The 71,261-nt window shown below is 43.3% G+C and overlaps 3 protein-coding genes and 1 non-coding gene across 5 annotated transcripts in view; all 4 read left to right on the forward strand.

Moving 5' to 3' along the window:
- The window catches only part of LOC109674222 (transmembrane epididymal protein 1), a 916-nt gene extending 405 nt beyond the window's left edge, over positions 1-511 (forward strand). Inside the window, 2 exon segments of the mRNA XM_020151258.2 lie at positions 1-212; positions 214-511. The exon segment at positions 1-212 is cut by the window's left edge and continues 405 nt beyond it. Of these exon segments, the coding sequence (XP_020006847.2) occupies positions 1-212; positions 214-511 (510 nt within the window).
- A 9,263-nt stretch (positions 512-9,774) lies between these two features.
- LOC141414539 (small Cajal body-specific RNA 20) lies at positions 9,775-9,903 on the forward strand. Its single transcript, XR_012439555.1, has one exon.
- Positions 9,904-14,449: 4,546 nt separating this feature from the next.
- Positions 14,450-15,367, forward strand: LOC141414082 (transmembrane epididymal protein 1A-like). Its single transcript, XM_074048949.1, has one exon. The coding sequence runs from the start codon at positions 14,450-14,452 to the stop codon at positions 15,365-15,367; it is 918 nt and encodes a 305-aa protein (XP_073905050.1).
- Positions 15,368-22,484: 7,117 nt separating this feature from the next.
- Glul (glutamate-ammonia ligase) lies at positions 22,485-32,062 on the forward strand. Of its 2 annotated transcripts, XM_020184024.2 has the most exons (8): positions 22,486-22,640; positions 23,589-23,783; positions 25,385-25,563; positions 26,743-26,904; positions 28,503-28,649; positions 29,031-29,158; positions 29,366-29,565; positions 30,184-32,062. In XM_020184024.2, exons 3-8 carry the CDS (start codon positions 25,398-25,400, stop codon positions 30,500-30,502), a joined length of 1,122 nt encoding a protein of 373 aa, XP_020039613.1. In that variant the 5' UTR covers positions 22,486-22,640; positions 23,589-23,783; positions 25,385-25,397; the 3' UTR covers positions 30,503-32,062. The 2 variants fall into 2 exon arrangements, with proteins under 2 accessions (XP_020039614.1, XP_020039613.1); XM_020184025.2 differs by lacking the exon at positions 23,589-23,783 and having other exon boundaries at positions 22,485-22,640.
- The last annotated feature ends 39,199 nt before the right edge of the window (positions 32,063-71,261 follow it).

Here is a 71,261-nt window from a genome sequence, read left to right on the forward strand (position 1 = left end):
GTCTATGAGCTCCTGCTGCTGCTGGTGTCACATGCTAAGGACACATCAGGGGTGGAGCTACACGTTCATTCTCTGCTCATCTTGGTGGTGTCACTGCTGACCCTGGTGTTGACCGCACAACTGTGGGCTTCAAGGATGTTTCACCTCCAGCTCATGGAGGCCTTTCTGTTTCTGATGATGGGCTCCTGGCTGATGCAGACGGGTTTTATTTTATAGACCAGTCTCTGGCTATCCATGGGAGGATGATGACATCGGTGACCTCAAGTTTGTCACCACTTTTTTCTGCTGGCATTTGATAATCAATGCCTTGTGCCTAATGGGAATCTATGGCTTCTCTTCCTTTTGGCATCGTTGCTACAGACCGACCTTGAAGCCAATGGGGTCCAAAGAAGCTCCCTACCACAAGAGCACTCCAGGACCCCTTTATAGGCTGCTGCAGGAAGGGGAGCAGCTAAAGAAAGATGACCAGGCTCTCCTCCTCCCAAAGAGCTCACCCTGTGACAGGGCCTAGAACGCCTGGCACATCCTCTGTCCCATCTTCTGCCCATGGGTTCTCTCAGCTACATGTATGGCATGCTCTTTAGCCCCCAGGGAAGTTAATAACCCTGGAGGACACCAGTTAGTTCCAACTTTTGTCCTTGTTGCTAGTTGCTAAGGAGATAAGAGCTAACATAGATGGGCTTATGCAGATGAGGGGAAGTAAGAGAGGAAAAAGAGGTCAAGAGAGCAAGAAAGTGTGTAAAATATGGCCATGATAGAAAGAGAACAATAGTATGCCTTTGAAAAGCAAAGAAGACACTCCAGCAGGAATGCCATCACTAGTGGCTTCTCCAGGCTTTTAAGTGAGAAATAAAGCCTTCTTACAAGTCAAAACTACAATGGTGGGTATTCCTTGGCCAACTAAAGTCACACTACCATGTGAAAATAGCATAGACAGATAAAGTACAATTCACTTACTCCACTAGGATGAAATTATATGATGTGTGTGTGTGTCTATGTATATATGTACATAATTTGGGTGGATTAGCATAGTTTCAAAATTTACACACAAAGTAAGAATTAATCCTTTCATATCTCAGTTTTTCAAGCCTCCACAAGCCAAATTTTCACTAAATTCCTGATCTTAATTGAGCCAACGCAAAATGTTTAGCACTTGTCTACTACCACTCCACCAGAATTAGATCCTAATTTAATCCTACACTTAAGTCATTGCCAAATAACCCTCTCTACCCAACCCATTGCTAGTTATGATTTTTCTTCAAGCGTTTTTCTCTACCCCAGTCATAAGTCCCCTTATGTGGCTACCTCCAAAAGGTTCTCTTCCAGAAGACTCTCATATTCCTTGGATCTGCACCTGTTCAGGAACTCTTCCAAAACAGCTTTGTCATATTACTGAAGATACAGATACCGTCTTTGTCCTGTTTCTCATATTGTTGCTCTTGGAGAGGTCCTGCCTGACCAACTAAAAGATGAACTTCTCAAAAGCAAGGAATTTATCATATCCCAGTGACCGATTTACTCTCTGTGTTTTCCAGAATAATATAGCATTGCTTTTTACATAGACAATGCTTCATAAAGTCTTATTTGCTTCCAGAGACTCTGTTCCTGCCCCTCCTAAACACAGTGTCTGACTGCTCTGTAAATTCTAAGGAGATATTAACCGTATAAAGCATGAATCATAGTCCTTGTGTAAAATTAATTTTACCAATCTGTTTAAAATGGTTTACTCTATACATCATCATTTACCATTCCTCTACAAGGAATGCCATGTCATTAACATTCCATAAGTCTCCATTTTGCATAAAAACCAAAGACCTCAATAGGTACATCTGCCCAAAGACCTAGGACTGGTCAGAGACAGGGCAGCTAAGTTTGTAGGTCTGAAAGTTAAACCTTGCTTCTGTTCACTGACTCCACTGAATTCTCTGCAGAAAAAAGGATGTGACTGATTCAGAAAACAAAACTGGTAGAAAGTGGGCAGCAAGGAGACTTGGTGTGCAGGAGCAGAGTGGTGCAATTCTTTCTTGGCCTCCTAAAGAGTGCATGTACCTCATACTGTCTGAACCCCCAGTATCGCTTGGAGGGGCTGATGGGTCTCCACAGTCTTGGAACAGAGTTACTTTGTAGGCACAGGTCAGAGGGGAGCCAAGGACAAAACACTTCTTATCCTCCTTGTTTCTCCCACTATCCCAGTTCCTATGTTCTTCCCATTATTTTTCTTTAAGGCTCCCATTATTTTGTTGCCATTCTTGATGGATATAGTCATGAAAATGAAATAAATTCAGAACACACTTTCTTATTGCTCTTAAGTCATCTGTACTCTATCTCTAAGGTACTAAGTAAATCTCTGATAATTAGGGCTGGTGGAGTGGCTCGTGTTGTAGAACACCTACCTAGCAAGTGTAAGGCCCTGAGTTCAAGTCCCAGTACCACCAAAAAGAAATCTCTGATAATTAATAAAATTATCCTAACATTGTATTTCATAAACTAATTCTTTCAGGTAACATACTTGCATTTGCAGAATTATACTTAAATCCACTTCCAATAAGAATTTCCAATATAACTTTAACACAATTCAGCAAACCTATTCTAAAGTATATCTGTGAAGGAAATATAGCTAGGTTTTTTTTTACCCCCAAAGAGGAATAAAAAAGAAGAAAGAAGTTGTATTTCCAGCTTTTGCAATGCATTATGAAATTAATCCAAGAATTAAAATGGTGTGAGGTAGGGACATGCAAGTACCACAGGCACGCAAACCAACATAGTGTGGCATGACAATTCCAGAAAGAGAGATATGGCACATGAGATTTAAGCCATGTTAAAGATGGGCTCTTGAAGACCTGAGTTCAAACCCCAGTCCCACAAACAAACAAACAAACAAACAATAAATAAGATGGGCTCTTCAATTAATACATGGACTAGCTTGTTCTCCACTTGGAAAGAGAAAAAAAAGTTGTTCTTATAGATGGGTTAAAAAGTTAAAAGTGAAGCTGGGTATGGTGGCTCATGGCTATAATCCCAGCACTCAGAAGGCTAAGGTAAGAGGATTGAGAGTTCCAGACCAGCCAGGGCCTAGAATTGAGATTCTAGCTCAAAAAAAAAAAAAAGAAAAATTAAGAATGAGAACAAGACTAAAAATTTTTTATGAGAAAATAATGGAAGTTGGGTGTTGGTGGCTCATGCCTATAATCCTATCTATTCAGGAGGCAGAGATCAGGAAGATAAAGGTCCAAAGCCAGCCTGAAAAAGTAGTTCATGAGATCCTATCTTGAAAAAACCCATCACAAACAAGGACTGGTGGAGTGACTCAGTTGTGGGCCCTGAGTTCAAACCCCAACACCACACACAAAAAAAGATATCTCAAATAAAAGACATAAAAAGCTTTCTTGAGCAGAACAAAAGTACTAAAAAGATTATACATTTTGTTTGGATTGTTTATGACTGAAAGTCATTATTAAAAAGAAAAAAGGGGCACTATGAAGAAACATATTCACCATTTGTAATAGGGAAAATAAAAAGTTGATACCCAAAATATACAGAGATGCTCAAACATTAACAAACAGAAAAACAACCTAATATAAGAAGGGAAAAAGATATAAATAGGTTTTAGAATAGACAGGGCTTAAGAACCGTAATATTGTCCTAACCGATTTTGAGGAAAGGCAGTTTCAATAAAGTGAAATCTTTTTTTTTCCCAATCTGGTGGTCAAAAATTGTCAAAAGTACTAAAGAAATGAATCAATTATGGGATAAGATGTAGGAAAGAGGGAATCATACACTATATACAGCAATGTAAATTGATCTACACTTTCTTGAAGTCAATTTGTCAAAATTTTCAAAGCAAATTATCCTTTAGGCAAACAATTCTACTTCTTGATACCTGGGGCAGACATCTTTCATGTGAGCCTAACACCACCCTTTCAAATTTGGGTCAGTTCCATATTGTCATATTGATGATAGAGAGAGCATAGTGGAACACAGCTCCTTACCTCATGGTGGCCCAGAAGCAGAAAGCAGTGGGAAGGCGCCAAAGACAAGATGCTCTCCAAAGGACAAAGAGCATTCCCTCAATGACCTACTTCTTCCAGGGAGGCCCCACCTCCTAAAGTTTCCACCAGCCACCAAAATAGCTCTGCTAGTTTGGGAGCAAGACTTCAACACATGAGCTTGTGTGGGACATACCATAGTTAAACCATAACACCTGTCAAAAATGATGAGGACCGGGCTGGTGGAGTGGCTCAAGTGATAGAACGCCTGCCTAGCAAAGCCTAGCGAGCATGAAGCCCTGAGTTCAAGCCCCAGTACCACTAAGAAAAAAAAAAAAATGATGAGGACCATAGGGCAATCAGGAGAGAGGGCTTTTTGAAGATTGTATCGACTCTTCTCACCATATCCTACAGCAAACTCTAACTCCATTTAAATAATGATCTAACTGGATCTTAACCTATAAAAGTGGTCATCTAATTTATCATTTAAGCCTAAACTCTTGAGAATAAAAAGGGTCAAAATTAACTCTTTAATTTGGGAACCAAATTAAAAAAAAATTAAAAGGCCAAACCTCTAGACAAATGAGGGTTTATGGTTACTCTACCTGAAAACTGAAAAGAGGTGTGCCGCATATCTTGTTTGCCTCTCCAAAACCGTCTTCCACTATTCTCTACCCTGTTCTCTCCCAGGAGGCTGACCTGGTCCCTAGTACATTGTTAAGCTATCTAATCCTTTGACTTTTGGCAGGGCTTGGTCAGTGATGAGCTCCATCAAAAGATAGGGAAGAGGGTGAGATCCAGGTTTTTACTCTTAGCTCATGGTTCTGGAGTCACCACAAGCAGTCAATACCCAATCCTGCTCCATGATACTATCTGTATTGGTACCAGCATACCATAACAAATGGTCACAAACCTGGTACCCAAAATAACAGAAATCTAGACAGACCTCTCACAGCTCTGGATGCCAGAGGTGTAGGCAAGGTTGGTTCTTCCTGGAAGCTCCAGGGTAGAATCTGTACCATGTCTCTCCTAACATCTGGGGGCTGCTGAAAATCTCTGGCTCCATCTTCACATTTTTTTCCTCCTTTGTGTATCTGTGTCTTAAATCTCCTCTGTCTTTCTCTTATTCAGGATACTTGCCAGTGGATTTAGGGCCCACCTGAAATTCAGGATGATATCATTTTCAAATCATTAATTATACCTGAAAAGTCCCTTTAGAAAAAACAGTAAGTTTCATAACAGGTTCTGGGGGTTAAGACTTAGCCCTATTTTTTGGAGCAGCCACTATTCAATCCACTACACCATTCTTGCACATACCAGGAACTTCTCCCATCCCACATCCTTTGAGACTCAGAGGCAGTAACAACTCCAATTGTTACTAAACTATCCTTTGTGTCCTCCTTATACCCTCCCACATCTGTGTAAGAAGTACTTTTACTAAACCTTTTTAAGCTACCCAAGTAGGTTTCCATATATTTTCCACTGGGCCCCTAACTGAAACAGAAGTGGTGAAATTGCACAGCAGGCCACAGCCTTAAAACAGGATTCACCACCATGTATCAGGATCAACAACAAGAAAAAAAAAATGCCGTTTACCATAGAATTTCACAAAAGTGAACATGCAATGGAGACTAACTTGTAAACATAGCTGATAATTAAGGAAGTCTTTGACGTTCAATAACGATGACCAAGGGATTTATTAATCCATCTAAAAACTCCTAAAGAACGATTTTCCAGGTACTGTGCAAGAATTGGCAACATAATAATGAGAAAGATACAAAGATCTACGATTATATTTCAATTTATAGACATGACTGAAAAGGAAAATTGATGATGAGGTAAGCAGAGTTCCAAGAAGGTCTGCAAAATTTTTGTCCCAGCATAGATACCCCATATAATCCTCTCCTCTTGAGCCTGAGTGAGACCAGTGAATGTAGTGAAATATCACTCCTATGAGTAATTACTAATCAATTGACTTTGAATTAATCAATAGGGGGACTTTGAGGAAGGGTATGACCTAGTCAGATGATCCCTTTACCACTATTTTGTTGTTGTTTTGAGATAGGGTCTTGCTATGTGGCCCAGACTGACCATGAACTCAAGATCCTCCCACCTCAGTTTTGTAAGTATTGGGATTACAGGCATGTACCACCATTCCTGGCTCAGGTGAGCTCTTTAAAAGAAGTGAATTGTCAAGGATTCACTGCTGCTGGCCTGGAGCAAAGCAAATAGCTGCGCAGTAAGATGCCATGTGGCAAGGAACTGAGAGCAATCTCTAGTTACTGAGAGTAGTCCCTGGCTAATAGAGAGCAAGAAAACAGGAGCCTTATCCTAGAACTGCAAGGAAATAATCTTTCTAACAGCCAGTGAACTTGGGAGAGAACCCTGAGATAAGATAAGAATCACAGTCCTGGCCAACATACTGATTCCAGTTTGGTGAGACTCCAGGAAAGCTCAGCTAACTACATTAGAATTTCAATCCATGGAAACTGTGGGATAATGAACTTAATGTAGCTTAAGTTCCTAAATTTGTTATATAGCAATAGAATATGAATATAGGCAGTATAAATTTTAGTGAAGGTTTATCCAATACTGATCGGTGATAGGAAACACTTTATCACAGGACCAGACTTTTGGCCCTATTACCTGGAGTCTATCCAAAACAGAGCTGGGGTACTGATGGGAATCAGAAGCTTCAGTACTGTTGAGTTCTTGTTCTCTGGGAAGGAACTGACATAACCATATCCCTGGATCTACATCCCTATTATTCATAACTTTTATGGGCCAGTTTCCTGGGCCCCAGAAAGCCTGTGGATTAGACAGTGTACATAAATATTCCAGACCTCATAATAAAGACAGAGGAGAGGAATGGGTGGGATTAATCAGGCAGTTTTGAGACATATCAGAAGGATCCAACTCTCCCTAAAGTTATTTGACTGGGAATTCAGTACAGTTAGGACTTTTGATTTCATGATAGAGCTTTGTTATAAGCATGCTTTAGTGTTTTCTTTTTCTCTTTGAATGGACAAAGATGTCCAGAATGAGCCATTTGCCTGCTTGATTGACAGTTATTAAATCCCTTGCTCAGCAGTGGCAGCTGCCTGGATGCAGAACCTGACATTGCCTCAGGGGCCTGCAGAGACAGAAGCCACTACAGTTGTCTCTACAGTCCTATAGCCCAACAGGGCTGTGAGGAACATTGGTTCTGCCCCTAAAGTTTCATCAGGGGTGACTTCAGCTCCTACTATTTAGGGGGAAGGTTTTGGAGCCGCCAATCACATACTTGTTTCTTTGGCAGTTCTTCAAGTTGTTATCAGGACAATTGGGGCTATTTAAAAACCCTCAAGGCTGTCCAAAGGAGACATCAGACCAGCCAGGGATATCCCAGGAAACTTCAGTCCAGTGGTGGTAGGGGAACAATGTCAACTGTCATGGCTACTGCCTCAACTGCAGTTTTGCCTTGGGAGGCTCTGCCTTGGCCATAACAGCTTCAGATGACACTTAGATAACCTCGTCTCCAGTCATTCTGGATAACCCTGCCCACAGCCCCTTGGGATCTCATCACAGATGTCCTATCTTGATGGGGGAGGAGTCTCTCCTCCATCTATGACAGGTAGTACACATGTGTGACTGGCTATATAACAGTGTTGCTCTAACCCTTGGACTAGCCATCCAACAGACCTCCTTCCAGTGTATGGCCCTGTGCTGCAGCACAGGGCCAATAAAGCCTCAGCTCAGTGCTTTGGTTGTCTATTTGGGTTCTTTTATCATGGGTAGAGTAGGCTGAGCTGGTTGCATGAAGAGCAGGTGACTCCTGGGGCTTCCAGTTCCAGGCATAGTCAGAAGCAGTTAGAAAGTGGCAGAAGAATTCCAGAGAATAGCTGGAAGCAGAGGTTTCAGAGAGCTGAGACTGTGGAAGGGTTGTAAGCCTCCGCTGCTGATAAAGTTCCAGAAAGTCACAAAGAGTTTCTAGCACTGGTTGCTGAGGAGTGGACCAGAGCTGAACTGTCAGAGCTGAGGATGCCTAAATGTGGCACTTCAACACTAGCTGCTGGGTGCTGAGACACAGGCACCTAAAGCCCATAGCTATAGTACTATGAAAGGTTCCTGACACCACAAGTTCAGAGCTGCTGACAACAAAAAGAGGCACAGTTTGCCTATTCGTGATTTCCATCCAAATATGGCAAAAGAACCCTCAGCTAGTTGGTGACAATTTGTCATAACAAAGCTGATGTTCATGGGTTGGATTTATTAGCATGTAACAGTCATAAAGGGAATACATTGTGATGTTTACACATGTGCTTACAGCATATCTTAGTTAGATTAACCCCCTCCATTGTTCTCCCTCTTCTCTCCTCCCCACTTCTTTTTCTTTCTGGTGGTACTTGGGTTTGAACTCAAGGCCTTGTGCTTGCTAGGCAGGCACTCTACTACTTGAGTTACTCCACCAGCCTCTCTCCCTGCTTCTTAGAACAATTTCAACATGTTTCATTCTTCTATTTTCATACTTGAATACAAAACACATATTCACCCTCATTCATCCTTCCCTTATGCCCACCCCCCTTCCCACTTAAACCCTTAAATCTTATTGACTTAACACAATGGGTTATTCCTCCCACATAAAATTGAATGACAGAATTTCTGGTTGGTAGGCAGCGTTCCACAGAATCTTCCAGAAGTCAGACTCCTTCCATCTGTGGCGTTCCCTTTTGTAGGGCCTCCCAGTTCTCTATATTTAGTCAGGAGATATGAAAATGAAAGGGTGAGGAATAGGTTTTTGTGGCCATGCCTTGTAGTGTTGTTTGTCATTTGCATTCACATTCTATCATCTAGACTCCGTCCTGGGAGGTTGGAAGACATAGTGCCTGCCTGGGCACCTCCTCCTCACAACAAGGCTACAGTATGGAAGGGGCTGAGAACCTTTGGTTGTCAGACCGCTGGATTTGAAATTTAGAGGAGGATTCTCAAATGATAGAATTAAGAATTCTAAATGAGGTCCCTGGCCTGGTAAGTGGTGGTGAGGCAGACAATCATGGATCAGGTCTGTGGTAGCTTGGTAAGTCAATAACAAACTCCTTGTTAGCAGTTTGTAAAGGACTTGACTCAGTCCATTTAAAGATGCACCAAACCCGATAGAAAAAGTGTTCCAGAAAATTGTCATGGCAACAGCAGTCGGATTTGCTATCACAGGATTCAATGACTTCTTTGTGCAATTGATCCATATTCCTATTAATAACATCATTGTAGTTGTTGAATCATCATATGTGTTTCATTTGGGGTAGTTCTGAGCAAGGAATGGTTTGACAATCCCATGGGAAAAAAAGTGCTTATTCTTTTTTTTTCTTCTAAGATGGTTTTTGTTTCTAAACTAAAAGAATCTCAAAATTAAAAAATAAGAAGGTCAAGTCTCTAATCCCAGCATTTCAGAGCCCAAGGCAGAAGGATCATGAGTTCAAGGCCAGCCTGGCTACATAGCAAGTGTGAAGGCACTCTAATGAGAACCTCACTCAACAAAATAAAACAATAATAACGAAAAAGAATCCTGAACAAAAGGAAACAAATGTTAATTCCTAATGTGGATATGAATGTGCTAGTTTAGAAGAGGAATAATCTCTGGAAAAAGAGACTCAGGGAGCTTGAGTTCTGCCTTCATTCATGGGTATAAGCTAATAGCATAATCGTAGAAGAGATACAGGGAAAACACGGTAAGGTACATACAACCTTCTACCTTGCCGAAAGTTTCCAAACATAAAAGAAACTTGCAGCTGTTGAAATGTAATAGTTGAAAAGTATTTGACCCATTAGGCTGTTAGGTTATTTTTCTCCTCAGCCAGGGCAGGAGGCCAAGATCAGCCTTGAGGACCATCGTCAGGACTGCTTCTAGCCAGGCAGCCCTGTTTTCCTCCCTCACACATTTGTAGGGGAAAAAAAAAAAAAAGAAAAGAAAAGTATTTGAGATCAATGATGTAAGTGGTGAGACCTAAGTCATACTTATGCAATAAGGTACAAAGTTCACATTATAGAAAATATTGAAAAGGAAAATTCTGAACTGGATGTGCCAGGAAAAATCAAGTATATAAGCCTTTTGAAATTAGAAATTAGAATGTCATTTCCCACATCTTGTGAGCCTTGTTTTGGTAAGTCTATAACAAACCCCAAGACTTAGTAACTCTTCCTGGAAATAACAGTGTGTAACATGATCAGAGGGCTTTCTGACTCTGACCTTACGCTGATTTCCATAGACTCGCTTCTTGTGTGACTCTCTCAAGCCTCCAGCTTCTGACCTTCTCTCTCCTTGGTGTATTTTTGCCTTGCAGCATGGAAAGTTGCAATCACTCTTTGATGATGTTCCTCTTAAACAGAAAGAGGTTTCATTGAAATATACGTTTGGAAAGTACCATACTAAAATGCGAGAGATGTTAAGAAGTTTATGTATAGCTCTTGAGATGCCATTTCTGACCAAACTTCTACTCTCCAATGAACTGTTCCTTTCATTAAAACCTTATTTGACTGATTTGCAGTGCTAGGGATCAAACCCAGCATCTTACAAATGCTAGGCAAGCTCTCTGCAATCGAGCCACATCCCCAGCCTTCACTAAAACTTTAAAACACACTTTTTATTCAACATGTCATTCTATACTGTCTAAATCTGTACAATCCAACATGGCACCCACTAGTCATGCATGGTTATGGAGCGCTTGTAATCTGGTTTGCCTTAACTGAGATATGCTGTGAAAGTAAAATACATTGCTGGAGTTTGAAAGCTTGGGATGAAATTCGGAAGTTTATAATTTTTACATGAATTACTTGTTGAAATAATATTTTGGCTATACTGGGTCAAATGTCTCATTAATTTCATCTTTTTATACTTATTTAATATGGCTGTTAGAAAATTTCAAATTACCTATGTAACATTTGATTACTATGGAAGAGGTAATCTAAATAGTTCTTTGTGTGTGTGTGTGTGTGTACAGAGTTGTGCTTCAACTAAACTGTAAGTTCTTCAAGGGTAAGAACCATGTCATGTAATTCTTTCCATGCCCCCAAGTACAGAGCAAGATCCAAGCAGTTAGTAAATTTATGTTTACTGAATTTCTGAGGACCTTCTTATTCTGGCATTTCATAATACAGGACAAATGGCACTGGCCATTTCAGGGACCCTCAAAAATGTGGGGAGTAGGATCTGTCAAGTCTGGAGAAAGTCTCAATGTGGAGCAGACAGACCATCAAGTGCAGACCCCCAACGGCTCTCATGGTCAAACTGAGTTTTCCCCCTTGAATCAGATTCCCAGGTACCCTATGTCCCCAGACTCTGGAGCTATCTGACCATTTTGCTAATCATTCACCATCCTTGGCTTCCTTCTGGCTACTGTGGGCAGAGTCTGGTTTATGATGGTGATTCCTATCTTCAAAGTCCCGGGATCAGGAAGCTCATGTGTTAATGAACAACATGTATTCTTGATGCCTGGCCAAAGTGGGGGCCTGGTCATCCCAGCTAAATGCTTCAGTGGGGCTCCTTCCTCCGTATATATGCCACTTTCAACCTCCCACTGCTGTTGGATCAGAGCTGCTGTTCTTCCTCCTCTCATTGCTGATCCTCAGCTCACAGCTGCCAGGTACAGCTGAGGAAATGAGTGTGGGACAAGAGTAAGCTCAGACGCTCTCACCTCATGTGGACAATAAGAAGCAACACAAGAGTGGGCGAACACAGCTCTTCTTAAGGCTTGCAGGCCATGGGCTCCCTGGGCTAACCTTGCTGATACTTAACAGTGATGAATCCTGTGTTCCTCCCAGAATAAATCCAAGAACTAAGAGAACCTAAGAGTCTCTCCTCTCTAATTTACTTCAGAAAAGTCACTATCAGGTTTTCCCTGTGAATTGCCTCCTGAGCATTCAGTACTAGTACTTTCCAAGTATTCTGATAATTTACAAAAAGGGAGAAAGAGGCAGGAAGATAAATAAGTTTATCTCTGTATAAAAACATCCATGCCTTATTATTTTTACTTTAGGAAAAATTAGTCCAGTACATTTTTCTTTTTTTTTTTATACAAGGATATGACATTCAGCAAATCAAGAGAGAACTTGATTGGCTTCAAATCAATGTATTTTCCACTTCCTCATGTCCTTTTTTCCCTTCATGCTCTTCTTAAAATTGTGTCTCCACTTCACTGGTGACAATGGCCACTGCCAGGTTGTGGGATTACAGATGATTTTAATGTTCTTTTGGCTTATATCATTTACCTGATTTTTCTATAATATCTATAGACTAAATAAAAACCTAAAGCTTAAATTTCAATAAGCAATATAGATTCCATTAGAAGGCAGAATAAAGCTTTGTTTTTCCAACTTGTCTTCATACTCAATTCCTCACCAAATTTCTCAGTAGCCAGAGCAATCTTAATTATTGCCATGCTTAGGGCAGAGTAGTTTTCTGGCATTAAGCTGAGTTGAGAAAAAGTAGGTCCAGAGAGTCCCTGATTTAAGATGGGTTCACCTACGATCTTTCAACTTTACAATGGTGCAAATGCAACACATTCATTCAGTGGAAACTCTATTTCAGATTTTGAGTTTTGAGCTTCCACTGGGCTAGTGCATGCTGGACAATTCCCTCACAGATACTGGGTGGTGTTACGCTCCCAGGAAGCCATGAGTTCCCATGAACAATGTACTTTGCTGCCTCGGTGTTCTGTGGGTTAGGTATATTAAATACATTTTCAACTTGCAATATTTTCATATTGCAATGAGTTTATCAGGACATAACCCCATAATAAGTAAGGAACATCCCATTTGAATAGGAGCGAAGGCTCAAAATCAGTGCTGTGACCCAGATGTAAACTTTCCTCTCCACTGAGATGCCATCAGTGGTGGGTGCGGCTTCTCTTCCCCACAGCATGGCTTTATAAGAAGAAATGATTAAGCAGAAGATGGAAGTCAGCATGGTTCATGATCTATAAAAGTTCCTGTTCCCTCAGGACACCTATAATCCCCAGAAAAACTCCCATTCAATGTACCCTCTGCAACAAACCCAGAATCACTTGTGTGGTGGGGCCAGGCCTCACTTTTCCTGTACCTTCTTTTCCACTATCCCCTTCTGCCTATGCTCACTGGCTGTTCCCAATATCTAGGACTCTGTATTCCTACATGCATTAGACACTGGTCAAATAGAAAAATGAGGCTGATGGACTATTTCATACTAAAATATAAAGGCTAAAAGCAGCTCACCAGAGCTACATTCTACATTTAAAAACTATAATTTCTTTGTGTTAGGTAGGGATGGATCATAGAAGCAGAGGAATATGTAATAAGTGATGTGGGATATGGGTGTCTTATAAAAAAGGAAAGCTTCACATTTACTGAGCTGGTCACAGAATATGGAAGGCTGTTGCCTCTCTGCTGTGTGGTGGGCAGCAGGAAAGAAGGTCAACAGGGAGGAATATATTACATACAGTAGTGAAGAGCAAGGACAAACTGAAATCTATCAAGACAAACTGGAGCCAGTGTCTGCCTCTCACCACCTCATACCTCAATGGTAGGCAAACTACAGAAGAATCTGGCACTCTTCACATTATGAGAAACTAGGGGAGCTATTGACCTAGCTGCTGCTCACATCTGGACGTGAACTAGATAGGAAATAGAAAGCATGAGCTACAGTGGTGCCTAGCACCCTTCAGAATGTACTTAAGTTGCTGCTTCACTTCCACCTTCAGAATCTCATGAAAATTTCAGTAATAGCCAATGCCAACTTGGAGCCATATAGAGAAGGGCTGACACACTACAAAATCACCATAGCTTCTAAAATCATTTTCAAAGGTGACATTGCAGATTCAGCGATAGGCCAGTAAAGATGAAGTGATGGTGGTGGTGGTTGGAGGGAGAGGAAGTAAACGGCGCTTTCTTGGTGCTTTTCAAGATGTATTTATCACAGAAACATAAGAATGATAGGCTTTAAGTATGCATTATATAGTCATATATCCAAATGTTTATAAATACATGTAGAAAAAGAAGGCATATGACTTTACAGTTGGACCAATGTTATGTCTGAGGAGTACTAAGGAAACTCAAGAGTTTATGAGTGTTTAGGTTTTCTCTGGATACCATAGCAAACCCTACCTCCCCACTCCATCTCCTTCTCCCCTTCTCTGAGCATTGGGCAGGACAAGAGGAAGGAAACTGTGGGAGACAGGGACAAGAATGACTAGAAGCTCCTCAAGGGCTATAGAGAGGAGTCTTTGGAAGGCTGTTTAGTTCTCACTGTACTAGAGTAGAATGAACATTGGTCATTTTCTGCCAAATGTGTAGGCTTGTCTCAAGAAATGTTTCCTGTTGAGAAGTAGGTGGAGTGAGATAATAAAACTAGGTGGAAGGCAATTCTTTTCAAAGCCCAGAACTTGAGGTAGTCCCACCAGCTGTGTGTGGCTGTGCCCGAGTTTTGCGTTTCTCTACTTTGATAGATCTCTAGCTCAATGGGAACATTTATTGGTCACATATATCCAGGCCTGTTTCTGGTCTTATATGGACTGTATCAGGCAACAGTGATCTTTGGAGCTGTGATATTCTACGACTCTCTCGTGTCGCCTTCATGCCTTCCCAAGAACAAGGGAAGATGGGCCAGGCTGTGGAAGATGTCCTATGGAGGATTGTTGAAGATAGTGACTGGATGTCTCTTGATAGTTTATGAGGTCAGCTGCATTAAAGAAGGGTTGAAATTGATGAACAGGGAGCTGCCACCAAGGTTTATGTACCCCAAAGAGTGGCAGCACATTACCATGTTCAGTCTCTTTACCCTCAATGGCTGTGTAGATGTCATGAGCAGGAATGTGCTGCCTCAGAGGTGTGTGGTATTAGAAAAGGCTGCCATGGTTCTGAGCTTTTACGAGCTCCTGCTGCTGCTGGTGTCACATGCTAAGGACACATCAGGGGTGGAGCTACACGTTCATTCTCTGCTCATCTTGGTGGTGTCACTGCTGACCCTGGTGTTGACCGCACAACTGTGGGCCCCAAGGATGTTTCACCTCCAGCTCATGGAGGCCTTTCTGTTTCTGATGATGGGCTCCTGGCTGATGCAGGCTGGCTTTATTCTATACAGACCAGTCTCTGGCTATCCATGGGAGGATGATGACATCGGTGACCTCATGTTTGTCACTACTTTCTTCTGCTGGCATGTGATAATCAATGCTTTGTGCCTGGTGGGAATCTATGGCTTCTCTTCCTTTTGGCATCGTTGCTACAGACCGACCTTGAAGCCAATGGGGTCCAAAGAAGCTCCCTACCACAAGAGCACTCCAGGACCCCTTTATAGGCTGCTGCAGGAAGTGGAGCAGCCAGAGAAAGATGACCAGGCTCTCCTCCTGCCAAAGAGCTCACCCTGTGACAGGGCCTAGAATGCCTGGCACATCCTCTGTCCCATCTTCCACCCATGGGTTCTCTCATCCATTTGTATAATCTGGTTTCTCTTCAGATTGTAAAAATCTTTAGCCATTTGTGTTGTACCCTCCTTGTTCCTCAGTGAAGGTAATGGCCCTGGAAGATAGCAGTTGGTTCCCATCTGCTGGCCTATTTCCTGTCTCTGAGCCTCCCATCCTTGCTGAGGAGATGAGGACTGAGAAGAGAAGCTGATGAGATTTGGGGAGAGGGAAGAGAAAGTACCAGGGCAACAGATAAGTGTGCAATAGTAGGGCTTTCCAGAGAAGAGTCTCTGCCACGAGTCTGGCAGAGTTCAGCAGCTAGCTGTCACAGCTATTTCTCCAGGCTCCCAGAGATTGCCTTTACCTGAAAGAATAAATTTGTACAATTCAAAACTGGAGTCATTCAAGATTCATCCTGATACACTGGGTACTTTCATGTGCTCACCAAAGTGGTACCACCACGTAGAGGTAGAGTAACAGTTTATAATCACTTTGCACAGGTCGAAGCAATGCTCTTTTTGCTTCCTCCTCTCCATCCCCAACTTTTAAGGATTTGCTTCATCTCAAATTTTACACATAAAGTGTAAAATAACTTACATTTTTATAGTTCAATTTTTATAGTGTTTAAATGTTTATTACTTTCCCAACTTCATGTCTTATTACTCCTACTCTAGCCAAAGCTTATCTATTTCACCATTACCACCACTGCACATATAATTTATTAGACACAATCTTGGGGATTGCAAATTTTCTCCCTTGCATCTCATAGAAAGCCAAGTGAGAAAGTGCACTTTTCTCATATTACCCAGGATAACCTTCCCTAGCCCACTGATCATCTTCAAGGCAGTCTTATCCAAGAACTCTAATTGACCCTTTTGCTCTAGAGCTTTTGCACAGTTTCATTAAATTCACCTGCTGTCTTTCGTTTACAGCTGATTCTCTTTGTTCTGTTTGGGATGGTTTGCCCTCATCAACTAATGTGTAGGTTCCTAAAGAGTAGTGTGTGTCATATTCATGTTACATAATTCCGTGTCTATTCCGACCAGGTGATATAGATGATGCTTACTAAAGGCTTATTTGGTGCCAGAATTTCCTCCTGCCTTCTTTCTTGCAAATGTGTCATGGAACAGGTTGGAGGTTCTATGAACCACTGAGCATCACCAACAGAACTAAAGAGTGAGTCATCTCCTTAGTAATGGGCCTTCCCTCTTCCTCATTCTTGGAGACAGAAAACCCAGCAATCTGTTTCCAAATTGTTTACTCTGTTATTATTTTCAAAATTTTTTTATTATTCATTTATTCACATGTGCGTACATTGTTTGGGTCATTTCTCCCTCATGCCTCCCTCCCCCACCTTCTTTCCCACTCCCCTGCTCACTTCCAGGCAGAACCTGTTCTGCCCTTATCTCTAATTTTGTTGAAGACATAAGCATAATAAGGAAGACAAAGCGTTTTTGCTAGTTGAGTTAAGGATAGCTATACAGAAATATTCTTAGCATTGCTTTCATGTACAAATGTGTTACAACCCAAGTTGATTCATCTCTAACTGATCTTTACACTGATTCCTGATCCCTACTCTGTTATTTGTTAATAGTCAAAAGTGTTTCTATAAGGAACCTCCAGAAAACTGATGTTCTAGAGGCTGGCTTGCTTAAGACAAGATAGAAATTTAAGTGCAGATGTGTCAGACTCAAGCCTATGACAGTTTCCTTCAGACCATAGTGACTTCACTAATGGCAACAGGGAAGCAAGTGATTTTCAAAGTTAAATAAGCAAGGAAGGAAAGGTAGGCTAGAGGCCTAGATGGAGGAACCAAATGCCCTAGGCCTTCCTAAAGGATGTGTTCATGTTACAATTTCGGCCCCAACCCCCATTTCCTCTGGGAACTAGAACATGGCCTACTCCCAGCTTTTGGCTTAGTTTTAAATTTCTGGGCTCAGATCCGAGTGAGAGCGGAGGATGATTTGTTTTTGATCAAGTCTTCTAATCCTAGCTTGTTCCCCTTTACTCTTGGTTTCTAGACTCTTCTCAATGACCTTTTTTGGGAAGTCCACCTTTCCATTTCTCTTACATCTTGACACTGGTGAGGATGATGTACAAATACAGTTAGCTGCCCGTTTCCAGACATTTGAAGCCTCATTTTATGATAAGACCCTGGTAATCAAGCAACATACTATCTCTCTAGTAGCCAGTGCAGACTAAGCACTTTCATATTATTAATTTATCATAAGGAAGACATAACAGAAAGGTTCTCCCCAGGAAGGCCCGTCAGGAACTCAAGCTGTGGGGGAGGATTGTAATTCTCACAAAATTCCAGCAGAGGGCACTATGTTCCCATTACCCTGTCCAAGCATCTACCCAGCCCGGGTAAACAAGTCTCCCAAGAACCAGTTTAAAAGAAGTGGGGGAGAAGAGGGAGGGAAAAGTACAGAAGCAGGCTCAATAATGCCCAAGTGCCCAAAAAACATACCCTAGGGCTGTTTGTTTCCTGTTCAAATTTGGCAGACAAATGCGAAATAAACAGGGATCCAAATGAACTAATGGGGTTGGGGTGAGGGAAAAGAAATGGATCCAGTTGAGGATTTCTCTTAGCCAAGTAATTTTTTGATCAGAATGCTGAATTTCCTAAACTTTTAAGTAAGCTTCAATAATGTTCCTATTAATCTAGGGAACAAAGACCGAAAAGTCCCAGATTCTTAAAATGATGAAACTACAGATTATATATGAAAAATAAACTCCAAAGATTCCTTCATATTGATGGGTGGTTTTTGTTTTTCTTTGCTTTGTTTTGTTGTTTTGGTGCTGATTGAATCCAGGGCCTTTGAGCATGCTGGAGCATGCTATACCATTGAGCTATAACCCAGCCCCTCTAAACATACTTTCAAAGAGAATGTAATTTAGCTAGTCACAAAGACGATATTATATGGTGGAGATAATATGTACTTATGTACATATTCCAGGAATTAGGGGAAGAGGATAAAGGAAAATGATGGGTGTGAATTCAACTATGATCTATAAGAACTTTTGTAAATGTCACAGTGCACCCCAGTACAACAATAATATAAAGATATGCATTAACTGTTCACTACACAGAAGTCACCAGGTAACCATAGTGTAGGATTCTGGAGTGAACTGGTTAATTAGTTCCTGCATTCTGTACTTTCCTTGGTGAATATGGCAAGAGCTTCAGTATGTTGAAAGCAGTGTCCCAGGACACCACTGAGGTGTCTGAAGGAAAGGGGAGCAGAAAGGATGCAGAGGAGTGTCTCAGAGGAAGTAGAAGCACCTTAGGCTGTGAAATACTAACATTTGACAAGTTACAAGTTATGTAGGTCTCAATACTTCATCTTAGATAAGAGGATGTAAAGATCGAATTCTAGACTTTACTCCTTTAATTTTCTCAGTAGGACTTTATTTTCCCATGCTGTGAGATAGAACGAATGTGTTCTTTCCAATGCTTCCAGTAGTTTCCTAGCAGAGATAAGATTTGGGGTAGAAGTCAAACAGACCCAAACCTTCCACCCCAATGTGCAGTTTGGGAAATGGGGTATTCCCTGTATTTGAATGAGTTCAATCAACATTCAACCAAATTCAAATAGGGCTAAAAAAAGACCTTTGGGTTGCAAACTTCAAATTTCCTCTCCTGAGCTGAAGAATTATCAAGCAATTAAGGCATATAAAGAACCATTCCTCCTGTGCTCAGTGTTACGTTGCTAAACTGAAGGGTAATGTGTTCTTTCCTTCTTTGTTTAGAGTGAAATTTGAAAGCTTGGTCAACTATACCTTCTTCCCAAAATACACTTTAAAAGGCTTAAGAGCAATGCTATCAACTTCCAATGCTTTCCTTTTTATTTTTTCATTTGGTTTTGGTTTATATTCTATTATGGCCTATTCTTTTGGATAGAACTGATTATTTTAAAAAGATTATAAAGAACTGTTGTTTTGGTTTTTTTTTAAGATACAATCTGGCTTGGGTTTTCAGATGTCCCCCAACTCTGAGTCTCAATTATCTCTCTTTAGCCTGATTTAAAGTTTCACTGATTATCCCTTGAAATCATTCACACATAAATGAAGTACATTTCCCAAGCAGCACTTTGGGGCTGAGCGTTTGGGTCTCTTTGATCCCTAAATGAGATTGTGTGTTGAAATCTTGTGTACTGAGTGCACGGAAATCACGCAGGCATCGAGAAAGCAGTCTGAATGCTAGATGATGGGCTTCAGACCTGCAGAGTAAGAACGGGTCCTGTAAAGGAGAACATGAAAACTCACACAGAAAGCTCACTCAAGACCAGGCCTTCAGTTCAGGTATGTTGAAGAGATGTGGTTTGTCCTGGACTATTATTGCAGATTTGGAAGAAACTAATATTGTTCTCCCACTCCACCCACCCCTGGGACAAAGAGAAAAACCATGACTTCAAAGCACAGGCCATCGAACCTCATCGGCTTTGATTCTGTGTGTGCAGAGACTAAAAAGTTCATAGGTTCAAGCTAATTTTATGGAGGGGGTAGAAAATGGGGGAGTGGCAATTTAGGAAGAGGGGGGAAGACAAAGGGGAGCAGACACAGCAAAGTCCAAGTGGATGAGACAGGGCGTTCTACTTTTTAACTTCTCTAAAAGTATAGTCTGGTTTTGGTGGGGACACACTGGTTAAAAGACTTTCTTCTGCTTCTTCTTTCATGGTATACTCTTAAGCTTCCCTGGTCAATACTTGAACTCACCAGAACCTAATTTGGCTAATTTAAATAAATATGAAACTGATCAAGGAGGCAAGGCTTCTTGTTCACTCCTGAAAGAGTCAGTGGTCACGTGTTTATGTCCCTAACCCTCACAAAGCATGCCTCGAGTCACATGAAAGGATCAAAGCAAATCCATTTCCATTCTTGGAAAAGCAGCTCAAAGCGCGTGTTTTCTCTTGATGGTGCCGCTGCCATTTCTGTGTGGTCAATAAATGTTCACTGATCAATAAATGTTCTCCCCGGGCATTGCTGGGGATATGGAGATAATGCTAAGGAGTTTAACATACATGGCAAGGGAAGTAGGCATTCATGTGGCAGAAATGCCATAAGCTTAAAACACTGCATTTGCCTCTTGCTATCGCATCTTCTATGATGTTTGCCATCCCTACCTCAGGTGCTGATGTGGCTGAATGCAAGTGAAAGCTCTGCTTTGTGCTTTGGGTGTTTGCTATCTGGAAATCAATGTCTTTTAAAACAAGAACACTACCTTTCCCCTCTTCTGCTCCTCTCTCCAACCACCTAAGCTGAAGATTTTACAGAAAGAAATAGAATGAGGACAGCTATTTACCAGGTCTGTGCTCACTTTCACCAAAATTACAGTGGGGCATCACACTGAGGTTGAAAAGTTGTATTTATGGAATGGCCATGGGGAAAGAAGTAATCCAATCTCTTCGGATTATTTTGGCTGATCATAGTGATAATCACTGTTTCTAAACACTTACTATATTCCTGGTCCTGCCTTAATCTCTGCTACACACATGCTCACAATCAATCCCCATAATATATAAGGTAGTTATTATTATCCCTATTTTATAGACAAGGAAACCGAGGCCTTGTGCGGCTATAACAACTTGGCAAACACCATGGCTATGGTAAGAGGAAAGCCCCGATGAGAACCTAGGTTTGTCTAATCTGCAGTCCTGCCCTTGACCACCAGAGAATGCTCCAGGGTCTGTGCTGAAATCGAATAAGGAAGTAAATGATCTCAAACTAAAGCCCCGTTTGAGATAAAAGCAACATCTGTCATTTGAAAGTACTGCTGTTGGGGCTGGTGGAGTTGGTCAAGTGGTAAGAGTGAGGCCGTGAGTTCAAACCCCAGTACTGCCAAAAAAAACCCCAAACAAACAAAAAAGGTACTACTGTGTTAAACACACTTAAAGGAATGTTGACCAAAGAACCCATGTTATGTGCATTTGGTCACAGGCAACATTTCTTTTTCATATTTGAGGTACAAAACATAACCAGAACAAACTTCTTCCCTTCCTCTTCCAAATGCTCTGGAAGCATGGATGCTTAGTCTTTAAACAGAAAAATCTCAGTCTCAAATATTGGCACTCCTGAAAGATATAAAAAAGGGCAGACACCATCAGGTGGATTTCAGGCACTAAAGATAGAATGCTCAAGAATTAACACTGATCGAAGTATGTATTTTTGTGTCTCCATGCACATGCATGAATTGTGTACATGTCAAGGGTTCATCTCAAAACACTGTCTACATACACATTTTCTCAACCATCACTGCTAGGCTGAGAGAAGGACAAAATATATTCTCATTTTCCAGATTAAAACGAAGCCATAATAAATTAATTAGAAAGCGAAGCCAGGGGAGCATTCCTTTAAGGAATCCACAATTTTTGATGAGCTCTGTTTCAAAGGGGTCCTGGGGAAGACCTGTTTTTCTTTAGCTGCCCTTAGGGCAGTGTGCACACAGCAATTTCACCTGCTCTAATGGTCCTTATTTTGTAGATAACGAAACCTGGGCCCAAAGAGTCTGATGGTCCACCTGAGGCAGTATCAGACAGGTCTCCTAACTTTCTTACTGCCCTGGTGGTCCTCTCTAGGGAATTACACAAACGCAGTACTTGGGTTAAAAATATGAAATCAAGGAATTCTGTTCACTTTTCCAAACCCGCTAAGGGAGCTAGAGAGGTAGGCCCGTCCACGCGTTGGGAACCAGATCCCTTTCCAGCTGGGGTTCCCCTGGCTCCTGCTTCCCGCAGTCCCTATCAAACTTAGAGGTAGAGGGAGGAAAAGAAGGGCTACGAGGGTCTCACAACAAAGGGCAAAAGCGGGTTCTGCGGTTCTGGGTTTCCCTAGGGGGTAAAGGCAGCACCGGCAGGCGGGTGGCGGAGGCTCCCCTTCCAGGCCAGCCTAGGCCAGGCCGGGTCCCTCCGCGCGCAGCCAGCGGCCCACCGTCTCGTCCCCGCCCCTCCCCCGGCCCTTTCTCTTTCTTTCTCGCCGGCTCTCTCGCCACAGCGGGCGGTGCCAGCGAGGCGCTGCGCCCAATGGCCGCGGGGCCCCGGCGCGCATCAGCAGATGGGCTCGGGCTCCCGGCCGCCAAGAGCCAATCAACGCGCCGGGGGGCGGCCCCGGGGCCGCAGATAAAGAGTGCCGAGCAGCGGGCAGCCCCGCAGAGCCGAGAATGAGAGGCGAAGGGAGCGTTTGAGCGGCACCTCGACCTCGTCTCCACTGTCCTCACCTCGCTCTCGCCGCCCGTCTGCTCTCCGCCCAGGTAAGCGCGCGGCCGGCCCCGGGATGCCCGGGCGGTGTGCGCCACCCGCGATCCCCGTCACTGCCCGCCGCTTCCCTTCTGTCTCTTGCTGTGCGCTCCGGCCTCCCTTCCCAGTGTCCCCACAATCGTGCTTCCCTCGTGTGTCGGCCGCCTGCTGCTTGGGGCCGAGTGGCTTGGCGAAGGTGGGGTGCGCCCTTGGCCAGGCTCAGAGAAGGGCGGGGGAAGGGTTGTTTTGATCTTGAGCTACTTTTGCGACCCGAGGCACCGCCCCCCGGAAGCCGGCGCCCAGGGGTGGCAAGTGCGCAAAGGACCAAGTGGCCTTGTAGTCCCCTGCTGGAGCGCACGCCTGGCTCTGGGTGGGCGCAGGCGCCTTGCTCGCTTCCTCCGCGATGGCGCGTTTTGGGGACTCGCCATGGTACCCGTGGTCTAAGAGGCGGGTAGCCACCTTGAAAGTACTCAGCTAGGCCGGCTCCTGCCTCGGGGTCCCCCGGCCCCTTCCAGTGTGACGGAACAATGGAGAGCCCGGCGGTGGCCTGGCCAGGGCGCCGCAGTGGAGAGGGGAGGTCCGGCCCGGCAGAGGCAGCAGCTGCGTGCGGACCTTCCCGCAGGTTCCCCACTTCCCCTACCCGTCCTCTGCCCTCGCTGGGCATGGCACCCTGGGGGAGGCCCTGAGGTCAACGCGGGCGCGAGGGACGAAGCGCCGACTTTCAGGACATTTCAGTGGGAAAGGGCTGCTCTCAAAGTGGATTATCCCAACTCCTCCGGGGGCGGGAAGCGGGGCTCCTCCCCCAGCAGTCGTAGATCCGCGAAGAAAACATCAGCTGAAGATGAAGACAAGGATTCACGGTCCTCCGAATCCCCCTCCCACTGCTTTGGCTTCGTCGCCTACTCTGTGAACTCGAGAGTCAAGGGTAAAGGCTTGAACCAACAAACGTCTACCTATTCCAGCGTCTCCCGGTCCGACCGCTCTGGGTCCCCCACTCCATCGCCCTCGCCTTCGCCCTCGCCCTCGCCCAGAAAACAACGGTGCTTAGAGCAGCAAGAGAACGAGACCACCGAGAGTGAGGAGAAACGCGAACACAGCTGTAAAAAGAAGAGGGCTAAACAGGGCAACCCCACTATCTTTGACCAAAAGTGGCTGGGGTGAGTGAGCCGACAGGGAGGAGGACCCGGGCGCTGGTGGCAGCACACAGTGCCAAAAATTTTAGGACCCATTCCCTACACATGAACTTGGCACCATGGGGTCCGAGTTGATACAGTCAGTACACTAGGCTGCTGGCATCCAGCTGGTCTTGAGGGAAAGTATGATTTGACTTTGGTGGTGTAATAGGTTGGAAACTGGTGGTAGCCTTCAGAGGGAGCTGAAGGGGTCTGGAATTAGAGTCCTGGCCCCTAGGGATGGGAGGTGGGATTTCACACCAGGTCTTCTAGACCCTGAAGGCAAAGGTGTTGCCTTCTCTGATAGGACTTGTCAGGCAAGGTTGTTCTGTTCCCCAAGGGGAAGGGTGAGGCTGTTGGAGAAGCTGTTGTTTTCAGCTGGGCAAACATGGATGGTTGCCCGTAGAAACTTTGCCACTGTACTTCAGAAAGTTGCCCAAGTCATTGGAGGAGAACAATATGTTCCCTCTCCAGCCGCCCTGGGCCAGGAGGGAGGGGAAACATTTTCTCTTGTGTTGAGGCTGGTTTTGTGACTTCAGCTTCTCTTTTCAGAGATTTCATGGCAGTGACTTGCAGTCTGTAGCATGTCTTAGAGCCTTTGAAATCCCATGCATTTTTTTAATTAGAAGTAGGAATTGTGTACTTGAAAAGGTTATTTAATGGAATGACCAGATACTATGTTCACACCCAAATCTCAAGTCTATCTTTTGAAGTAAGAACTTTCCATCATCACACCAATGAAAATTACACAGCATGTGCTTTTGAATCTGATTTGTATCAGCTATTTTCACCATCTGGGTGATAGGGCAGGTCTTACTTCTTTCAGGAAGCTGTCAGCCTTGTTTCATCTACAAATCTGAATATGGGGAGGGTTTTGAGGGAGAGGGGAAGTCTCCTTTCAGAGCACAGCTAGAATCCAAGGCAAAGGGAAGACTCAGCAGAAGCCACAGCCAAGTCTTTCTGTGGCTGGATTACACTTGTAACAAGAGAGGGCGAACTTTATTACTGAGCTTTTCATTATTTTTTTGTTCCCACCGACTAGCTTATTATTTCAAAAGATTCCCCTACCTTAGCTACATCAAGGGAATAAATCTTGGCCTAATTTAATATTTTAAACCCTCTGAAGGCAGAGGGAATAAATGTACCTTTAGATGTGTTGATTTCTCACCTCCCCCCAACTTCTTTTTTTTTTTTTTTTTTTTGGTGATACCGAGGATTGAACCCAGGGCCAGCTTCTGCTTGCTGTTCTATCTCTTGAGCCATACTCCTAGCCCTATTTTATTTGTTTTGAGCTCTATGAAACTAAGAGACAGCCAGAAGAAACTCCCAAGTCATATCTTTTCCCTGTATAAATTGCTCTTTGAAATCAACACCTCAGAATTCCACTAGTCTTTATTTTGTTTTTGCCTGGGTTGGTTTTGAACTCTCATCCTCCTGCCTCTGCCTTCAGAACAATTGAGATCACAGGCATGAACCACCTTGCCTGACTTCACGCTTCATAACTTTGTGATTCAGTTGTTTAAGCCTTCCTCTGCATCGGATCAGTTTGGAGCGGGTGTTGATGATAGTACTTTTTCTCTCTCCAGAGCTCCTTCCACCATGGCCACCTCAGCAAGTTCCCATTTGAACAAGGGCATCAAGCAGATGTATATGTCCCTGCCGCAGGGAGAGAAAGTTCAAGCCATGTACATCTGGATTGATGGAACTGGAGAAGGACTGCGTTGTAAGACCCGCACCCTGGACTGTGAGCCCAAGTGTGTAGAAGGTGAGATGGGCAGGAGTGGGGTAGGGGCAGTCTGGGGCTCTGCAGTAGCCTTGGACCAACACTGAACCACTAGATTTGACCTTTGTTCTGTTTGCAGAGCTTTTCTAAGGCAGGGCTTTTCAGACTTCAGTCAACATTAAGCCTCAAAGCATAGCAACAATGGAACCATTTATTTAAATGGAGTCTTGTATGTAAGCCAAATATATTGAAGAAAAACATGGAGTCTGGTTTGTGGAGAGTAGGGGGCTGGCATCTTGCTGACTTGGCCCTCTGTGCTTAACTAAGATTCCCCTCAGGAACCCAGTTTAAAAGAACTGCTCTAACTTGAATATGCTGTCTCGTTCATAGACTCCTGAGTACTGTGTCCAGCACCATTCTTGATGCAAAGCAAGCACATGTTCTAAAGTGGCTTATAAATAGGATTGACCATTCATTAGTTTTTAGTTGGGACTGCAATGATCTGGTACATACCCTTCCAGGAGCTACTATTATAATTATGACCTTCAGTTTTTAGCCTAGAACAAGCCATAGCCATCCTCCTGAGAAGGGGGTCAGGGGGAAAAAAATGGTCACCTTTACCTACTTTAGAATAGCTTACTCTTCTGATAATGTTTACATTTGAGTGAATGAATGGCTATAATATAGAATCTATATTGTGCACTTGTTACGTGGCTGGTATTGAACAGCTGCTGGGGATACATGGTAAGAGTTTGGCTCCTGCTTTCTGAGAACTGATAGTCAACTAGAGAGACAAAGAAACTAGCTTCTAAAGCAGAGGGGAAAGTGAATAAATAGTTTGGAGGTATCTGTTGCCTCATATATAAGGACAAAACTTGAACTTGTAGGAGATGAAGAAAGCAACAATGGCTAGTGAAACAATCAGAATCTTTCCCCAACTTAGTATTTTAAATGACTGATTGGTAGTGATATCAGAGTCATTTAGAGAGACAAAGTCTGTCCTTCATGGTTCTTGTGACTGTTAAGTCCTTTTAAGGAGTGATGCCATGGTCTTAATTGGAACTCAGATTAAGTTATATAATGATGGTGGCATTTATGCCTCACTTTCTGGGAAAGACACAGTAGATCTTTTGAGATGGAAAGGTGGATAAGGGCTTGGCTGTTTGTATTCTTACCTGGAGAACTGCTGTAAATTTAATTTTCCCTCCTTTTTTGCCCCAGAGTTACCTGAGTGGAACTTTGATGGTTCCAGCACTTACCAATCTGAGGGCTCCAACAGCGACATGTATCTTGTTCCTGCTGCCATGTTTCGGGACCCGTTCCGCAAGGATCCCAACAAGCTGGTGTTGTGTGAAGTATTCAAGTATAACCGAAAGCCTGCAGGTGTGTGTAGGATTGGTATGGATGCCTTCACCTGAGTACATGAAGTAATTCTGTACTAGAAAAGGGAAATGACATCCTAAAGGCAGTATTGGAAAGGCTACACTGTCACAGAACTGTCTTTAAGTATCTGTGGGATTGGGTATCTATTTCTCCACCCTGAATTTTCTCTTTGAAAAAAGGTTGTGTGGTCATCCTTCCATGGTCCTTTTTATTGGTCACGTAAAATGGCAGGCCTCAGTGATAGCCCTCAAGCCTGCCCCCATAGGTTTTAAGAACCTGTGTCCTAGAGTCAGTGGGTTTGAGTCCTCTTGTTACCAATGAACTTAAGTAGATTATCTCTTCTACTTCCATTTTCAAATGGAGGAAATTAATAAAACCCATCTCAAAGTCATTTAGACGATTAAATGAGTTAATATGGGCAAACCATTTCGAAACAATTGTACTCAAATGTTGGTTGCCGTTTCACTCCAGACAGCTTGTTTTGTCTGTCCATACACTGATGAAAATAGGAGCATCTTGGTTCACTGATATTAATGTGTTTACCCTGAGCTTTGCTGTAATTGCTTCTTTGAGGGTTTTTTGGTTTTTGTGGTTTTTTTTCCTCCTCAGTATTGGGGTTTAAACTCAGGACTGCATGCTTGCAAAGCAGACCCTCTAGTGCTTGAGCCACACCTCCAGTCCATTTTGCTGTGGGTATTTTGGAGATGGGGTCTTGAACTATTTGCCTGGGCTGGCTCAGCCTCCTACACAGCTAGGATTATGGGCATGTTCCAGCAACCCAGTGGCTAGCTTCTAAGACTGAGAGGAAGTCTCACTTCTGTGAAGCCTCTGGCTGCATGGCCAGGGAGACATAATGGTTCTTGGACTGTCATTGCCTTTGCTTTGAGAAACAATGTTGTTGGGAAGGGGCTGGACCTTGAAGCTAAGAAACCCTAAATTTCCTGGCTCTGCTGATTGCCCTGTAACCTGGGCGAGTCATCTAACATCTCTGAACTTCATAAAAATGAAGACTTCTAATATCTCTGGAGTTCTCAGGAAGACTCAGTTGAGTGGCTTTACTTTTAAATTGTTCTCAGTTGAGCTCATCTTACTTGTTTTTCTTTTGCTACAGCAAATACTATATAACTTAGCACTTAAACTCACCTGGAATGTAAGCCTCTTAATGGACAAATTATTCTCAATAAAAATTACAGCTTTGGCTTTAAGTGCCTGCGATGCCAGGGAGTAAGTTTGACAACTAGAAGCAGCTGTCTTGTGAATAGAGGGTTTAAGTGCCTGGCATTTGGTACTGGGAAGATGGCCAGCTTGTAGATAGGTGAACACTTTTGCTCTGCTCTAAGTCCATTCCCATGTGACTTAATTGTGACTGAGTTTAATTGTAACACCTCTTTCAGAGGTGTCCATGCAACTGTACAATTACAGCTTTTCCTATTTTCTTGACTTAGTGATAGGACACAAAGATTTGCCCTTAGGCCAGTTCAGACTATAATAAGCCCCTCAGATGTGTATAGAGTCTGAGGACTGTTGCCTTAGTAGCATCCAGATTCAGTGTATGTGTTCCTATACATCCCTAATGGCACATGGACTCTTTTTTCTAGAGACCAACTTAAGACACACCTGTAAACGGATAATGGACATGGTGAGCAACCAGCACCCTTGGTTTGGAATGGAGCAAGAATATACTCTCATGGGCACAGATGGGCACCCTTTTGGTTGGCCTTCCAACGGCTTCCCTGGGCCCCAAGGTAAGTCTCCTTGGGTGACCCTGTTCTTCCCTTGAGTGCTTACTATCCAGAGAAGCTCCTCTCTCCAGAGATGGGAGCAACTCCTGGATGAAAAAGCTGAGACTGGCTGAAAATAATGGTAAAGACATACATCCCTCACGTTACCCAAATCCAGAGGTGGATTTAAATGTATGAAATGAGAGAAAGGATTGGGGTGGGGAGGAGACCTGTGATTCCACTGAGATTGTGATATGAGGAGCTCCTGATTTCTCTCTCCCCTCCTCCCACCCCTATCCCACAGAGATAGTGACTCAGAAGAACAAGTGTTAAGGACTGATTTCTGACTTTGGGATTTTCTGGATTATGTGATTCTTTACCACTTTTCTCTTGCTACCTCTGCAGGTCCATATTACTGTGGTGTGGGAGCAGACAGAGCCTATGGTAGGGATATTGTGGAGGCTCATTACCGGGCCTGCTTGTATGCCGGAATCAAGATTACTGGAACAAATGCGGAAGTCATGCCTGCCCAGGTAAATGGCTCTACTCCATCACCTTCCTCCCCTTTATGAAGACTGCAGACTACATAGGCAGATGGTGACTTAGACAGACAGGGCAGCCCATGCACTACTCACGAACCCAAAACTTGAGAGCGGGTTGGAATAAAGGTGAGAAGAGAGCAGATTTAGGAGGCAAGCAGTTGGCTCTATTTTAAAGATCAACTTTCTTATTCTTTCTAGTGGGAATTCCAAATAGGCCCCTGTGAAGGCATCCGCATGGGAGATCATCTCTGGATGGCTCGCTTCATCTTGCATCGTGTATGTGAAGACTTTGGAGTGATAGCAACCTTTGATCCTAAACCCATTCCTGGGAACTGGAATGGTGCAGGCTGCCATACCAACTTCAGCACCAAGGCTATGCGGGAGGAGAATGGTCTGAAGTGAGTGCCCGTGGACGGGGACTGTCATTACTCTTTGGTGGCAGAAAGGTTGGGAAGAGAGTATCAAGTCTCTTAGTAAATTCTCCTTTGCAAGTGGACTTGAAAGTCTTTGTATCAGAAATGAGTAAGCTAGACCTCTCACGCTATCCATGCCTTAGCTCTTGACACTTGGCTTCAAAATTTTTCTAAATCTACCATTTTGTTCCCGTTTCTGAAGTGCCAAATAATTCTCTAGGGAATAGAGGGGAAAGGTGCTGAATGGATTTACGTATTTAAAGTCTTAATAAGAACTTAGTAACAATATATGTAACGTAATGCTTATGGTGGGAGAAAATCAAGTGGTTGGGGTCTTTTTCATTCAAAATGATTTTTTTTTATTACCATGTTACTGTTGTACTGGGGGTACATTGTGACATTTACAAACAATGATTTGGTTCTGTATGTCAGGCACTGTTCAGAGCACTGGGACACATGGCAAGGCAGTCATGGCCCTCATAGAGATTCTGTTGTTTGAGGACCATATTTTAATGAATTTCCTTTATGGATTCATACCCATTCCTGCCCTTGTAGGGCAGATTTCCTGGTGCCTGGATCAGATTTATCCTTTGTTTCCACCAGGTTCATTGAGGAGGCCATCGAGAAACTGAGCAAACGGCATCAGTACCACATTCGTGCCTATGACCCCAAGGGGGGCCTGGACAATGCCCGGCGCTTAACGGGATTCCATGAAACCTCCAACATCAACGATTTCTCCGCTGGCGTAGCAAACCGTGGCGCCAGCATCCGCATTCCTCGGACTGTCGGCCAGGAGAAGAAGGGTTACTTTGAAGACCGTCGCCCTTCTGCCAATTGCGACCCCTTCGCAGTGACGGAAGCCATCATCCGCACGTGTCTTCTCAACGAGACTGGGGATGAGCCCTTCCAGTACAAGAACTAAGTGAACTTAGACTTCCAGCCATCCAGCCCCTCCCAGTGCTTCGTCCCACACCACCACTTCCCCCTCTCCCAGTTGTCCTGATTGTTCCCATTGTAACTCAAAGGGTAGAATATTAAGGTCTTTTTTATTCCTTATGCCCAGTTAATCTTGCTTTCTTTTGTCAGGGTAAGAGGGTCAAGTTCTTAACACCCAACCTCTCCTGTTTTTCCTGTCACTGAAGCTTTCTAATGTGTTAGTGGGGTGGGGTGGGGGGGGATTGTGAGTGAGTAACCGCTGTTTCCATCTCACCAGGTGTGCTTGTCTACTAGGTGTAGCTATCCACACAGGGTGGATGTGTTTGTGACAGAGGAAAGGGAGAATTTTTTCTTCAGCATAGCTGAAAGGGGAGGCCTGACTGGTTAGGTTAGGATTTCCCCTCTTGGTGGAAAGCTTTCTTGAGGTATAACCAACTTTGTATTAGAAGTGGAAGTTAGGCGAGGAAGGGGAGGGATTGGGGATCAAGGAGGAAACCCTGGATCTGTTGCTTTGGGTTTTCCCTTGCTTGGGACCACATCCCCTCCTGTGAATATAAAGCTCAGAGTATAAACTGATGGATGTCCCTACCTTAAAAGAAGAAAAAGTTCTAATCACTTGGTCCTCCATTTATAACACAAAGCATAGTAGTATTTTTATATTTAAATATAAAAACAAAAAAATTATACATATATATATATGGGTTTGTGGATATGTGTGTTTCTGAAGGAGAAAACCATCCTGGTCGCTGGGTGCCAAATTTGAGTTTGGTTTAGAAATAAGGAGCTCCTTTTGAGTAAGGGTTAGGGGAAGATGTAGTACTGGAGAGGTTGGTTTGGGGGAGGGGGACCTTAGTCCTTCATTTACCACTTGGGAGTTTCCCTGCCCACTTTTCTGCAGATGTCAACACTGGACAATTAACAGATGTATGCACATCGTTAGCTGTCACCTGAGCCTAAGACTAGGTTTAAAAGACACACATACTCGTCCACACATGGGTTTAAAAGTATGAGTTGGCTGGTCAACTTAAACATTGTTACTGACAAGGGGACACTGGAGTTATTTTCTGGTGGGACTAGCATGTCATTAAAGCAGGCCTTTTTAGTATATTAAATTTTTTTTTTTAAGTAAAACATGTTTAGATTTTAATCTGTAGGGTTTCTAAGTCTAATTTTACAGAATTGTCTATTTCAACTGTTTCCTCCTACTCCACTCTTAGAAGTGTTGGGGACAGAGCTGGAGTTAAAACACTTGTAATTTAGTATACTAGTGTCTTTTTTCCCAGTTAAGAATATTCCTTTCTTTGTTAAGATTCCCAAGGAGTTATTTTTTTCTTTTATAATAAACACACCCCACTTTCATCCCTACATTTCCGCTGCTGTTCTCTGGTTGTTTTTGTGCTGGTTGCAGCAGCCGTCTGTGGTTTTCTCTTGCCATGACGATTTCTAATTGCCATGTACAGTATGTTCAAAGTTACGTAACTCCTCATTGTAAACAGACTGTAGCTGCCCAGAGCAGCACTTATAAATCAAGCTAACATTTACAAGATCTCTTCTGACTTGTTTCTTTGTGGTATTGTAAAAAACCTATGGGCCATTTCTTTATTTCCTACCAAAAGTGGGGGAATGTTTTGTGTTGTTCAGAGGCAAAATAAGCTCAGGTTTATCTGTTCTAGGGTCACATTGCTGACCAGCTTCTTTCTGTACCTCTAACTTTGGGGATTTGGGATTCCAGGGGTGAAGTTTTTTCACCTGGACTGTAGATCACACGCTTTTGGCATTTCCTATTCTAGAGTTGTGTGACACATATGACCCCCTTCCTGCACTTCAGAGTTTGGTTCCAGCAGTCTTAGTCCTCACTTAATTTTATAACAGCTCAATATATTTAATGTGGGATTAACTGGGTTTTACTATCTCTAGTGTTCCTGAGTTCTTTCTCTGCCCAGCTGCCAGTGATTCATCTAAATGGCAAACATTGATCTTGTTGCTACCCAGGTTGAAGCCTTCCAAGGTTGGCTGTGTCTTGGGCATATGCTCTTCCTTGGATATTGTGTCACCCTAAGGCCAGTGGGACTGCTAGTGATTCTCCCAAAACCTCCATTTTTTGTTTGAAATGGGGTCTCATGATGTTCCCCAGGCTGGTCTCAAACAACTCTACTCAAGTGAGCCTCCTGCTTTGGCCTCCTGAGTAGCAGTGGCTACAAATGTGGGCCACCAAGCCTGCCTCCCAAAGCTCCATGTTGACTACTCTGTGCCCTTGTTCTTGGTCCCTGGAAGTTCTCCCACTTACCCTGGCCCAGTACTATTTTAGTGCATTCCACACTAGGCTGAGTAAAAGCTCCCTTCTGTTCCATGTGCCATTCAGATGTTACTAATATTGTGGGCAATACTGATTGCTTTAAGAAATGGTATGTATTACCAGTTGTCTGGAGTCTTATAGTAGTTATTAAACATGGCTTTTGGTTTTTTTGTGGTACTGGGGTTTGAACTCAGGGCCTTCACCCTGATCCACTCCAGCAGTCCTTTTTTGTGATGGGTTTTTTTGAGATAGGGTCTCCCAGAACTATTTGCCTGGGCTGGCTTCGAACCACAATCCTGATCTCTGCCTCCTGAGTAGCTAGGATTACAAATGTGAGCCACAGGTGCCCAGCAAGATGACAGTGTTTTGGGTTTTTTTTTTAATGTTTAAGCAACCTGGCTCTAGCACCAAGTCCAATGCTGCTGCTGCTTTTTTTTTATCGTTTTTACATTCACTCACATGTGCATACATTGTTTAGGCCATGCCCTCCTCCCCGCCGAACACACGGTCTTCTTTAGGCAAATGTATCTCGTGTTCTAGTCTTATAAAGTGGTTTGCTGAGCAGGATTCCAGTTTGCACCTGTTGCTCCCATTTAAGTCTGCCCTCTTCCACCCTCAAATTTAACTGCTTTATGATGTTAAAATTAATGTAGCTATTCTAAGTCTCTACTTTCCTCTCCCTAGCTGAAGTGGGCTTCTCTTTACTGGGTCACTCTCATAGGTAGACCTGAGCACTTTGGCTGTTTGTCCATTGTACCAATTCTCTGATAAGGATCACATGAAAAGGAATTCTAAATTAATAGGATCAGGATTTAGGTGGAAACAACCAGCATTATTTCCTTCTTTGCCCTCTCACCTAGAATTAGTTTTGACCTACAAGTCATAGTGCAATCCTCTTGTATTTCTAAGGTGTTTTTTATAGCTCATTTAACAGACACTGGGTTACATGATAACTTTATCAGTGATCAATTAATAAACAATGAAGGAGTAGATTAAACAATGATACAATGAAGTAGATTAAACAATGATGACCAAGCCTTCAGCCTTAAAAGACACAGAGGCCAATATTCACCAAAGATTCTCCATGAGAATTTCCTTAATACCATCCTGCCATTTCCTGGGTAAGAGCTAAATGGCAGCACAAGCTAATAGAGGATTCCATAGGGTTCCTTCGATGGGTGCTGTCTAGATCATTTTAAAAGCATGAGCTACTGGGCACTGGTGGCTCAAGCCTATAGTCCTAACTACTTGGGAGGCAGAGATCAGGAAGATCATAGATCCAGGCCAGCCTTGGCAAATAATCCATGAGACCCCCCATCTCCAAAAGATAACCAGAGCAAAATGGACTGGAGGCATGACTCAAGCAGTAGTGTGCCTGCTTTGCAAGCATGAAGCCCTGAGTTCAAACCCTGGTCCCAACCCCATCACCCCATCCCCCAAAAAAGTGTGAGCTGTATTGCTAGGTAGGACAGTGCTGGTATACTAGTGGCTAAAAGGAGTTCCTGAATCAATGCTTTGTGTTGGGGCTCCAAATAGCTCACCCAAAACCTCACAAGATAACTCCAGCTACCGCTTGACCATTACACCAATAAAGTGTAAAGTCTAGATAGCGGCCTGTTATCCCGAAGAGCAGATGTCCCAACACTCAACAAGACTTTGCAGTTATAAACATCATGAAAGCAGGCATCTTGCTTTCCTTGCTCACTGCTGCATCCCCAGGCCTGTCATGTTGTCTGCAGTACTTATTTAATGAGTTATTTTTAAGCACCAGTTTTGGCTGTTTTAACTCCAGCCATGGCACTGAGGAGATGTTCTGTTTTATTGAGCTTAAAGAATCAAGCATGTTGATTTGTTTTCACTACAAATGCTATGGACCAACTAAAGCCTTTGTAAGTGTGAGTTGTGGAGAATAACTTTTGCTCTTAATTCTGGTTGAAATCAGACTGCCAAAAGCTTCATGCCACTTTAAAACTTGTAACTAATAAAGTAGCAATTCATTGTATAATTTTAAAGCTTAAAATTGCAACTGTAAACAAAGTGAGTGGATTAGAATCTTCCCTTTTTTTTTTCTCATTTTTCTTTTATTATTCATATGTGCATACAAGGCTTGGTTTATTTCTCCCCCCTGCCCCCACCCCCTCCCTTACCACCCACTCCACCCCCTCCCGCTCCCCCCCTCAATACCCAGCAGAAACTATTTTGCCCTTATCTCTAATTTTGTTGTAGAGAGAGTATAAGCAATAATAGGAAGGAACAAGGGGTTTTGCTGGTTGAGATAAAGATAGCTATACAGGGCATTGACTCACATTGATTTCCTGTGCGTGGGTGTTACCTTCTAGGTTAATTCTTTTTGATCTAACCTTTTCTCTAGTACCTGGTCCCCTTTTCCTATTGGCCTCAGTTGCTTTAAGGTATCTGCTTTAGTTTCTCTGCATTAAGGGCAACAAATGCTAGCTAGTTTTTTAGGTGTCTTACCTATCCTCACCCCTCCCTTGTGTGCTCTCGCTTTTATCATGTGCTCATAGTCCAATCCCATTGTTGTGTTTGCCCTTGATCTAATGTCCACATATGAGTAGAATCTTCCCTTTTTATAGCCATTAGCTCAATCACCAACCATAAGCATATAAAATATAAGATGGAAAAAAATTCCTATACTTGATTTCATAGTATGCAGATATATGTACACATATATGGGCAATACAGACATGCCATATTTATGAGAAGATGTAGATTCACACACACATACTGATTCTATGTAGGATTTTTTTTCTCCTAAGAATACAGGAGCTTACCTGTATATACCTTGGAGAAGAAGTCCACAAAAGAATTTGCTGGACTGCCAGGTGCTAGTAGCTCATGCCTATAATCCTAGCTACTTGGGAGGCTGAGATCAGAAGGATCACAGTTCCAGGTCAGCCTGGGGAAAGAGTTTGAGAGACCCCACTTCCAAAATAACCAGAGCAAAATGGACTGGAGGCATGGCTCAAGGGGTAGGGTGCCTGCTTTGCAAATTCAAAATCCTGAGTCTAAACCCCAATCCCAGCCAAAAAAAAAAAAAAAAATTTACTGGGCTGAAAAAGCTGTCATTAGGAATGGGAAGATGAGACATAGAAACTATAATCACTCTTAAACATAAGGTCCTCCTGCCCAGTTCATGGACAAGAGGTTCTCAGGCTCTGTCAGTAGTATGTAGATTCTCTACATGGGTCCCCACTAACAATGTCCCATCTTAAAGGAAGGGAAGTTCCTATTGTTATTCCATGAATTGCTTTCAGTGACGTTGGGCCTCAGTAGGTTACTTGCATTGACTTGAGATGTCAACTGCCCCAGCCAGCTTGGTAGACTCCTATACTACATGGCACAGTCAGCAGCGCCATTGACTTAACTCCACTGGGCATTCAGTCACCAAATCTAAAGTATATGGAAGTCTTTCTGCATTTGCCTTTCAGTAAAGGTTTAGAATAAGTTCTCCCTCTGACTATCATACTGCCCTTTTGACATGTCAGAGGTGTCAAGGTACCTCCAATGAATTAGTAGCTAAAATGTGGATCAAGTAAGCACTATTTTGATGTTTTGGTACAAGCATGAATGAGGAGGTAATGTGAACAGAAATTCTTCTCTTCCTCTTCTTCATGTTCCTCCTCATACAACTAACAGATTCAGGGGCATCACCAAATAGTATGGGACTTCTGGAACTTTTGCTGTGTACATTAGCTGATTATCTTCAAATGATTTTGTGAGCTGCTTTATAACTCTACGCAAATAATCCTCTAAAATGAAGTACAGTATCATACTGTACTTCAGGAGAGGAGAGAAAGTAGGATTGACTGATTGACTGACTGATTTAATAGGTGAATACCTCTCTAGTCTCTGGGAAGGAACTTGTGATGTTAGAGCTAAGTTTAGATAGACAGTTCAGTAAGACAATCCACTGTCTCAGATGTTCCTTTGCAAGAGAGAACTCTTACAAGCTACTATCAGTCTCCTTCCTAAGTAGCTTTAGGATCCAGAAACTGCCATCCAGAAATCCACTGACATTTTTACATAAGTACATTTCTGGCCTAGCACTTAGCTAAACAAATCTTCAATAAATGTTTGTTGAATTTAAATGGCCAGAGAAAAGTCACAAAACAGTACCCCAGTCTAATAGAAGTAGATAACAAGACAGAATGGGGAGAAGAAGGAGAGGGGACAGCTAATTTAACGAGTTGGGTATGAGCTGCCCAATTCTCACAGTTAATCTCAAATTACCCCCTCCAGAAACTCCAGGGAGTTTCCACTCCCTGATCTTAAACTCAGGGCCCTTGGGTATAACCATCCTAATTGCTGTATCTTGGAGGCAGCTGAGCCTTCCAGATTCCTCCCTTCCCTTGGGTGGGGATAGTTGGGAACATACTTAAGACTGTCTATGGCATTAAATGACTCACTTATACAGAAATTGACACCATTCATATAGAATCAGCCTGGGACAAGCTAGGGACATCCCCAAAATTCCTTCCAGACTTAGAATTCTGTGCCATAAACCATTATACCAATGTGAAAACTAAACAGTTGAGTTTGCTACCTTGGTACTTTTCCAATTTATGATCAGTTATTGGGCATCAAGACTCAGTATCTCTTTGGGGAGAAAATTATGAGGCTACCTTTTATATTGTAGTGAGAGGAATATTTAACCATTGAATGCTTTAGTTCGTTTCTTTCAGGGAGATCTGTTTCTAGCTGAGAACTCTGGCTTCATGCACTACAGGAGTCCTCGAGCTGTCTGGAAGTCATTCTCAGGTAGCTTTGCCCATTACTCTACATCCGTGGGTTATATGCCATTGAAAGTATCGTGAGTGTGCTTTCTATTGCCGCCTAATAAATCATCCCCAAAATGTAGCCCCTTAAAATAGCAAGTATTTATTACCTGATACAGTTTCCAAGAATGGGGAAACTGGAAGTGACTTAACTGAGTGGTTCTGCCTTGGGGTTTCTTAGGAGGATGTAGTCGAACTGTGAGGGCTGCAGTCTTGAAGAGTTGACTGGGTTCCATTTCTTGCCACATGGACCTCTCTATGTATAGTTCTGCCCATCACAAGTCTTTCCCCAGAATGAGTGACCAGAAAGAACACAAAATAAGTTCAGTCTACTTAAAAGGAAGGGGTAGGTCCACCTCCACATGGGAGGACTGTTAAAGAGTCTGAGGGTATATCTTTTTACCACAATGGACAGCTTGGCCCTAAGACAATAGTCCAGGTTAAAGTGTTAACCTGGGGAGAGTCTTTTATTTATAGTTTCTCAAAATGATTCCCTTCTTTTAATCCTATGATTCCTTTAATTATGCCTTCTTGCCTGTCAGAGAATGGGATTAATGATTTCTAGTTTATAGCTAGACACGTAGCTGAGTGGTAGGGTGTTTGCCCAGTTTACCCAAGGTCCTGGGTTTGATTTTTGGCATTAAAAGAAAAATTCCAAGCTGATGGCTTACACTGTAGTCCTATCTTCTCAGAAGGCAGAGATCAGGAGAATCAAGATTCAAAGCCAACCAGGGCAAATAGTTCATGAGACCCTACCTTGAAAAAACCCATAACCAAAAAACGGCTGGTGGAGTGGCTCAAGATGTAGGTCCTGAGTTCAAACTCTAGTACCATAAAAAAAGAAAAAAAAATTTCAATTCAACTTCTAGGGAGAGAAAGGTGATTGTTGATTACTTCTTTCCATTCCTCCATCTCCACCCTCAAACATCAGGAGGGTCCTCTAGCAGCTACTCAGCAAACCTGGAGCAGGGAAGAAGATGCAATGTCTACAGGGACATAAACCCTTCAAATGTGTATTAATGCATTAAAGGGAATTCTATTCTGGACTCCTATAGGCCTTCCAAAGCCAGTGGTAATTTTCACATTCACATAAGCCTCACTGCACATAAGCCCTCCCTGAGACATCACTTTCCCATCAAAGACCACTTGATATTGATTACAATCACATTTACAATGGATTGCAGTAGAGAAGTCAGATATACACAACATGACCAATTTCATCCTTTTTCTAGGCCAAGCTTTCTTCAATCCTAAAAAAATGACTTTATGGGTTAGCCCTTCTTCTAGTGCTTGGGAAAGCAAGGTAAGTCCTCAGCAGAAAGAATACAAACCTAGACATTCCAAAATATTTCTAAGTTCTTGCTGCAAGGTTTTCAGGAGGAGTCTCAGGAGGCCTTATTAATAGTTCTGTTGGAATGATCAGATCCAGGCAGGAGCCATGGATATCCCCCCAGGGAACAAGGTTACCATAAGTCATTTCTGGCTGGGTGCTCGTGGCTCACGCCTGTAATCCTAGCTACTTGGGAGGCAGAGATCAGGAGGATTGTGGTTCCAAGCCAGCCTGGGCAAATAGTTCGAGAGATCTTATCTCAAAAATACTCAACACAGAAAAGGGCTGTTGGAGTGGCTCAAGTGGTAGACCCCACAAGTGTGAAGCCCTGAGTTCAAACACCAGTACCATCAAAAAATAAAAAATAAATCACTTCTCAGAACTTGAAAACATTGCTGAGGCCCTACCCTATCATCTAGACAAATTTTGAAAAACCAAGAGACACTTCTAGGGGCTAGTCAATGACGTGGATTGTGCAAAAGTTTTTAGGAAAGATGCTAAGAATTTCAGAGCTGGTGACAGAGGGTAGAAGATTCTTGACCTAGTCTTTATTTAATCACTGAATTTCTCTTTACCACCACCTCATCCTCGCCCTCCCTTGTCTCTCATGTGCTCTTTCTTTGCCCTTTAAAATTGAAGACTTCCTTCAGCTTGGTCTGGGTGAGTCTCAGAGAGATTTTAAGTCTCTCTCTCTTGGATTCTGTAGCTCATCTTCCTTGTAGACAGTCCAGAACATTCTGGAAGTGCCAATCACTGGAGCTTTCTTTTTTTTTTTTCTTTTTTCTTTTATTCATATGTGCATCCAATGTTTGGGTCATTTCTCCCCCCTTCCCCCCGCCTCCTCCCTTACCCCCACCCCCCTTTTTCCCCCCCCACCCCCTCACTACCAGGCAGAAACTATTTTGCCCTTATCTCTAATTTTGTTGAAGAGAGAGTATAAGCAATAATAGGAAGGAACAAGGGTTTTTGCTAGTTGAGATAAGGATAGCTATACAGGGAGTTGACTCACATTGATTTCCTGTACATGTGTGCTACCTTCTAAGTTAATTCTTCTCGAACTAACCTTTTCTCTAGTTCCTGGTCCCCTTCTCTTATTGGCCTCTGTCGCTTTAAGGTATCTGCTTTAGTTTCTCTACGTTGAGGGCAACAAATGCTATCTAGTTTTTTGGGTGTCTTACCTATCCTTACCCCTCCCTGTGTGCTCTCGCTTTATCTTGTGATCAAAGTCCAATCCCCTTGTTGTGATTGCCCTTGATCTAATGTCCGCATATGAGGGAGAATATATGATTTTTGGTCTTTTGGGCCAGGCTAACCTCACTCAGAATGATGTTCTCATCACTGGAGCTTTCTTTTTCCTCTGTGTTTCACCCACCCTGGCATGGCAGACAGCAGGTTGTTTTGCTTTCATAAGCCATGCTATGTAACTAATATCTTGAATAGTGGTACTAAGCCAACTAGAGGTCACAGCATGTGGGGGAGGGGAAGGAGAACAATCAAAGAAACTGAGAGAGAATGAGGAAGGTGAGCGAGCAGGGAGAAGGGAGACAAAACAAATGCAAAGGAGAGAGTGGAGTCAAGGTGAGACTTCTTAAAAGTGGTTCAGATGTTCTAGGTCTCTACTGACAAAATCTTCTATGGGAGTTCTCCCCTCATTTTAGCTGTTAGCTCCCACTCTGGATGACTGAGCTAGGTGCCAGCAGCCTGTAGCCATCACCCCAGGGCCCAGCTTTGTCCTTCTTGAAAGCAGCAGCTGGCAAGGTGCAGCTTTGGCATTGTCTCCATTCACCCAGCCTCCATCACACCTTGATGCTGAATCTGGGAGCTAGTGAGTGGAGAAGTGTGAAAGGGGCTGGAGAGGTCTTTCTCCTTCTCTGCATTTCAGACTATAGGCCACCATTCAATGTCCTAAGCAGCTGAGGAATCTTCTTTTCTCCCCAGTCTAAATTCAGTGGAAATTTCACTGTCTTTTTGTGTTCAAAGATGGTGGCGCATGAATTTGAATCCTAGAATCAGAACTGAAAGTCACCCTGAATACTTGTCCCATCACTGCCCTTGTTCATGGGGCTAGGAGCAGATAATACCTGCCAACTGCATGCACCTCATATCCCTCTCATCCCCTCAGAAACCTGCTCACAGGTCCTTCTCAACTTCTTGAAGCAACAGAAGCCAGACACAAAATTTCATAGAACATCATCTGTATGTAAGGTTCGAAAACAGGCAAAATGGATCTACTGTGTTGGAAGTCAGTACCTGGTCTGGGATGGAGGACAGGGATGGCTTGGCATGTAGGGAACCAGTAATATTCTGTAATTTGCTACAGGTGTTGGTTAGACACAAGTGTTCGTTTGCAGTTGTTTCATTAAAAAAACAAACCACAAAAGAGCTGGTGCTGGTGGCTCATGCCTGTAATCCTAGCTACTCAGGAGGCAGAGATTAGGAGGATCGGGATTCAAAGCCAGCCTCCTGCAAATGGTTCTCAAGACCCTATCTCAGAAAAGCCCATCACAAGAAAGGGCTAGCAGAGTGGCTCAAGGTAAGAGTACCTGCCTGCCTAGCAAGAATGAGGCTCTGAATTCAAACCCCAGTGCCGCAAAAAAAAAACCATATTAAGACTGAAGGCAGACCTTAAACAGTTTTAAAAAGGCAAGCAAATTGCTTTCATCAACAACCTCCCCACCCTCTATCCCCAGAATGTCTATAATTTTGAATTGCCAAAGACCATCTTTTTTTTTTTGGCAGTACTGGGGTTTGAACTCATGGAGTTAGGCTTTCTAGAAGTTAGGCTTGCTAGGCTTGCTCTAACACTTGAGTCAAGCTGCCATCCTTGCATGTCCACAACTTTAAAATTCATTTGGTACCAGGAACATGCAGCACGACCAGCCACTACATACCTTACTACAACCTCTCTGAAAAAGCAATTTAGCAATGTATGACAAAGTCTTAAAAAATATTTGCTGGTTTGAGGAAGTAAGCCAAAATGAAGAAAACGCTTTTGTATACATACAAATGCACTGCACATGATGATGTGGCAAAAAATTTGACTCTGTATAGCTTTTTTTTTTTCTGCCCCCTAAAACTGTATAAAGCCCAAGGCTGATTTCTCTTTCACACAATAATCCTTGATAGATTTGAAAATTAGAAGATGCTCCCAATGTCCAGGAATAGGATAGTAAAGTAAATTACCATGTGTCTCCCCTAATGGAATGCTGTGTTCACAAAAAACAGCATGGGAACAAAATGTAGGATGCAAAATTTTATATAAAATCTGCTTATCACCAGAAGCTCAACCAGGAATTAGGTCAAGGTCCCAGGTCACTTTGTCTAGCCATCCAGGTTTGGAACTCTTTCTCCAGCATCCATTATCTTGGTCCTCCAACATAGGGCAGGAAGGTCACCATGTCATAAGGAAACTCTTTCTGCTAATGAAGTTCTTTTTAGTTTTCTTTATGATGAGGCAAAAATTTGACTCTGTATAGCTTTTTTTTTTCTGCTCCCTAAAACTGTATAAAAGCCCAAGGCTGATTTCTCTTTCACACAATAATCCTTGATAGATTTGAAAACAGGACTCACACCTCCAGTTGAGTCGCTCACTTCTTTTCAGAATAAATATCTTTGGTTACATCTGTTCCATTATGACTTCTAGACCTTTCATGAGCCTGTTCTCCTTCTTTTGGATATTCTCTGGATTTTCATCAGTCCAGTTCTAAAAGGCCAGTTCTCTGGAAGGGCTCTAATGGGTGTGATTTCACAATAGACTTCTGCTTCTTCTAGATACGAAATTTCTAATTAACAAAATTTTCAAGCCAGATGCCAGTGGCTCGAGCCTATAATCCTAGCTACTCAAGAGGCAAAGATCAGGAGGATCACAGTTTGAAGCCAACCCAGGCAATAGTTCTGAGAGACCCTATCTTGAAAAAAAAATCACAAAAATAGGGTGGTGGAGTAGCTCCAGGTAAAGGCCCCGAGTTCAAACCCCAGAATCTCAAGGAAAAAAAATGTTCAGACTTTTTGAAAGTCTTACCACACTTGTTGTTTTGACATGTACTAAAATACTGAGGGAGGGAATATTTTGGTTTTAAATATAGCACACACCTGTGCTCTTGGTTTGGGGACCATCATAAGAATATAAAATTTTATCCTTGTTGCATTTCATCTTACTAACTTTGGAACAAATTTTTTGAGGCCATTCTGATTATTTTATGAATTTACCTTGGCTCTCTGTCTGAATCACTAATAAATTATCCAACTGTGCATTTCTATAAGTTCTTCGATAATGTAAATGACAAAAAATTGAATGGCTAATAGCACATTCTGCCACAAAATTCTGGAAGACTTCCTTTCAGGTTGGAATTAATTCATCAGCCAATGCTATATGGCTATTCCACCAGCTAAAAATCCACCTACCTTTCCTTCAGTTTTCCAACTTGTTTCGTTTCCTCCTATGAGATTTTTTTTTTTCAAATGTCTTACTGAAATGAAGATGCATTACCTAAACAAAAAGAGATGAGAAAAGAAAAGAAAGGAAGGAAGAAAGGAAGGAAAGAAAAAGAAAATAGAGAAGAGAACTTGAGTGGGCACAGAGCAGGTGTCTAACAAATGCTTGTTCATCCGTTTTCTGTCCTCCCCCGCCCACAGAGCTAGGCAAAGCCTCTGGCTTGTCATTTCTCATGGCTTGAGTTTCCCTTCTGCAGCCAGGAAAGTTGGTACAGATGCTACAGCTATTTAGGTCAAGTGACCTTCCCTGCTCAGGCTCCTGGACACTGCTATCTCAGGCTGGCTGGCCTGACGAAGGTGGGTGATGACGGAGGTTTTGGGGGTGTGTTGGGAGGTGGGGCAGGGGCAGGGCCTGCAGTCATCAGAAATTTATGACCTGCTGGCTCTTGGGCTCTGCAGATTTCCCCTGATGGATGCCTGCCTGCCAGTCTGGTAATCTGGGAGAAGACAGAAATAGCAGCTGAGGGTTTCAGGGCCCCTCCTCTCTGGGGCATGAAGTCTTTCTCCAGTGGTGTCACAGCTTTGGTTTCCTTTGTCATCTTGGCTGCCTTGAGCCCTCTCCTGAGGGTCATGGATCCTTGGCAGAAGAGCAGCAGTGGGTTGGCAGGCATGTCAGAGGACATGGTCTGGAGAAAATAACAAGGACATTTTGTTATCTGTTTTGTTTTGTTTTGTTTGTTTGTTTTGGTGGTATGGGGTTTGAACTCAAGCACTCTACCACTTGAGACTTGAGCCAGCTCTTTCAGATAGGATCTGGGGCTTTTGCTGGTTGGGGGCTGGCCTCAGACTGCAATCCTCCTATATGTGCCTCCTGCGTAGCTGGAATTACAGATGTGCACTGCCACACCTAGCTTGTTTGCTGAGATGGGTGTCTTGCTAACTTTTGCCCAGGCTGGTCTTGAACAGCAGTCCTTCCAATGTCTGTCTTCTGAGTAGCTGGGGATTATACCACTGTACCTGGCCTGTCATCTCTCTCTTTCTCTCTTTTTTTGCAGTACTGGGGCTTGAACTCAGGGCCTACACCTTGAGCCACTCCTCCAGCTCTTTTTTGTGATGGGTTTTTTGAGATAGGGTCTCTTGAATTATTTGCTCAGGCTGGCTTTGAACTGTGATCCTCCTGATCTCTGTTTCCTGAACAGCTAGGATTATAGGCATGAGGCACTGGCACCTGGCTGTCATCTCCTTAAGAGTTGTGTCAGGGGGTCATTCTAAACTGGTTCCTTCAAGCCGGGACATTACCAACAGATGATCTGGGGTTCTATAAGCCCCACCACAATCTACCCCAGCTCGACTCACCCCTGTTCACATGATACAATCTAAACAACATGTGCTGCTCACTGCCGACAATAAAACTACTGCACACATAGGAAACACCTAGAGTTAACCTCCACTTGCTAAAGCATGAAGGCCTAAAATGGTTTCCAATAGAGCTTTACCCAAATATTGTTATGGTATGAGAGGCAGCTTATAAGGGGTTTTGTTTGTTTCTTTCTTTTTTGGTAGCACTGGAGTCTGAACTCAGGGCCTCACACTTTCTAGACAGGTGCTCTACCACTTGAGCCACTCCACCCCCTCAAGAGGCAGTTTATAGAAAGCTCATCTGAGCCAGGCGCTGGAGGCTCATGCCCGTAATCCTAGCTACTCAGGAGGCAGAGCTCAAGAGGATAGAGGTTCGAAGCCAGCCTTGGGCAAACAATCCAAGAGACCCTACCTTGGAAAAAAAAAAACTCATCACAAAAAAGGGCTGGTGGAGTGGCTCAAGGTGGAGGTCCTGAGTTCAAACTCCAGTACAAAAAAAAAAAAAAAAAGAAGGAAAGAAAGTTCATTTGACTGGTGGAGTGGCTCAAGTGATAGAGTGCCTGCCTAGCAAGCGTGAGACCCTGAGTTCAACCTCCAGTAGCACCAAAAAAAAAAAAAAAAAAAGTATTCCTTGAAAAAACAAAAAACAAACAAAAAAAAGAAAGTTCATTTAATCTTTATAGCTTTTATTTTTAAAAAAGCTTTTATGAAAGTGAAAGTGGATGGGCAAAATTTGTGCTCAACTTGACTGGGCTTTACTACCTAGACTTTTGGTCAATCATTATTCTGGATTTTTCTGTGAAGGTATTTTTTTGGATGAGATTTATGTTCAAATAGACTTTGAGTGAAGCAGTTTTCCTTCCCTAGTGTGGGTGAGCCCCTCATCCATCCAATCAGTGGAAAGTTTTAGAAGAACAACAACAAAAACTGAGCTCTGGACTACGTAGAGAAACCCCGTCTCAAAAGAACAAAACAAAAACAAAGAAAGCCAAAAACCAAAACAAAACCTGGCCTGCTCCCATTGAGAAGGAATTCTGCCAGCAGACCACCTCTGGAGAGTCCTCCCTGAGCCTCCTCCAGCCGGCATCCTGCACTCACTCGTCCTTCTCAAGTGCCTCATTAGCTAATTAAAACAAACCTCTCCCTCTGTTTCTCCAATCTCTCTCACACTCTCTTTCTCTTCCCCTCTCCTCTTCTCTTTCTTCTCTCCCCCTCTCTCCCTCCCTTCATCTGTCTCTCTCTCCTCTCTCTCACCTCTCCTCTCTCATCTCTCTCTCTCTCTCTCCTCCTCTCTCTTCTCCCATCCTGTTGACTCCATTTCACTGGAGAACTGTAGCTAACACACAAAGATTTGTATTTATAATTTTGTTCGATGATCAAATCAAACCTAATTAGATGTTTTTTGTTTGTTTGCTGTGCAGCCCAGGCTTGCCTCACACTCTCAAGCCTCCTACCTCAGCATCCCTAGTGCTGGGATTACAGGCATGCACCACCATGCCTGACTTTCTAATTTTTTTTTTTTGCTATTGTTGTTTTAACTAGTATCTTAGCAAAGTGAAAACAAAGAAAAGCATGCATTGATCAAGCTAGGAAAAATATACTAAATGTTAAAATGAAATGATAGAACTATGATTTATTTTCACACATTCTCTAAATGTTTAATAATGAGGATGTATTACTTTATAGTAAAAACATTTAGAATTAATTTTATTACTGTTGTTAAGTGTAAATTTTATTCAAATTTTAGTAATTCCAAGTAAGTGACAACTTTATATGTCCTGAGGAGACAGCAGTGTATCAGAGCCCTCTGCCAATCTCACTGCAATGTAAGACCCTGATACTTACTCATTTTCAAAAGGATGGCAAAGGGATGCATTCACTCAACAAATATTTCTTGAGAACCCAGTCTGAACCGAGAATTGTGTGGATGGCTGGGTGCCAGGTGGCTCACGCCTGTAATCCTAGCTACTTGGGAAGCAGAGATCAGGAGGATTTTGGTTTGAGGCCAGTTCAGGAAAACAGTTCAGGAGACCTTATCTCAAAAATACCCAACACAAAAAAGGGCTAGTGGAGTGGATCAATTGGTAGAGCATCTGCTTAGCAAATGTGATCCCCTGAGTTCAAACCCCAGTACTACAAAAAAAAAAAAAAAAGGGGGGGAGTGGCTCAAGTGGTAGAGGCCTAGCCCTGAGTTAAAACAAACAAGCAAAAAGAAGGAATTGCGTGAATGGAGGCAAATAAAAGAAACACAGTCCCCTGAGTCACAGAGCTCACATTTAGTGGCAGAGGTGGTCAATACCAAGATTTGTATGAGTATATATCAAATTATCATGTTGTTGTACCCCATAACTATGTACAAGTATTAAGTACCAGTTAAAAATGAAAAAAAAATTTAAAAAGCCATCAAGTAAATACATAATTCTTTTTTTCTTTTGGCAGCAGTGGAGTTTGAACTCAGGACTTTGAGCCACTCCACCAGCCCTATTATGTGAAGGGTTTTTTCGAGATAGGATCTCATGAACTATTTGCCCAGGCTGACTTCAAACTGCAATCCTCCTGATCTCTGCCTCCTGAGTAGCCGGGATTACAGGCTCGAGCAATGGCACTCAGCTCATAAATAGTTAAAATGATTACAAATTACCTAAGTTCAAGGGGCCATGGGAGATCAGTTCCTACAGGAGCTCGAAGTTCATCAACTCAGGGTCTCAAATTCAAATGATTTGATGGGCAAATGTGTAACCCTCATTACATAAAACAAGAGGTATAGAATACATTTCTTGGTAGGAAGTTTTATGACAAAATTGTATTTTTTTTCCCCAGAGATGGGGATCCAGTGCTGTCCTCACCAGCACTCTACCACTGAGCTACATCCCTAACCCCCAATAGAATTTTAAATATAAATTTCAAAGTAAATAAGAAAACACCCCCAAAAGTGCGCTTGCCATGCAAGCATACCTTTAAATAAATGTCCCCAGGCTGCTACCACTAAGACCCTTTATCTGGGAGTCTTGTCGTGGCTCAAGCATTCCCTGACAGGCTGTGTATTGTCCAGACATGGATGGAACTCACAGTCTATGATTCCTAAAATTCTGTGTCAAAGGCAGGTTGGCCTTGCTTAACAGATGAAGAAACTAAGGCTCCAGAAGGTAATGTGATTTGCGTAGGCCACACAGCTGGGTGAGAGGCAGAGGCAGGATTTGAACTGCTTTTCCTAGCTCTAGCCTCTTACCACTACATGAGAGTGAAGAAAATACTGCTAAGAGGGCACAGACTCTCTGAAGTCAGATTATATGGGTTCAAATACCAGGTCTTTCCCTCTATGTCTGTGTGACCACAACTGAATTTCTTGGCCTGTGAGAATACCAACCTCATAGGGTTGAGGTAAAATTAAATGAATCAGTGATGTAAAATGTAAAGTCTGGGCATATTCACTCTGTGATTGATTGATTTATTATTATCATCCTCATTGGGCAGTACTGGGGTTTGAACTCAGGGCCTCATGCCTGCTAGACAGGCACTCTACCACTTGAACCATATCTCTAGCCCTAATACTTGCTTCATAACCCTCAAATTATCTCTGTGACCTAGGCAACTCTTCTTTCTCTGATCTTTGGTTTTCTCACTTATAAAGGAAGGGGGTTGGATTGGGTCACTCAAATGCTTTTCCAACTTTCCTGTTCTAGGTTCTGGCCTCTTTTTAGTCATTGGGAAGTACTTTCAAGTTTCTGTCCAGGGCTGACTCCATGTAGGCTCATTTAAATGGTCATGTTAGCCTGGTCACTTGGCACCTAACATTATAAGTTTATGTCTTTGGACACTACCCATGATCTCAATTTTTGACTGCCCATCTGTATTTCATGTTCTCTTGGAGTCCCTAAAAACAGAAAAGATTGAGGGACCCTAAGAGTGAAAACAAGGCTGCAGGCACTTGGGAGGTGGAGTAGCAGAGGGGCATGGCTGTGTCCTGTCACAACTTAAAGTTGCCTCTCAGTTTGCTCCTTTGGTCTTGCCAGCTACTCCTTTGTCCTAGACAGGCCCACCTTCTTCCTTTCCTTTAACATCACCATTTGTTAAGCTGTTACCATATTTTTTCCTTCTGTTCACTGTAAGACTTCAAGAAGGGTGGTCAATCCCAGCTACCTCTACATCTGGCCAGCTGGAAACATCTTTACTCTCCCTGCCCTCTCTGAAGTGCTAGGCCCAGTTACTTCTCAAAATGCTCCTCCCTTTCAGTTTTAGTGACCTGGCATTCTTGTCTCTTGTTCTGTCTCCTTTTGACTTTCAAACAACCTCTAACTCTAATCTGGCTCACCCAGTGCCAAAGAGAACAGGCTCAGGGTATCACATCTAGTGAGATTTGGCCCATCTGAAAACACCAAGATTGCCTTGGGAAAATGTGACATTTGATTTAGATATGACTGTTCATTTCAAGAGTGCATGCCATTTTTGTTTTCCTTTCTTCTGAGCTCTGTTTAGCCATCCACCCATCCCTGACTTTCCCCTTCCCTTACTTGGCTTTTAAACCAATGTCAGGGAGCTGTCTAGGCAGGTTCAAACAAACAGCTGCCAAGAGCACCACTCCCTCCTTGCTGCACTTGTTGGTGCTATAAGTAGAATGGGATCCATAGCTCCCATGGGAGTTAAATTACCCATGTTCAACCCTCTAGTAGGCTGGCCTCCTGCCCTGTGTTTTTGCTTACGAAGATCTAAAACCCGCTGGAATCCACCTTCTCCATTTCTATGTGTGTTTGAGGCTGTAGCTCTCCCTTGTGTGGCTGGCACAAGCACTGGGTCTACTGATTCCAGGAGGTCTTGGAGTGGAGCAGCAAAGTCTTTCCATTCTGACAAGGAGACTAGGCCAAGACATTTCAGGCACTTCTGTTCTTTCCCAAGTAATAGGCTGTGTAGACCTCAGTGTGTTCAGTAAGCTCCATTTGTTGTCAGTATGGAATGGAGCCTGCCTGTGAGCTTATCAAAGAATAGGTTTATGTTACTCAGACAACGAGCAGTCAGTGGTAGCTGCCAGAGCTGTTGGCAGCACCCGGATGTTACTAATGTACCAAACTCTTTATCTGTTTTTGCTCCACCATCCTTGGGAAGTGGCTTCTATCCCCATGGTCTACAGTTGGCTTTTGCATCTCCCAGCTTCATTTCTGTGTTCTAGACAAGAAAAAGGGACAGTGACGAACAGAAGAAGGCCCAAGCGTCACTTACCAGCGATGCACTCAGTGTACCGCTGACTTCCTCCTTCACTTTTTCTTTTAGTAATTTTTTTTATTAGCACGTATTCATTGTGTGTGGGGGGATTCATAGTGACACGTCTATTGCCCCTTTAAGAAGGTCTTTGGAAGTAGCCTCTGCATCTCATTGGCCAGAGCCTTGTCACCTGGCTCCCTCCTTGGGAACAGAGGCTGAGGGTTATGCCTTAGGGATTTGGCCACTTAGCACTAAGTTAGGGTTCTTTTAGTGAAAGGGAAATTTTTATTTTATAGGTAGTTAACTTTTATTTCTGTAGTAACTGGGACTCTTCCTGCAGCCCTCCCAATCACATTCACAAATATTTACAAGTCCTGCCTCTACTGATAAAAATTATCAATGCTCTCTCTGTACTTGGGCAATGCAACAGAACGAAGTGCAATGCAACCCAAGAGTCTACACTTTAGTGCCAGGCACAGTGGTACACACCTATAATCCCTACACTGGGGAGGCAGAGGCAGGAGGATCTTGAGTTAGAGGCCAGTCTGGGCTATACAGGGAGATCCTATTTTAAACAAAAGAGTCTAGCCAGGAACCAGTGGCTCATGCCTGTAATCTAGCTACTGGGGAAGGAGGATCTCAGAGGAGAGTGCCAGCCCAAGATAAAAAGTTCACAAGACCCTGTCTTGAAAATACCCAACACAAAAAAGAGCTGGTGGAGTGGCTCAAGTGGTAGAGTGCCTGCCTAGGAAGCATGAGGCCCTGAGTTCAAACTCCAGTCCCACCAAAAAAAAAAAAAAAAGAGAGAATCTAGACTCTGGAGTCAGAAACACACGGGTTCAAATTCCTATTCTACCACCCTAGCATTGGTCAAGTCACTCAGAGCCTCAGTTTTCACACCTGTGAAGTAGGGCTAAGAATTGTTCTTATTTGCTAGGGTTGTGGTCAGGACTAAAAGATCAAGAGCTTATTACATCACCTTTTCCTTTCCTGCTTGTCTGAAAATGAAATGGTTGCATTGAAAGTAATTATTTTAACTATGTGAATGATACCCAAATTCGATTGCCTTGTAAAGATTTAAAAGGTACAGAGAAGGCTAAAGTCCTCCTTGACCCTTTCACCATTGGTTTGCCCAACCCCTGGAAGTCAACATTGAAACAAATTTGCTTTTCCTTCAGGCCTTTTCCTATGCACTGCCGATACTACACACATGTACCTATGGAAATATGAAGAATAAAAAAGTCACTTGTGTCATATACCTATGGAAATATGAAGAAAAAAGTCACTTGTGTCATACTGTATAGCTCATTCTTCAATTTCCTTTTGAAAAATCAATCTATTCTTTTATTAAATGTAGCTTTCCTGAGTTTACTTTTTCCAAAGTGCTTCCTGGTATTTTCTAGTGTGGGAAATACTAATATATTAATATAGTTATTTATTGTTTTTCATTTATTCATTCTTTAAACAAATATCCATTTTTATTTATTTATTTATTTATTATTTTTTAATTCATATTTACATACAATGTTTGGGTCATTTCTCCCCCCTTCCCCCATTCCCCCAATATAGTTATTTAGCCAATGTCCTACTCATTGACCCATAGGTCAATTCTAACTTACACTATTACAAAATAATTGTTCAAACAAATCCTGGCCAGGAGCCGGTGGCTCCTGCCTGTAATCCTAGCTACTCAGGAGGCAGACATCAGGAGGGTTGTAGTTTGAAGCCAGCCCTGGGCAAATAGTTCACTTAAACTCTATCTTGAAAAAAACCCATCATGAAAAAGGATTGGTGGAGTGGTTCAAGCGATAAGAGCATCTGCCTAGCAAGTGTGAGACCCTGAGTTCAAATCCCAGTGCCACTCCCCACCACACATAAAAACACTATCTTTATACACATGCTTCTGTTGCTGATGTAGAGGTCATAAAATGACCTTTGGGTTTTAGGAGGTGAGCATTTTAAATCTTTGAAGACATTTTCAAATACTGCTCCCCTGTCCCAGAGACAGCTGTATATAACACTGTGTTGTTTTTGTCTTTCACTGAGTTTACCTTTGGGTCTATGTAGCTCTAAGTTCAATAAATGTCAAACTGCACATCTAACCAAGATTTTGTGTGGAGATTATGAGGAGAATTTCCTTCATCCTGTGACTTTCTTAGGCTGTCTTCCATGTTAGAAAATTCTTTCTCTTGAATTTAATGCTATCTCCTTCTAAATTATACTTTGGGCATTTTCTATCCATTAGAACCAGGGAGAACAAATCTAATTTCTGTCACAGAATGTGCCTAGCCTGTAACAAACTCAAATCCCAGCCTCGTCCCCATTGCTGTGAAAGCAGCAAGAGTTCTTTTCAAGGCTGGAATACAAGTATAGCAACACTCTGTACCCTGTTTTTTCTTTTCTTTTTTGGACAGATTAGTTTCTACAGAATACACTTTCATTTATTTTTATTTAAGTTTTTGAATAGATAATATGCTCACATGATTAAAAATACAAAAAGGAGCCAGCCATGGTAGTTCACACTTGTAAACCCAGCACTTGGAGGGCTGGGATAGGAGGATTGAGTCTGAGGCCAGCCTGGGTTATATAGTTTATATATCAAAAAAAGTGAAAAAAAAAGTCTAAATTGACCAATGAGTGTATGAAAAAATGATCAACATTGTTTATGAGCAGGGAAATACAAATCAAAACCACAATGAGATATTTCACCCTAGTTAGAATGGCTATCATCAAGAAAAACAAAAGCAAAAACAAAGGCTTACAATGTGAGGACATGGAGAAGGGGAAGCTCTCTCTCATATGATTGGTGGGAATGTAGATTAGTATGGCCACCATGGAGAACAGTATTTTTTTTGTTTTGGTAGTACTAGGGTTTGAACTCAGGGCCTCAGGCTTGCTAAACAGGAGCTCTACCACTTGAGCCACTCCACCAGCCCTTTTTTGTGATGGGTTTTTTTTTGTTTTTTTTTTTGAGACAGGGTCTCACAAACTATTTGCCCAGGCTGGCTTAGAACCATGTGATCCTCCTGATTTCTGCCTTCTGAGTAGAGGGCATTATAGGCGTGAGCCACAGGTGCAGCTTCCCAAAACTGTTTGCCTGGGCTAGATTGGAACCTCAGAATTCTAGATCTTGGCCTCCTGTGTGCTGGGATGACAGGTGAATAGCACAGTTCCTAGCTATTTGCCTGGGCTGGCTGCGAACCTCAAACCACAATCCTCCCCATCGCAGCCTCCCAAGTAACTAGCATCATAGGCATGATTACTCCTCATCCAGCTAAGAGAGGGGCTCTTGGCCTCAGCGTTGTTGGCGTATTAGGACGGGGGTCTGCCCTGAGCAGTATGCCCGGTCTCCACCCACTGGATCCCAGCAGCATTCCCCTCCCTCCACTTCTACTTCAGAATCAAGAATGTCTGTCGACATTGCCAGGTGCCCTCTGGGAAGAGGCTTCCTCACCTTGAGAATCACTGCAGCAGACTTGGCTCCTAAAGAGGAACGCTAGACACTCCCCATGTTCTCCTAGTCAATATCCAAACGAGAGGGGCAAGGCTGAATTTTGCTTCTGTTCCCATTTTCACTCCAGAGCCAATTGCTGGCTTGTACACACCCAAGAAGCTCTAACTTAGCAGTTCAAACAAGGCTAGACGTGAAAGCAGGACAATAAATGAATGTGTTAATTCCTTTTTCCTGCCTATGACCTTGGTTGATATTTCTTAGCAGTTACTTATCTCAAATATTGTTTGTCTTTTCCCTCTGATAAGTCATGTTTTGTGTGGACTTTCTGAGTCAATGCCTGGTTTTCCATTAAATGTCTCAAAGTGAAATTATAAAGTTGAAACAGTTTTTATATGTAATGAATCTGTATCCACAGCTTGATTAATTTCTGCATCAAAAGTTCTGTTTGCCTGTCTGTGATTCTTGGAATGTGTACTTGATTTCCGAATTGGTAACTGGCTTCAGATGACAAGTAGAAGAAGGAGTCTCCTTTGTCCAGCCTCCTGAGAAACAATTTGTTCTTTGTGGAAGAGGGAAGTGGAACAGGATCTTCCCAACCAGAACGTAAACATGCTGTCAGTTGTCAGAAAATCCTGCCTAGCTACCAAGGACACTTTTCTTTCCTGCTCTTCTGTGAGGGTCCTGCGCCTACTCGGCAATGTCAGGCTTTCTCAACTTTTCTCCTCCATTGGTGTAAAACTGCTCCTGACATCATGATGGAGTGGGAACACATGTCCCCTTTAACCTGGTCCCTCATTTAGCTGTGAGCCTCTTAGAGGCACACCTGTAGCCTTGCAATTCCTACGCCCCATAATGGTACTTGGCATATACCAATTGTGAAATAAATGTCAGGTTAGGTTGATTGTTAAATCATTTAAATTTTTCCTCTCAAGCTTTAGTATTTATTGCACTGTGGGTAGTGGTGCACATCTGTAATCCCAGCAGAGAGGAGGCTGAGGCAAGAGGATCATGGATTTGAGGCCAGGCCAGCCAGGGCTATATAGCAAGACCCTATTTCAAAAATAAAAGTAGTACTTATTGCTTATTCTTCTTGGAGTTTATGTCTTTGGGATATCCCTTCTGTCCCCATACATCTGATATCTTGCAATTATATTGCAAAGTAGAAATTCTTTTTTTTTTTTCTTTTTGGTGGTACTGGGGTTTGAATGTAGAGCCTTGTACTTGCTATGTAAGTGCCCTAAGGTTTAAGCCACACCTTCAGCTCACAAAGTAGGTTTCTTAAATCCACTTCTCACACAAGTTACAAAGTTAAAGCTCAGAGAGGCTAAGTTTTACCCAATGTCACCCAAATAATCAGTGAGTAACCCTTCTTTTCTTCCTTCCTTCCTTTTTTGGTAGTACTGGGATTTGAACTCAGGGCCTCTCACTTGCTAGGCAAACCCATTACCACTTGAGCCACACCTCCAGCTCAGATCTCTGATTTCTAAACATCTGCTCTCCTTCTCCTGTGGCACTGCACTATTTCCCACAGGGCAGGCTTGGGGAAGCTCCGATGTAGAGTAAAAGTTTTGGTCAAAGACATTTTTTACTTTCTTCCCTAATAGGGTGTTCAAGACCATGGTGATGGTGGTCTCCTAGCTTTCTCCTTCGTAGGAGAGAGTCCTTGACCTGTTAGAGCTGGGACATGTCTGGAGAGTGTGTTTTCAGCAATGAAGGGACCTATTAGAAATGTTATCGGGAGGCAGTAAGAACTGTCTGTACAGTGCAACTTCATTTCCTCTTGGCCTGTAGGCTTGTGGCTCTTCTGGCATGTGTAAGGAGAGGTACAAACAGTTTGGAAGGGAACATCTGGAGCAAAGCTAGCAGGAGAAGGTGGGTGTGGCAAGGCCAGAGAACATCAAAGCCCTCAGAGGCCTTTTCCATGCTGTCTGCTGATGAGCTCTTGTGCAACTCTTTTTGTAATTGTTTTCTACTCTTTTGCTCCTGGTCTATATTGGATAGAGTGAGTTTGTAACTTACTGTCCCAACTAAGATAATTTTGAAAGCAGGGCACTGTTAATAATAATATTGGAATATTAAGTGCCAACCAGAACTCTCCTGGGGAATTCAGGATCCATGGTATCCTGTTTTGGAAGTCCTTTTTCCATGACAACTCAGAAGCTCAGAGAGGGAATGTCTCCAACACCCTTGTACACAGAGCTTCTGCATGGGCTGGATGGAAGACTTCTCAAGGTAGTAAAAATTGATGGAGCCTTTTCCAAGCTGGAGAACTGGATAATGTACGCAAACTCACTGGGCTCAGTGTCCTCATCCATAAAATGGGCACAATAGTATTTATCTCAGGTGTTCACAAGCAGTAGGCAAGAGATCATGTGCACCACATCGAGTGTGCAGTAGTTCTTTTTCTGCTGGATTGGATCCCTGGTGGCTTTTGGTCAGGGAACTCACTAAATATGTAGCCTAGGTTTAAGAAAACCATACAAACCTTGTGAGATGGTCCGACTTCTGGATTCCTATAAGTTCAGGGATCCTTGGCCTTCCCTTAGTTGATAGACATAGTCCTAATCATTTTGACTGTTCAGGAAATATTTATTCACTATCTGGGAATAAGGAGGGGCAGAAACCAGGCTGGGAATGGAGCTCGGTGGTAGATGCTTGCCTAGCACGAAACAAGGCCCTGGTCCCGTTGTTGTTGTTTGTTTTGTTTTTGTTCTTTTCAAAGCCAGGGCAGAGAGGAAAGAAGAAAGTGCTTCTTGTACTGCCCTGGCAATGGGAGATGAGCAGGAAAAAACACCAACACAGATCTACCCTGTGCATGACAGCTTGAGAGGGCACAGGAGCTAATCTTGGTTGCTGTAGTTTAATCAGCTTCTACCCTAATAAAAAGGAACAGAAGGAAAGAGCTGCACATTTGAAGCTTATGACTTGCAAAGCCCCCAGTTTTTCCCTTTTACCTGTTTTCCTTGGTCCTGGCAAAAGCTTCGCCATCTTCTCATTGGAAGACGGTCATACAGGCATCCACACTCAGCGAGCATTTCCCAAGACTGAATAGAATTCAGGAAAAAATGGTTCATGCACACCCCCATCTTAAAACGGTCTCCAGCTTAGGCTTCCTTGTCCTGAGGGGAGGGAGGAAGGGGCTTTGCTTGCCTGAGACCAGGACTGTTGAGCCTGGAGCATGTGGTGGTCAATCCCAGCTTTACTAGGTATGTTAGAACAGCTAGAAGGTGAGCGATATGACCTCAGTTCCCCGAGGCTAGGCTGGGGACACTAAGTGGATGACAATCACTAAGGCATCCAAGGGATGGGGACACAACAAACTCAGATCACAGGTTTTGCTTAGAGCCCAGCCCATTTTTGTCTTTTTCTACCATTAGCCCCTTCCCAGTCCTGGGGTTTGCACACTGTTTTCAGCCCTCCAGTCTCCTCTTCGCAATTCCATCAGAATGAAAAGCCAATGTGCTGAGATGCCAGAAGGCACATGTCTGGGGCGCTATTTCTGGCTTGGGCTGAACTCAGAAGTCCTAGAAAGAATGTTTCTGACACTACCTTCTGGGAATCTCTGAGACTCTGGGACAAACACTGCCTGGATGTGCTCTGCACTCATCAGAGCAAGAGACTCGTGGTCTGTGGCATCCATGGGGCTTGGATAGGGGATGATGGAATTAGCCCCCCAGAGGCTGCACCCTTGGATGCTTCATTTATTCATTCATTCATTCATTGATCAGCTCTCTCTCTCAGACCTTATTTTGTGCATTTGAAATATATGAGACAAAACAGACTTAATATTCTTGTGTTCATGGGCTTTACATTCTAGTGAGAGGAAGACAGATAATAAAAAATGTAACAAATAAGTAAAGCATTTAATATGTTAAATGTATTAAATGATCTGGAAAAAAAGAAGATAGGCACTCATTAGTACTTTAGGGAATTAAAAAAATTTTTTTTGTGACACTGGGGTTTGAACTCAGGCCTTGAGGTAGTTAAGCAAGTGCTTTGCCACTTGAGTCATGCCCTAGACCAAAAAGGAAGGAAGAGAGCAAAGGCAATCCCATATGCTGGGTGGGGAGGTTGTAGCATTAACTAGGGTGTTCAGATTTCATGATAAAGACATGAGGGATGTGGGTGACTGAGCCATCATGGTCTCTGGGGGAACTGTATTCCAGGCAAGGGAAACTGCTAGAACAAAGGGGAAGATGACGGCATATTCAAGGAATATCAAGAAACCAGGGTAGCCTGGCATGGTGATGCATGCCTGTATCCTCAGCATTTTTGAGGCTGAGGCAGGAGGATCACAACTTTGAGACCAATCTGGGATACATAGCAAGACCCTGCCTTAAAAAACAAAACAAAAGTCAGGGTAGCTAGAGCAGAGGGAGCCTCGAACAGGCAGAGTAGAGGAAGGTTCAGAAGTGAGGGATGTTGGGGTGCTGACACCACAATACCTTGAAACCCTTTTTAAGATGTTGGCTTTCACTTTGAGGGAAATGTGGAGTTAGTTTAAAAATCATGGAAAGAGAAGCAGGACTCTCTGACCATTCTGGAAAGATGACAGCAACAGTGGCAGCATGGTTTTTGTGTCTCAGAAACCATGACTTCTCCCATAAGAACAGTCAGAGAAGTTAGAATGAGAACCAAAAATGCTTGGACAACACCGAGCTCAAAGCTAAGGTGATGAGGCTTCCTCACAAACAAATCATCCAGAGTCAAGACCTGTGCAGTATCAATCAGGTAGGCAAAGGGCAGGACATGGGGTGGGCCTGGGGATGACAGGAGGACTGCAGAATAGCCCAGTGTCCACTGGGAAGTGCAATAGGCAGTTGAGAAGAACATTCTGTGGTCAGGTAGTGTTTGGCCAGTGGTGAGGCCCATAGGGCTGGAGCACACCTGTCCCTAGTTTTTATTTATTTATTTATTTTTGGTGGTGGTACTGGGTTTGAACTTAAGGCCTCACACTTGCTAGGCAGGTGCTCTACCGCTTGAGCTACTCCACCAGCCCCTTTTGCGTGTGTGTGTGTTGCATATTTTCAAGATTGGGTCTCACAAACTATTTGCACAGGGTGTTTTCAAACTGTATTCCTCCTGATCTCTGCATCCGAGTAGCTAGGATTACAGGTGTGAACCACCAATGTCTGACTCTAGTCACTTCTGTAGTTGACTATCACAGGTTCCTTTCCTGGACACTGTCACACTGGAGATTTGCTGGGAGTTCATCCAAAATTGAGCAGAACAGGACAAGAGAGACATGGAAAGAGAAGTTCCAGAGCAAAATGGTGGGAAAGAACAAACTAGGAAAACTTAGGAAGCCAGTCACCACTGGTTTTTTGTTTTTTTCGTAGAGAAAATGATAGCAAAGTTTATTAGGAAATAGGCAACACACAAATAAAAGGGGCTGGTGGAGTGGCTCAAATGGTAGGGTGACTGCCTAGCAAGTGTAAGGCCCTGAGTTCAAACCCTAGTACCACCACCAAAAAAAAAAAGCGACAGAAAAGTAGCAAAATCTTTATAAGAAAAACATAAAACCAATAACATTCACATAGATAGTGACATCATGACAGGAAGAAATGCTAAAAAAATCAACCAAGGAAACAAACAAAAATCCCCAAATGGGAGGTGGAGTCAGGAGGATTATGAGTTTGAGGCCAGTCTGGGCTACGCAGAGAGACCTGTCTCAACAATAAAATGAAACAAAACCAGATGAAAATTACCCAGGTGTCATGGTGCAAAGCTGTAATCCCAGAATTTGGGAGGCTGAACCAGGAGGATTGAAAGATCAAAGCCAGCCTAGCACTCCTTTTCATTCCACATAGCGCAAAAGTTATCAAAAACTATGGACTGGGGAGTTTGAAAGAACTGAAATTCATCTTCTCACAGTTCTGGAGACTAGAAATCTGAAACCAAGGTGTTGGTAAGATTGGTTCCTTCTGGGCTGGGCGGCATGGCTCAAGTGGTAGAGAACTTGCTTAGCAAGATCAAGGGCCTAAGTTCAAACCCCAGTGCCACCAAACAAACAAAAAAAAAAAGATTGGTTCCTTCTGGAAGCTCTGAAGAAGAGTCGGCTCTGTGCCTTTCTCCTGGTTTCTGGTGGCTGCTGGCAATCCTTGTAGACTCATTATTCCAAGCTTGCCTCCATTGTCACATGACCTTCTTCCTGTGTACTTATGTACCTAAATGTCCCTTTTCTTATAAGGACACCCAACATATTAGATTCAGGGCCCACCTGAATCCAATATGACCCCCCTCTTAATTTTTTTTTGAGGTACTGGAGTTTGAACTCAGGGCCTACACCTTGAACCATTTCACCAGCCCTTTTTTCTTTTTGTGATGGGTTTGTTCGAGATAGGGTTCCAAGAACTATTTGCCTATGCTGGCCTCAAAAATTGATCCTCCTGATCTCTGCCTCCTGAGTAGCCAGGATTACAGGTGTGAGCCATACCCCAACTTAATTTGATTAAGTGTGCAATGATCTCATCTCACGAGTAAGCTCCAGGTGGACCTGAGTCTTGGGGAACCTTACTCAACTTAGTACAGACAACTTAGGTCATGTCACAAGAACTCAAGAGACTGGTGGAGTGGAACAAATGGTAGAGTGCCTGCCTAGCAAGTGTGAAGCCCTGAGTTCGCCCTCTAGTACAGAAAAAAACATAAACAAAACAGAAGAACTCAAGAACTCTCCCAGATCATGTCTTCTGGGCAGCATTCCATGGCTCCATTTGTCTTGATTTACCTATCCCGTGTCCCTTTTTCTCCAGTTTTGTTTCCTGCTAGTTTATCCGATAGATATCAAATGAGTTCATGTCAGCAATGCTTTAGTAGAAACTGTTTAGACATGGCCATCCCTTACCTTTTCAAATACATTTTAAACCATAAGTCAGAGAAGAAAGTCAGAAGGAAACACGGGCACTCAGCAGAAGCAGAGGGAGAAGGGGAACCACACTGCCAAAGCAGGAAGCTTGGTCTCTGCCAAACAAATGGCATCTCTAGTGTCAAAAATAAGCTCACGATGAATCTGTTTCTGGGAGTGGAAGCATTTGCTCTAATTGGACCCTTACCCAGGCCCCTGTGTTTCTCTTGCTCTCAGTAGACTGAAGTCAGTTACTTAAGTGCTCAAAGTCATGTGTGAGCTATTGAACACTAAGAAAGTAGCCCAGGGTGAGGGAGGAAGGGACACTAAAATAAAATTCAGAAGGATTTTACAGAACAAAGGCTCAGAGACCAGCTTATTAACATGAAAGCTGTGGTTACCCTCACCCAAGGCTGATCTCTGACCAGGGTTCAAAGTCAAGAGTGTGTGAGAATTCACTGTCCACCATAATTTCTGTGCCACCCCCTACAGAAACTAGAGCAGAGGCTTTCGATGACAGAAAAGTTGCCTGTATCTTCATCACTCCCTCTAGGACATTGAGCCTCTTTTCTTAAGCACATTATGTATGGGACTTGGCTCTGCTCTGATGGACATTATGCATGCCTACCTTCTCTGACAAAGTCTGTCAATGGACAGGAAGGTATGTCCAGCTAGTGACCCTGGAGCTCCACCCTCACACCAGGCAAAAAATCAACTTTCAGTTAAATCATCTTTGACCTCTAAGACAAAAAATTACACAGGAGAAAAGGGTGTTAGGGTGTCTGTCCTCCAGGGTGACAATATTTCTACAATATTTTCAGTGTTGGCTTCCTCTTTTTCTCCTTCCTTCTGGAGTTGCCCAAGCAACTACCTTGGGAGTTGTATGAATCCTTTTTATGTCACAGGGCTTTAATTTTAACATTCATATTTGCCTTCAGAGTATCCATGAATACTGTGAGATTTTACAGACATTTGATAAATGTGTTCATTTTTTTCCTGGTGAGATCCACCTGTAGCTTTTTATCAAATTACTTTTGAGCCAGGCACCAGTGGCTCATGCCTGTAATCCTAGCTACTCAGAGATCAGGAAGATGGTGGTTCAAAGCCAGCTTGGGCTAATGGTTTGAGAGACCGTATCTTGAAAAAGCCCATCACAAAAAAGGGATGGTGGAGTGGCCTGAGGTGTTGGTCCTGAGTAAAGACCCCAGTACTGCAAACAAGAAAAAAAATTTTTTTTTGCATGTGCATATGAGACAAAAAAGTGTCAATAAAAACAATGACATTGTCTTTTTACTATCTATCTTTTTATCCCTTCAAGATAAAACATTTTCTCCTTTTTAAGCTTCTGTTATCTTCTCTCATAATGTTCAGTTGTCATTTATAGCTATTAAAAAATAAAAGAACCATAGAGCACTTGCCTGGTAAGTAGGAGGCCCTGAGTTAAATCCGCAGTACTGATAAAAATGAACTAAAGCTGGGAGTGGTGGTTCATGCCTATAATCCCAGGACTCTGGAGGCTGAGGCAGGAGAATTGCAAATTTGAGATCAGTCTCGGCTACATAGCAAGACCCTGTCTCAAAGAACAAAACAAATACCTTTGCAAATATTTGTCCAGGCCTTTAGGGTATCCAAAGATTTCAACCTCTGTTAACTTTCACAGAGACTCTGTGAGATTAAGTATGATGATCACCCACTTTACAGAGGAGGAAACTGAGGCACAGAGAGGAAGATGCAGATAGATAAACCAAGGTGGACTAGGACACTGATTCAGGTCTCTTTCATTCTACAGCTCATTCTTGTCTCACTCTACATAGGGCAGAAACAGTACAATATGCTGTCACTCCATTTGTGCCAAGAGGCCACAAAGCCAAGATGTATGTAGATGGGAAAAAGGTACAGTAGCATAGTTTTTGGTTGTGAAACTGGGCTCATTTTGTTTGTAAACCAGTTTCCTTTGGGCCATTCTTCTTTTGGGGGCTGCTTCCTCAAAGCTATCGAAGGGCTAGAGTGGGAACAAATTCTAACAAATGGGGATATCCCCTTCCCACCAAATCCCAGGAATGTCTCCTACCATAGCCGGTCTCCTCATTTTCATCTGAGAGGGTCATGTCTGAAAGGAGCTTTGCAGTGAAGTTCAGACAGCCACCCATTAGAATTTTTGTAGCCCACAGACTGTTTCTATCCAACAAACATTGTTGTCTTTTGTGGTAGTAACAATACCCTGAAGACATAATTCAGTTCAGGGGTTCACATTTTTATTAAGTTCCTTACTCATGTGCCACCTGAGTTCTTTGGGACTTGGCTTAACATTTTCCAAACATTGGGAAATGTGCAGGAAAATTGCACTGTATTGATTTTTCTTTATCTTTTTTTGCTGTGCTGGGATTTGAACTCTAGGGCCTATACCTTGAGCCACTCCATCAGCCCCTTTTTTGTGATGGTTTTTTTTTTTTTTTTTTTTTTGAGATAGACTGTTGTGAACTATTTGCCTTGGGTGGCTTTGAACCTCTATCTTCCTGATCTCTGCCTCCTGAGTAGCTAGGATTATAGGCATGAACCACCGGCGCCTGGCTTGTATTAATTTTTGAAAGCTCAGATTCTATGTTCTCTTTCATCTGTGTCTACAATCCCTAGGAGTTCTGCCCATGTCTTGTGGCCTCCACAGTCTCCTGGGTCACAGAAGACTACGTAGCATGAGTGGACTCGGTCCTTAGGACCACCACTTCCTACCCCCCCGCCCTCTGGGCCTCCATGTCTCCTCTTTCCTTCCTGCCCCTGTACCAAGCCTGATGTGCACACATGTGGATTCCGTCTGGTTATGTAAGTTTCCTGGTCGCTGATCAGGGTGACTCAGCACCAAAGTGGTGCCCCATGCTTTCCCAGCCTTAGGCAGCAGACAAACTAGAATGAAAAACAAACCCTGCTAATGGGGTACAAGTGAGTAGCCTTCCTTTCCCAGTGGAGTGTGGTAAACCCACTGAACCTAGGGAATTCTCCCAGGGCTGTTATGAACTCACCAGTGGAATTCTCTATCTCCCTCACTCATTTCCTGTTTTTCCCCTTCTTACCATTGGCCAAGGCTAACAGAAGGTTCACATTCAGCTTCCCTTTGCCCTGAGGCTGCTACTTTCTGGTCCCTGTTAGGGACTGGATGTTTTTGTCTGCTTGCTTAAAGTTCATACTTTAAAGCCCTAATCCCCAAGGTGATGATGGTAGGAGGTGGGGCCTTTGGGAGCTGACTGGGTTCAGATGAGGTCACGAGGGTGGAGAACCCATGGTGGGATTAGTGCCCTTATCAGAAGGTGAGAGACAAGGTAGAAGAATAAAACATGCGGTAAGAAGGCTGTGGTCTGCAAAGCAGGAAGTGTACCATCATCTGAACCCAAACATGCCAGCAAAAGCTTCTGGATCTTGGACTTCTCACCTCCCAAACTGTGAGAAATAAATGTGCGTTGTTCAAGCCACCAAGTCTATGGTATTTTATTGTAATAGCTGTACTGACTGAGACACTGACTTTTGTCTTCACCTTGGGACTCTAGCAAGACTGAGTCAGGAAGTGAGTCTGGTATAAGAAGATGTGCTCTTAGGTTGCTGCTCAGTCTAGACACAAACTCCCTCTCTCCTTAGCTTCCATCATGGAGCAGGATATTGATTGGGAACACTGACAACAGAAGACGCAGATTTTGGACTCATTTCTGGCTCTTCCCTTATCTCCCTTTCCTTTCTGGGATAGGGACAAGTACTGGCACCCTGGTAACTATTGGACTAGGAGCCAGAATACCCCGTATTCTAGTATAAGTTACTGGCACCCTGGTAACTATTGGACTAGGAGCCAGAATACCCCGTATTCTAGTATAGGTTCTGCCATTGACCAGACATCCAGGCCAGGCAGCTCACTTTTTCTCTCTGCTTGCCTTAGAATGGATTCTTAGTCCAGTTATTACCATCAGGTGTGCCAAGCCCCTTTGTGCAAGCTCTTCCCAGTGGTGGGATACGGTGCTAAACAAGATGGCAGTGATCCCCGTCTTCCTGAACCTGAATTACCAGATGAAGAGACAACTAACAAGTCGACGGGTAGATAACCACTGACTGTGATAAGGGCTCTGACGGAGATAAACACCATGATGAAATAGAAAGCAACTTGGAGGGTGTGGTAGAGAGTAACATTGAGGAGGTACTGTTTATTGAAAAGCCTCCACCTGTGAACTAAGAAAGCACCAACCCTGTCACACCAGGAAAGAGTTTTCCAGGAAGAGATATGAGTTAACAAGAGCCAAATATGCCTTAGAAAACAACACAGAGATCAAGTTTAATATGAGTAAAACAACCTTCATCCTCCGCATCACCCCATTCTCTGATCAGTGCCTAGGGCTGTCATAGCTGAAGTTAGGGAACATTTACGTCACACAGGAGCCCAACATCAGGGCATGTGATGGGAGTGTGTGGAAGAAAGCTGAGAGGAGTTCCAGTCCCTTTGAGGACATGATGACCCAGTCTATGCACAGAGAGTCTCCTCTCCCAACCCCATGTCAACAAATGCTTTAGTCCTCTGTTATTCTTTCAATACTCAGCTGGCATTTATGGGGCATCTGATAAAAGGCAGGGATCCTCCTCTCCCCTGAGCAGGAGCTCACAGTGTAACATTCTGCTTACCCATGTCCTGGGCTCACGTTGGCTACTGTCCAATTTAATGATGATTTTCCTCTCCATCTTGATCCTTTTGGGAAGCCAGAAAAGTCATCTAGAGCCAACAGTGTTTTGGCATGCGAGATCTCACTCTGGAGGTTTGTGGAGTGGCCTCACAGCAACTTCCCTGAGGAATCCCTATGGTAAAACTCACTGACTGAGCAGCCAAGGAGACCAGCAAGGTGGGGCCCAGTGGGACACTGTTTCAGATTCTCTCTGGGCACCTTTATTTGGACAGGGAGTTGCTATATCCGGTTTCCACCTGCTAAGTGTGAGACCTAATCTGAGTTTTGTATCTCTCAGTGGCATCCCTTTGGCTCTGACATTCTATAGCTGTAAGACGTCAGGAGGTGCCACAATTCTTTAAAAGCTTGTGAAGATGCAGACTCATCAGCCTGCTGAGGGTAGCACATTGGATTGGGGTCTAGGAATTTGCATCTGGCCAGACACAGTCTAATCTATTCTTACTTCTCAGTCCTCTCTCTCTCTCTCTCTCTCTCTCTCTCTCTCTCTCTCTCTCTTTCTCTCTCTCTCTCTTCTCTTCTGATGCCCCAGGCTCTTTCTTATGTCCCAGGTTTTGACATTAGTGTCCCTGTTATCTGGATTTGCTTTCTCTAGCTCCACTCTCTTCAGGTCTCACCTCAGATGTCACCTACTCAAGAAGCCCTTGCCAACTTCTCTGTCTAAATTGTCCTCCCTCATTTATTTTGGCCACTACTCTAACTTTAATGATCATTTTTATGTATTTGTTAATTGGAGGTTCTTTCCAGTTAAGGGTCTGGTCTGCCTTTTCTTTGGGGGCAGGGCAGTGGTGAGACAGAATCTCACTGTGTAGTGCAGGCTATGAAAGAGATCCATGGTCAAATGAAGTTAGGAGATGTTGAAAGCCATGTGTCCCCTCGTTGGAAGCTCATGGTGCATACCTAAAAAGTCTTGTAGTCCAGGAAACAGTTGAAGATGGTTAAGATCAGACCTTGGAAATGGGACTGAAGAGCATTGTTCTGACTGGAAACTTCATGTAGGTAGTGGCTATCACACTTGTGCACACACACACACACTCACTCAGCATCAGGAATGATTTGACCTTCCAACTTCTCTTCCCTTCCAGCCAGGAGATGTGACATTCTTGCTGTCTGGGTGGGGTCTGTTCTTTCATGGAGCAGTCAGGGTAGATGGAAGGGAGGAGGAGGCCCTGGAATGAGTGATAGGCAGCTGGAAAGTGATGCCCTGGGCAGGCAGCACACAATGGAATTTTCCCCCTGGAAATCCTTTGGGACAGGAACAGATTTGAATGCTGCACCCCTGGCCACCTAGACCCTAAGGGCTAAAGGACTTCTGTCTACATTTCCAGTAATGATTAACACTGCTGCAGTGATAGCTGTTTGGAGACATTTATTTGTTTAATGGTGGGGATGGAAACAAGAAGGAAGCCCCTCCTAAGCCCTTCTGAAAAATCTGCGCTCCACTTCTGAATTGCTGGTGGGAAGAGAATGGGCACTGGGACCTTCCTGTATTGGGGAGGACTCACCTGGCTTTCCACCAATCAAGCATTGTAAAGCCACTGGTGGATGACATTTTCACTCTCCATTTTAGTGACACTCCAGAAGCAGTGTTTTTAGATCAGAAAACAGAGACTGAGGGGTGAAGAAATCTTTTGGAAACAGGAACAGGAAAGACTGTGGTGTCTTGTCTTCTAACCCAGGGGAAACCTCACCACCAGGCAAGTTGTCCTGGTCCCACTTTTGGCCTAACACGTTGGATCTGATCACCAGGTGAGGTCAGAGTCCCAGGTCGGGAGAAATGCCTTTTCTAGAGCAAGGAACACTTTATCCCTGCCCTCAGCCACCAACCAGCTATGAACAGCATACCTCTGTGTTGATATTTGCATACTTCCAAAGGTTTCTCTCCCTCCTTCTCATTTCTTCCTTCCCTTCCTCCCTTCCTTTCTCCCCAAGAAAAAAGAAAGGATAGCAAAATGTTACTACATTTGAGAGAGGTAACAGTAGAAAGCCATCAGTATCTGGACTGGAGACTAAGGAGACAGTTTCCTTTTCCATGATATAATGCATGTCATAAAATGTCAAAACAGCAAGGGGCCCCAGAGATGACCCAGGCCACCCCTCTTGAGAAAATGGAGGTTAAGCTCTTGGAGAGGGCCCTTAATTACAGCCTCACCTGCTTCCTCCAGACTGGATGGCAGAGCATTCATTATTTGTTATATGATTTCCCAAGTTCCACCGGAGTTCTGTGATGAGGTCTCTGGAGACCTCAGTGCACAGGGGTGCACTGTTTAGTGTCTTTAAGCTGAAGCATCCCCTCCATTGTGCTGGACTTAGCAAACTTGTTATGTTCATGGCTGATCAGGTTGAGGACGACTTCAGCCTGGAAAAAAAGGCTGCTTATTTTAACACGTGCTTGATGCTTTTCTGAGCACTGAAACAAAACTCTTAGAATGTTGGAGGCTCCTATGATGGAGAAAGTGCAGAACTGAGCAAGGCGTGCAGTTGCCGGCTGGTGGAAGCCACCATATAACTCCTACTCTCAATTCTATGACTTCTTTATACTAGGGTTTGAACTCAGGACCTCATACTAGCTGGGAAGGTGCTCTTACTGCTTGAGCCACTCTGCCAACTCTTTCTTTGTGACGGGATTTTTTTAAGAGGGTCTCCTGAACTATTTGTCTGGGCTGGCTTTGAATCACAATCTCTGCCTCCTGAGTAGCTAAGATTATAGGCGTGAGCCACCAGCAGCCAGCTGTTAACCACATTCTTAAATTTAGTATGAATTAACAGGAACTGGCTGTTACTTGTGAGTGAAATAACTCATCATCTTTCAGGTTAGTATAGGGATAGACAGCTGGAGAAGGCAGGAAGGAGAGCAAAATAGGAAGAACAGGCAAGAGAGGGAGAGAGAGACAGAGGGACAGAGGGAGAGAAAGAGGGAGGGAGGGAGAAAAAAAGAGAGAGAGAGATATCTTCAGGTTATAAAGTATCATGTTGTTGAGATCTGCTGTTGTTTCCTCTGAATATTAAGTAACAATTTGAGCAATGAATAAGAGTTAGAAAGTGTATTTCCCAAAGTAGGGTTTTGAATATGTGTTTTACAGCCTCCAAAATGCCCATGATAGCTGGCCACCGGTGGCTCATGAGAGTAATCCGAGCAACTCAGGAGGCAGACTCAAGAGGATCATGGTTTGAAGCCAACCTGGACAAATAGTTCACGAGACCCTATCTCGAAAAAACTCAGCACTAAGAAAGGGCTGATGGAGTGGCTCATGATATAGGCCCTGAGTACTGAAAAAAAAAAAAAAGAAAGTCCATGATTGGACATAACCTAGCTTCACACCTCTTAGCTACAGCCACAGAGGAGGATAAAGGACCCAGTGGTCAGATCCTAGAGTTGGGAGGACCTGGGGGCTTAGCTTATTCTTACTCCTGCCTTCCAGTTCTCAAGCAATGAGTAACTCTGGGTGGGAGGAGCTCTTGATTTGGTCCCAAATATCCCATAAATGAGGGTGTATTCCTGGCCACCAACGTGCTATTAATCTATTGTAGGGTTTAGTTTTTAAAGACCGTGGTGTATGAACAACATTGATTAATATTGTCAGGAGAATTTATGTGTGTCTGGCACCAGGCTGAGTCCTAGCAACACATTTTACTTCATTTAATAAAACAGCCCTGTGAGGCAAAATACTTCTTTTACAGATGGGGAGAACAAAGCACTTAAAAGCGAGTAACTTAGACCACAGTTAGCAAGAGGCAAAGATAGGATTTGAACTGAGTTTGCCCGAAACTCTTGGCTAGGACTATTGTGCGCTCCCATTTGCAAGTAATAAAAGGTTCATAAGTAGGGTTGTCAAATTTGGCAAATAAAATCCAGTACATATGACTTTCAGATAGAAAATATTTTTTTTCAGTACTACAGTTTGAACTCAGGGCAAGTGACTACCACTTGAGCCGTGGACCCAGTCCTAGATAATAAGTAAATTTTTAGTATAAGTGCATGCCAAATATTTTTAGTATGACTATGTCTCAAATATTGTATGGGTCTACTTAAAACCAAAACGTGATTCTTTGCCTAAAACTCAGATTTACCTGAAGTCCTATGTTTTACCTGGCATTTATTTTCATAATGGATGGGACCGAGTTGATAAGTTTAGTTACTCTGAAGACTACTTAGGGCTGCTCTGTTCCAAGGCTGACCTAAGTTTGAATTTCAGCTCATGTGTTGGAGGGTTTATCTCAGCCTGTGGGTGCTCCCGGGAGGTGGTTTTGTCCCAAACTATGGTGCTCCTGGGAGGCATTGGAACCTTTGGGAGGTGGGGCCTAGTGGAAGGAAGTTAGGTCATTGAAAGCATAACCTTGAAGGAAATTTTGAGACCCTGACTCCTTCCTGTCTCTCTTTTTGCTTGCCAACCACCATGAAGCAAGCAGCTTTGCTCCATCATGCACTCACCATTGTGACGTACTGCTTAATCATAGGCCCCAAAGCAACAGCCTTGGACTGAGACCTCTGAAACCATGAGCCAAAACAAGTCTTTCCTCAGTATAAATTGTTAGCATATTTCTTTTTTTTTGTGGTGTGGGGTAGTGGTACTGGGGTTCGAACTCAGGGCCTCATGCTTGATAGATAGGCACTCTAACCACACAAGCCACTCCACCCACCCCTTCCTCAATATAAATTGTTTACCTAGGTATTTTGGTCATAGTGACAGAAAGCGAATTATCACACCCGGAGACCTCTTTATCCAAGGCCATGGTGACTCCCTCAGTTCTGTGGTCTTTCTGTGTCTATTTTCTCCATATATTGCAGAATCTGTTTCTTTATTAGTTATGTGTATGGCAAATATCTTCTTCCAATTTGTGTCTTGTCTTTTCACTCTCTTTATGACATCTTTTTATACACAGAGTTTCTTTGTTTTAGGAACATATCACAGTGCTCTAGCTGAGACATTTTTACAAGGGACTTAAAAAGGTCTTTATAGCCAAAAGCGGCCCCAGGCAAGAGCTTAGAAGGATAAGACTTGGTGTGACTTACATTTTGGTTCAACTCAAGAAGAGACTAGTTGTAGAGTTGTTCAAGCAGAACCACTCCTGGCAGGGGTGTAAGCTGCACACCCCTGCTCTTCAAGGTGGGCAATGTCATATCCAGCAGACATTGGAACCTATCCTGGCAGAGGAAGTTCCCACTCTCCACAGTTGTCATTTTCAGGTCTCTGTCCTCCTGTTGTCCTGTGGTCCCCTTTTCTCTCTGATTCCCCATATCTTGGGGTCTGTGTTCAACAAGCATTTATTGGACATCTCTGATTTGTCAGGTAATATGCTAGGTGCAGAGGTGCTGACATGAACAAAACAGACCCTAAGATGCTCTACTAAGGAAAATTCATAAACATGCTTTCAGTATAATCTAGAAAATGTAAAGATATGCACCGGCTTTTACGGAAGCCCAGAGGAAGGCCCTGGCCCCAAACAGCCTAGGGAGTTGTATGGCTCTTGAAGGATGAAGGGGAGACTTGGATCAGGCAAGAATGGGTGATGATCACTCCCTGTGGTGATGGAGGTGGGGATTGAAGACTCTTGCTTTTCAAAGGCATTGAGTATCCCTGAATTCAACATAGAATCATTCCCTATCCCTCCACATCTTTCTCTCTTCCCTTTCCCTACTCCCCAGGTCTTTCCCCAGTCATTTCTCTGGGTACAGGAAGCCGTGGGATTCTCCCATTCTTTGTAGTTTTTACTTCTTTCCAGGAAGCCACTTGTCTCTACAAACCTTGTATTAATTCTAGTTATTTCTTGGGGTCTAGAAGTCTATTCCTTTAAGGAAGATAGTCAGGATAGAAGCTCAAGAAAAGGGAAAGCAGAAAGGCCCTGGATGAAGCACAGTGGCCACAGTGAGCAACGTTAACTGTGCTCAGGGTACACAGCCTGAGACCTGGAAATTCCACTTACCCCAACTACTGCTTAGCTCCTTCCTAGTGGCAACCAAGTATTGCAGAAAGAACTCCCAGGCCAAATAGATCTGGATTAAAGTTCTGCTTCTACTTTCTAGCTTCTCCTCAGCAAGTCACTTTTTCTGAGCCTTAGGTTTCTTACCCATTAATTGGTACAGAAATAAGTGCCTTGCAAGGTTGTTCTAGATGAAACAAGGTAACAAATAGAAAAGGCTGCCACGGAGGTAGTCAGTGAGTGTTGCTTCTTCCAGGCTTCTTTGTTTGTTTGTTTGTTTTGACACAGAGTCCTGCTACATAGCCCAGGCTGGCCTGGAAAGGGAGATCCTCCTCTTTATCCTCCTGAGGTCTGGGATTACAGGTGTGAAACATGACACTCAGCTTCAGCCTTCTTTGCATTAAA

Source organism: Castor canadensis, chromosome 11, assembly GCF_047511655.1.
Source record: "Castor canadensis chromosome 11, mCasCan1.hap1v2, whole genome shotgun sequence".
Taxonomy (NCBI): Eukaryota; Metazoa; Chordata; class Mammalia; order Rodentia; family Castoridae; genus Castor; species Castor canadensis.

Coding starts and splice junctions, on each gene's coding strand:
- Glul (XM_020184025.2), top strand. CDS start 25,398: ATGGCCACCTCAGCAAGTTCCCATTTGAACAAGGGCATCAAGCAGATG. Junction 26,905..28,502: donor GTATAACCGAAAGCCTGCAG/GTGTGTGTAGGA, acceptor TCTTTTTTCTAG/AGACCAACTTAAGACACACC. Junction 29,566..30,183: donor CGGGAGGAGAATGGTCTGAA/GTGAGTGCCCGT, acceptor TGTTTCCACCAG/GTTCATTGAGGAGGCCATCG.
- LOC141414082 (XM_074048949.1), top strand. CDS start 14,450: ATGGGAACATTTATTGGTCACATATATCCAGGCCTGTTTCTGGTCTTA.